At 37.4% G+C, this 66,713-nt stretch overlaps 1 protein-coding gene across 1 annotated transcript; it reads left to right on the top strand.

The window, feature by feature from the left end:
- Positions 1–6,837: 6,837 nt before the first annotated feature.
- LOC124541630 lies at positions 6,838–41,238 on the top strand. The gene is made up of 28 exons (XM_047119554.1): positions 6,838–6,916; positions 7,499–7,689; positions 8,257–8,349; positions 14,594–14,716; positions 15,275–15,418; positions 16,239–16,360; positions 18,105–18,261; positions 19,079–19,173; positions 19,755–19,923; positions 20,457–20,703; positions 21,007–21,170; positions 21,658–21,878; positions 23,152–23,344; positions 24,322–24,459; positions 25,307–25,400; positions 25,835–25,936; positions 26,518–26,632; positions 26,862–27,008; positions 28,747–28,867; positions 30,094–30,185; positions 30,756–30,950; positions 32,450–32,594; positions 32,962–33,192; positions 33,525–33,629; positions 36,047–36,173; positions 38,049–38,163; positions 39,052–39,150; positions 41,060–41,238. Exons 1-28 carry the CDS (start codon positions 6,886–6,888, stop codon positions 41,220–41,222), a joined length of 3,939 nt encoding a protein of 1,312 aa, XP_046975510.1. The 5' UTR covers positions 6,838–6,885; the 3' UTR covers positions 41,223–41,238.
- The last annotated feature ends 25,475 nt before the right edge of the window (positions 41,239–66,713 follow it).

Genomic DNA, 66,713 nt, shown 5'->3' with positions numbered 1-66,713 from the left:
GTTTTGTTTTGGGCAATGGTATACGCATCTATACTTATAATAAATCTGTAGGAATGTCATTTCTGTACATGAAATATTTTTACAAAATAACTATCAGGGGATGATCAGGGGTAGATACTGATGGCAAAAATTCAATCAGTAAAATTTTTGTCTGTCTGTCCATATAACCGTTATAAAAACAAAAACTACTCGACGGATTTTAACGAAACTTGGTACAATTATTTTTCATACTTCTGAGCAGAGCAGTGAAGGGAAATGTCTAAAAAAAGGGAGAAGTTACCCCATATTTTAAGCTTCCGTCGCGTGTTTAGCCTTAATGGTTAAAGCTACACAGAAATCATGTATTACGGAAATGTTCTACTTAAAATTATACAAAAAATATTCCATGACAGCCTATGTCTATCTTTTATGGTTGAATCATAATAACACGTGTCACTCCCAATAGCGTAGTAGTTCGAAGCTTTCTTATTATATTTGTCTATTCCTACGTTTATAACATTCTCAATCATCCCAAATTACAAAAGTTAACAGTATTAATTATTCCATAAAAAAAATCATAGAAATCGGTATAGAAACACCAAAGTTATACATAAAATACGCTAATAATAAAGCTATCGCACGTGAGTACTAAATCTATACTATTATATAAATCTCTAGAGTCTGTCTGTACACTTATTTTTGTCGTAATTCGTCATGTGTTCTTTGACTGACTTAATTACCTTCCTAATTAATTACTATTTTTGAAATTTTTGGGTGTCTGTATCTTTATAAAAACTGGCATACAGGTAAAACATGTACTTGCGCAAATCATAGGCGATCTATACATACAAAAGTATATATAGATAGCCAAAAGGATACACTTATATTCCGATCAACCGATAATTATAAAATATGAAATAAAAAATGAAAATCTATTCAAATAGCATAACAACTAACTTATTTTCCGTCATATGCCTAATAATAAACATAAAATAATCACAACAATAATAATTGTCATTTTAAAATGGGATAATTATTATAAATAACATATATGGGAAGAAGTGATTCGCTGTTCTGATTATAAGAAAGTAAACAATAATCATTATTGGTAAGTATACTCATAACACCAATAACAATGTATCTTTAGTATAAAATGTAAACGTAAGACACATAACCAAAAAAAAACAAATTATTTATATAAATAGAAATCACCATGCCATTGAAGAAACAAAAGATCGGAATATCAACAATATATGCGTAGCGTCATCCAAAAGAGCTACGGAAACAACGCACCAACAAGAAATACGTTGAGAAACAAATAGAATCCGAATTTCTACTTTAAGAGCTGCCAAAACAGTTAGTCAACGAAATGATCAAGTTCCAGATCTTCGAACAAGCATCTTTATCGAGAGATACTGATAAACCTGACAAGCCCAATGACTGGATGATGAACGATTAAAATAGACTAAGTCAAGAACTAGAACCAATCTCAATAAATCAGCCTTCACTTACTATATAGGTTATGATAACAAGATGAATCCCGATGTGATCATTAGTTCAATGAATATAGAATGCCCATATTGTCACGCTTAATAAACTGATGGTATATGCTACTCCACTGGAAAAAAGTATTTACCACAATTGGTTGAACCACCAGAACCTCTTCTTATCTACGTGACGGGAACTATTAAGGAGTCTAAATATTTCCTTCAGTATATTAGAAATTACAATTCATGCTTTTAAATGACATCATTTGGAGCAACAAATATTGTACAATACAATAATTTCGCGCCTACGTTTAAAGTTTATTATATGATTGGTTCACTTCTTCCAGTATCTAAATAAAATCCCCAATTTCTGGACATTTATTTCACGGACAGAAAGTGAAAAAACAAATGATTCAAAGTAATTATCAATGCAGATAGAACTCAGAGCATAAAAGGCGTATTAAAGCTTCCATAGCTCCTGAAGTCACAGCTGTAATTGTCGGTACAGAAATTACAAAACGAGGTATTGTTATCACTAAGCGACACAAAAACAATTAAGGTGTCGCTGAAAAATATCAATCGTATGCCGGACTGTATCAAAATAATCTCACGACTGGCTCTGTGACATCGAAGAGTTGGATTTTTATGCGTATCATATAATGATTAGAGATAATTAATCTAACCATATTCTAAAGTATCATCAACTGTTTTAGCAATTCATTGTTGACATGTACGCTATGGTCGAGAACGAACGATTAAACTACATTCGATGCAACCAATCAAAACTTCAAGCCAAAGGGTACATTTATTTACGAGATACATACAGATGACAAGGTTACAAATGTAATAACATCGATATTTGATAGAACCGGATAATAGAGGACGTTTTGGTAAAATTTAATTAAAATTTTCATCGTACCAACTTTACATCGAGATTACACCAACAAAAACATTCACATAAATCATATCTGTTTCCGGATTCAAAAAAAAAGAAGATATAATCTTGATAAATAAGTTTATGGGTATTATGACCAATCTGCAGCCTATCGAGAACATCATTGACGAATATTAAATGAAATAATTTTTAAGTATTTGATTAGATCTCGCATCTTTAAAAATTGGATTATTTGTACATTCTATCAGTAATTAATTACAAAATTAAAAATTAAAAAGTTATTTTTCTACGACTAATGCTCAGCGAAGCGGGCGGGTATAGCTAGTATATAATATAATCAATTTACCATTTTCAAAATTTAAAAATATTATTAAGTCTAAATTAATAAATAAATCATACTATTCATTAAAAGAGTACTTTTTAGAAAGAAACGCCTGGAGTTAGGCTCGGGTTCCATGATAGGACGCTAATTACTGTCAATAACAGCATTGTAAATGTGTTTATTTGAAAAAAGCAACTATGCGAGTTTCTTGCCGTTTCTTCTCGCTAGAAGCTGCTTTCCGAAACGGTGGTAGTATTTGATTATTGACGATTCAAAAACGCTTCATTGTGAAGTTTACTTGAATAAAATTGATTTGATTTGATTTATACAGTTACTGTTTCGTGCGGGTCCACGCGCGTGACAAGCCCCCTTAGCATGATGTTGTGTTATCTATAACCCAGTTCAATACCCAACACAACCTGGATTCATAAAATTTAAGCTACTGTCAAACAAACTAACTCACCCTCAGGGCAACACGCCGCGTCATCAGATCTCTAGAGAATTGTTTGTGAGTTAAGATCGCCAGAACTCAGCTTCCAATCGGGCGATTGTTGTCATAAGCTCGGTGCTGTAATGTATCTGATACAGCTGTCAGAGGCGAGCGGGGATAGGTCAGGGCCATTCATTTATTACGTTAGGCTATTTTTACTAGTTTTTGACCCCCTCCTCCTATTGTGAGAGAAAATAAGTATAGAGCGACCCCTCCCCCCTGTATAATATTTATGATGTAAGAATTTAAAGGAATATATTGTTTGGTTTATTTTCATTTTTATTTCCAAGTAACAATATTTAAAATGGTTATTTGTGATTTCAAAGGTTGTAAATGTACGCATCCTAAAGAAACCTCGGCAATCGCGCGGTTTCCCGCTCTTTTTCAAATTAATTTTAACTTTGCGATTTTTCCTCCTTGCATGAGAACTATCGAAACTTCTTCCCAGCCCGTAAGGAAACATAAGACTTGGTCGCCCCCCTTCCCCTACATCGTCTTATGTAGTAAATGCATGCCCCCTCACGGCGCACCTAAAACGTGAACTGGCCGCATCAGCTATCGGTGCCCCTTGAATCTGCTCAAAGAAACTAACAAATTTAGTTTTTTCTCGAGTCGCTTTAAAAGGATAATTAAAGATCGGTCTCCACTAATGAGTGGTTTGGACCTGACCCTCACTCGAATGCAACTCGTGCGTGATCGAGGGTCTCGTTACGCTGGTCAGGTATTAATAAATGTTTAATTCAACGGGTCAGAGTGCACGCACTCGTCATCTCGCCGATAAGGCTGAGATAAAAGTGTTGTAACTCGTGAATGTTATTTATTTTTCTTTAATATAATTTTTAAGTCTATGTATCACTTATTACACATATTTTAATGAATAATATTACCCACTAACCGGTGCAAGCAAGTTATAAGGAGGGAATTCAATCTACTGGTTGTCACTTTCAGTGCTCATCTTGTACAAGCCATGCGTGCCAGCGGAACTAGAGATGCAACTGCGCATATTATTTTGTTACAATTCAGTTCTTTAACAAGTTTCTTTTAAAAGTTACTAAGACCCCGGGCAATTAAAGTTTCCTTATGAGAAAAAATTAAAGAAATAAAAATATTGACTGACATTTGTTTGTAGGGTTTATGCTGTAATATTTGTTCGTAAAAATATTATAATCAAGTCATATTATTAGTAAAGTATTTTGTAGTAATTTTGTGAAAAACATTATTACTACCAAGAACAAGAATACGCTAATTACTAATGATTAATAATTCCTTTTTGGGTAATATATACAGCTTTTTAACATGATCGTATGAAACGTTCAGTATTATTAAATGAGAATTAAAAATACATATATTTTTCATTTCAATTAATGCTCATAAATCATCTCGAGCTCCAAGGTGCTGGAATATATCACACTGAAACTTTTGTATGTCGGATGAAATGGTGAACGTGTGACCACCAACTGATTTATAGTCCAGCCTTGGGATCTTTATGGGTTCTAACAATTTAAAAAAAAAATACAACAGTTTTCGGCAAATTTTTCAGACAGCAATGGAATCATTGTATATTAAATCAATATTCGTTAAAATGAAATAAAAAAAACCCACTGAGTTTCTTTCGCCGACTATTTCAGGGCCGAGGTGTTAATTTCCGAATCTGGGATAGATTTTTGACTATAAATAAGAAAGTATAACACTTTGACCATCAATAAGAAAGTATAATGCTTCTACGTTGAATAAAGTAATTTGAGTTGAGTTACTGTGACCAATACAGCGACATACAGAATCCAAAATCCTCTTCTACAGATTAATCATCAAAGACCTCAAACATTAAAGTTACAGCACTTTCGTACGCAGCGTCTTAATACACATCATTACTGAGAGGCGGCGCTGCGAGCCGCCCGCGTCGCACACACTTTGAATAATCTACGAAGTGAGTACGACAGCTCATTAGGCAATATTTCGGAGTGCGATATACGTTATATAAGTGACAGCGATCTGCCCCGCGCTTATACCTACCCGTGACCAACGAGTCACAGCTTGTGGTGATCAGTTTCCGTTTCTGTGTGTGTCATATATTTGTTAACTTTTGGTGCTATTTTGATCCCAATATTAGCAGTGGTATTGGTGTGTGTCGACTAATTCGTTCGAAAACAAATGTTTGGTTTTAAGTAAGTAATTATTTACTCGGTGGTAGGGCTCTGTGCAAGCCCGTAGGTAGGTACCACCCACCCATCATAATTATATTCTACCGCCAAACAGCAGTTCTCACTATGGCTGTGTTCCAATTTGAAAGGTGACTAAGCTAGTGTACCTACAGGTACGAGGGACATAACGTCTCAATTCCTAAGGTTGGAGGCGATGTAAAAAACGATTAATATTTTCTATGGTCTGTGGTGACCACTTACCAATCGGTCCAATTGCTCGACCGCCTACCCATGTATTAAAAAATACAAATATTACAAATAACATTTACAAAATGTATGTACACTTAACGATTATTATAAAAAATCTTAGCAAATTATAATTTGATACGGCGCGGGTCACGGAGGCCAATCTCTAATTCGTCATTTCGATCGTAATGTCGCATGTCGACGTGATCGCGCGCTATTCTGACACTTACATCCCTTAATTGATATAATTAGTGTGATCAATTTCGCGTGACAACGTTTCTCACTAATGATCAAAACACGGACTGAATGTTTGACACTGGCTCACTATCTGACCACCGTTGAGTGTTGTTGTTCCGGTTTGAGTGAGTGAGCCAGTGGCTTCAGGTTATGCGAGGTTTGTGGTTTATTAGTGTTATATAGTGTAGCCTAACATTTCTTGCAATACCAGCGTCTACGGGTGAGGTGATCACCACCAGGTCGTCAGCTTCCAAAAACAATAATAGTCTTTCTTCATTTGTTTGTATATATTTATAGCCACTTTTTTGATTATTGAGCAAATTTAAACAAAACTTTCACATATAAATGGTGAGGCTGAGAGTATCAATTTACTTGAAGCTGTAAACAAAAGTTTGTCCTCGGGTGGTGGTGACCACCCACCGCTCGACATACTTGCTACCGTCGGTCGTTACGAGACTGTGATGTCGATTACGTAAGATTCATTTGATAACAATAGAATTTGACGTTTTAATTCCCTTCTGGAATTACTAATACATTGGTTTTAAAAATGCAATCAACTGAGTGATAGTACCCAATACTACCAATATTGGATTCTCAAAAAACTTCGACCCTAGCACGTAAGTTGAGATTGAAACTAAAAACAAAAGCCATCCCAGTTTGTGACGTCACACATCTACAACAAAACGACAATATTTATTTTCACCCAAGTTATATTATTACACGTTAGGTGTATTTTCGTTTAAACTATTTTCAATGGATTTGTTAGGCGTGACAAAGCTACCCAATGAGGCACGTCGATTGAGATGAAATACACACATAGCTTTAGTGCAGGCGGAAGTGTGCAACACAGACGTGGTAGGGTTTCAGCCTACAACGTATCCCATCATCCCTCAACAAGAAATCAAACTGCCGTAGTATTAAACGAGATGTTCGAAGTACAATCATTTTTGTTAATCCCAATTTAATTCAAGTAATACAAGCAGAACGCTGTAAGCGCCAGCGCGTTAGCTGAACGTATCGACGTTTATCAACGTTTATCAATTGCTGTTGTTGTGTACGTTTTGTTTGTTTACAGATAACGAGACGCAATGATATCTAATTGCCTCTTACTGCTGCTCGGTGAGTTATGTTTTGATATTTGTTTTGTGTTTCGGTTTAAGTGCCGTCATTAGAGATTTGTAAATTAATTACTTATAATTTTGAGCTGAATATTTTGTGCATTTTGACTATGCATTTTGAATATGACTCTATTTGATAGCCAATTTAGTAAGAACGGTTAGACTTACTAACAGAATAATTTAGCATATCAGACCAAGTTATCTTTGAGAAGGGCAGGTCGAAGTCGTTTTACTTGGTGGTAGGGCTTTGTGCAAGTCCGTCTGGGTAGGTACCACCCGCTCATCAGTTATTCTACCGCCAAATCACAGTACTCAGTATTGTTGTGTTCCGGTTTGAAGGGTGAGTGAACCAGTGGAACTACAGGCACAAGGGACATAACAACTTAGTTCCCAAGGTTGGCGGCACATTGACGATGTAAGGAATAGTTAATATTTCCTACAGCGTCATTGTCTATGGGTGATGGTGACCTTACCATCAGGTAGCCCATCTGCTCGTTCACCAACCTATACCATAAAAAAGAAACCATTTATAAATAAATAATTGGTCTAATAAGTAGACCTAATTGAAATAATCACATTCCAGGCGCCTCGCTCACATCGTCGGCCGGCGTGCAGGTGTTGTTCCCGGAGCTGCGGCAGTACAGCTACGTGCTGAAGACCAACGTGTCGACGGGCTCGCCCTCCGCCGACTCGTACTGGACCATCGACGCGCGGCTGCTGCTCACCGTCTACGACAACTACACTCGGGTCAGATTCAAGCTGGAAGACTACAAGGTGACATTACTTCTGCTTGTAACTATTTTAGAGATGGCTAATAAGCCATAAGTCCGCCCGTTGTACAACACTTTTAAAGTACTTTTTTTTGCATTTTATTAATTTTGTGTTTCATTCTTTTTTTTTGTTTTTTGTTTATGGTGTGCAATAAAGTATAATTCATTCATTCATTCATTTTATATGAAATAGGTTGGCGGGCGAGCTAATGGTCACTTAGTTGCAAGGGATCATCGTTTGACAGACGGGGCGCCATCTCGCGACGAATTGTAACAAAGCGATTGATGAGTTTACTGATGCATTTCCTAACATGTATATATACGGATATACCAATTTACAGATGTGGTGGATCAATAATTTTCGTCATATCTTTTCGTCTTTTCGAACCTTCTTTCTCATGTCTATCTAACAACTCTCTCGAATCTTGTATATTTCGGTATGGTAGCGCACTATATTTATTTGACCTATAATATTTATTTAAATTTCTAAAATTATTATTTGGAGTGACTTTTGTTTGAACGCGTTAATATCAGGAGCAGTCCGATTTAAATTTTCTTTCCTTCTTTGCAGACGTCGCTCTACAGCCAGAGTTCCGGCTACTCGTCGTACCAGTCGGACGAGGCGGCGGAGTACTTCAAATGGCCCTGGGACGTGGATTATCAAGTCAGTCATACTTTTCTACATATATATTATAAATTCTTTCTTAACGGTCGCAGTTACGAAAAGTAATCTATGTGCCTCCTTCAACCAACCAATTCGGTTCCATGAAAGTGTAATAGACCGAATTACCTTTGCATATACAATACTAGCAACCCGCCCCGGCTTCGCACGGGTGTAATACTGATACTAAATTATTTGTTTATTTACGACATCACATTAGAAATTTCTAAAATGATCAGTGTTTCTGTACTATATTGTCCATGTACAAACACCATCCTCTCGATTCACTCTATCTATTAAAAAAAATACCACACCAAAATCCGTTGCGTAGTTTTAAAGATTTAAACATACATAGGGACATAGGGACAGAGAAAGCGACTTTATTTTATACTATGTAGTAATTAAAATAGGTCGATTAAACCACAAGAGTAACATCGCTGCAGCGTTTTTATAACTCAACACTCAACGCAACGTATTTATTTTGTTTACCTTATTCGCAACTACTAAATATTAAAAGCTTAACTATGGCATCAAACGATTGCGCTGGCTGCAAGAAAGCTTTGGATGGTTCTGATTTTATGGAATGCTTTCGATGTATGGATAAATATCACTATGCATGCTTGAACTATACACTAAAACAATTTACCAGCCTTTCGAATACAGTTAAAGCAAACTGGGTCTGTCCTTCTTGTCGATGTAATGAACCTAAAAGTGGCGATAACTCAAATACGCCTGTGCGCTCTGTTACATCCATACCAAAGTCAGCTTTAGAGTGTGAAAATATTACGCAACGTTCGAAATCATCACGAAATACGACGACACGTTGTACATGTGTGTCACCAGAAAGCATCAGGGAGATCGTACGAGAAGAATTACGTGATGCTTTAAACTACCAGCTCGTAGAAATTAAAACACAAATTGGGGTCTTCGAACAGTCCCTTACGTATTTAAGTGCAGAATACGATAAACTCAAAAAAGAATGTAACCTTCGCAGTAACTATATCACTACAATTCAGAAGGACAATGATCTATTGCGAACTTCCACTAACGAATTATTAGTTCGTTTGCGTCAAATAGAACAACAATCTCGTTCCAGTAACATTGAGATTAACTGCGTGCCTGAATATAAAACGGAAAAACTGGTAAACTTAGTACAACATTTAGGAAAAATAGTAAAATGCCCTGTTAGAGATGAAGACATCCATTATTGCTCAAGAATCGCTAAATTAAACAACAACAACCCCCGCCCACGATCCATTTTAGTACGTTTCAGTAGTCCCCGACTTAGAGATACATTTTTAGCCGCTTGTATTAGCTTTGATAAAGCTAATCCTAAAGACAGGCTAAACACTAGTCATCTTGGTATTGCCGATGAGAAGAGAAGTCGTATTTATGTTGTGGAAAATCTAACACCGGAAAATAAAGCTCTACACGCAGCGGCACGAATTAAGGCAAAAGATCTTAACTATAAATTCGTGTGGGTCCGTGATGGTAAAATCTTCTTGAGAAAATCTGAAGATAGTAAATTTATACTCGTTAAAGATAAATTAGTTCTAGACAGTCTTAAGTAATTTATAAATATAAATAAATGTGTTTGTAAAACAGCATTAAATTCAGTAGTCTTAACTTATACTATCAAAATGTTAGAGGCTTAAGGACAAAAACGATTGAAGTGTTTAGTAATATAGCTTGTAGTAATTATGACATTATAATCTTGAGTGAAACATGGTTGAACTGCAGTGTCTTCGATTCGGAACTATTTGACGGTCGTTATAATGTATATAGAAGAGATCGCGAATCCGGTAGCTTTCATCACAAAAAAAATTATGGTGGTATATTGATCGCGGTAAATAAAAGTATTAAATCTTATCGAATGGACAGCTTTGAATCTAAATGTGAAGATATATGGGTATGTGTGGAGTTATCCAAAATTGAAGGGAAGCCGGAACTTTTATTAATCTGTGGCGTGTATTTACCTCCTCCTATACAAAAACACATTTTGGAACATTTCTTAGCTAACGCAAACCGTGTGTTCGATACATGTTATATTAAAAATAAACTCTTAGTAGGAGACTTTAACTTGGGAAATATATCGTGGGAAAATTTACAGCCCGCTTATAGCAAAAGTTTATTTAGCCAAATGATATCTGACTTTATGACACTTAATTCACTTAAACAGCACAATGACATATTCAATTCCAATAAGAGGATTTTAGATCTTGTTCTTACTAATTGCGATATTTCAAGGGTTCTAGAAAGTAAGGATCCTATTAGTATAATCGATAAATTCTATCCCCCTCTACAATTTTCTTTAGACATTACTTATAGTAGTTATAGTATATATATATTACTTATAAAAAATGTTTGCAGTTTAATAATACACCTAGGTTTTGTTTCTCTAAAGCTGACTTCAATAGTATTATTTTAGAACTGAAAAGTATTTCTTGGGATTTACTATTTGTAGATTGCACAACAGCCGATGAGATGCTTTCAATTTTTTATTGTCAACTCAGAAAACTCATAGCTAAATTTGTACCTCTTTCCAAGCCACGCAACCATAAATATCCAGTATGGTTTTCAAAAAACCTTATCAATTTACTTCGTGAAAATATAAAGTCAGATTAAAACTCATAAAATTTAATGAAAATCCACTTGATGTTTTGTCCTTTGAACTCCTAAAGAAAAGATGTGAACATATCCAGAAAATCTCTTACCTTGTTTACATATTCAAGCTCGAAGACACCTTTAAAAGTAATCCTAAGCTGGTTTGGACTTTTTTTAAGAGTAAAAAACAAAAAAAGAGTTCATATCCGAACGAAATGACTCTTGATACAAAAACTGTGACTCATGGCAATGATATATGTGATCTGTTCGCGAACCACTTTTGTTCGGTCTACAATAAAATTACTTCTAACCACAACGAACCTGACAAGCAGTGCACAGCGCCCACTAGTTTCCTTAGTAATATAACCTTCACAAAAAGAGATACTTTGAATGTGCTAAAAAGAATGGACCCAAACAAGGGTGCAGGTGAGGATGGTATACCGTCTTTATTTGCAGTTAAATGTGCAACAGCAATCTCTCTCCCTCTCACATTAATTTTTAATGCATCTCTTGCCACTGGGTCATTTCCATCTTTATGGAAGAACTCGTTAATCATCCCAATATTTAAGAGCGGTAGAGTGGAGTTGATAAAAAATTACAGACCTATTTCCATCCTCCCTGTTTTCGCTAAGGTATTTGAAAAACTTATCTGTAATGTGATATGGCATTGTAAACAACTTATATCCCCACATCAACATAGATTTATAAAAGCCAGATCTACTTGCACTAAAAGATTCGAGGCAGACCGTCGATGTCATATATACTGATTTCAGTAAGGCTTTAGATAAGGTGCGGCACCAAATCTTACTTCATAAACTGGCTTCGTATGGTTTTACAGGCCAATTGCTGAAGTGGTTTAAATCCTACCTTTATAATAGAACATCGGTTGTGGTAATCAACGGTTACAATTCTGCTCCATTTACGTCTACTTCCGGAGTCCCCCAAATGATCTGTGTAGCAGTTTTGAATATTCCGATTACTATTTATACGCTGATGACTTAAAAGTATCTAGATGCATCCGGAATGACAATGACGTATTACTTTTGCAAAGTGATTTAAACCGTTTAGCCTCATGGTGCACTAACAATGGTATGGTACTAAATACTGATAAATGTAATTTCATCCGTTTCACGAGAAGTCGAAGTAAATCTCAGGGCTCATATCATTTAAATAGCATACCATTGTGTGAAGTTAAGCACATGCGAGATCTTGGAGTAGTACTTGATTCAAAGTTACGTTTTGATAGGCACATAGATAATGTTTGCAAAAAAGCACTTAGAACTCTTGGATTTCTTTTGCGTAATTGTAAGGAATTCAAGAAACCAGAAACAAAAATATGCTTATATAACGCACTAGTTCGTAGCATTCTCGAATACTGCAGCGTTGTTTGGAATCCACATTATAATATATATAAGAAAAGGTTAGAATCTATTCAAAAGCGGTTTTTATGGCACATTTCGTATCATTGTCGAGTCGATAAATCTATTCGTAGTTATGAGGATCAATTGAAACACTTTAAAATGCATTCTCTATCAGATTGAAGACATATGCTTGACAACCTTTTTCTATTTAAACTTGTAAGAGGTGTATTTGACTCCGAATGGTTATTGACCCAAATCGACTTTGCCATACCATCAAGACTACCTAGATCAAAGAATGTTTCATTATTTCATGAAAAACTTTGTAAAACCAACCTGGGTCAAAATGCGCCACTTAATAGAATGATACGATCTTACAAAACATTATGCTCAAGCAATGATATTGATATTTTTTCTGATTCTCTTTATAAATTTAAGAAAACCATAAAACTTAAATTTCTTCATTCTTCTATAAATGGTTAATTAATTATTGTAATAACTAAAAAACACATTGTTATATTTTTGTTTGAGTACAAATACTAACTTTTATTTATTTAAAAAAAAAAAAAAACTTTGCTCACTAAACTATTAGTACTAAGTATTATGTTGTTGTCTTATTAGAATGCAGTGTTGCTTATAATTAGGGCATCATTTATTTATTTATTTAAACTTTATTGCACAACTATTTAACAAAAAATAAATTGAGCAAAAGGCGGGCTTAAAGCTATATAGCCTTATCTACCAGCCAACCTTAGCACATGCAAGAAAGAGCGTACAGTAGATGCATAAAGCCATCCTTATATTGAATTACATTACATACATATATATACACATATATATATATATATAAACATACATACACTTACATAAATATATACATATAACATACAGTTAATAATATACTAATGATAAAGTAACAAAAGGTTAACAATAATACTAAAAGTACAGTGTAATAATAACAGCTTAAATAAAATAAAAGGGAACGAAACCAAGAAAGGCGATAAAAGCTAAGACTTATATTTCTTTAAGAGAAATTGTTTTACCCTACTTTTGAACAGATCTTTAGAGGACGTTTCTCTGATGACGACTGGTAATTCATTCCAAAGTCGTATAGCGTTAACAGTGAAAGAATTAGATACAAAACCAGATGTGTGAGGAGGAATAGAAAGAAGAAGGTTATGAGAAGAACGAAGATGCCTAACATGAGTATCGGAAAGAAAATTAAATTTGGACTTAAGATAAGAAGGAGCAAGTGGATTATAAACAAGAGAGTGTAGAATACATAGTATTCTTAAATGCCTACGATCTTTAATAGGTAGCCAGTTAAGCATTAACCGATATGAAGAAATGTGCTCAAATTTACGGAGGCCATATATAAATCGTATGCAGGTGTTATGCAATCTTTCGAGTTTACTTAAAAGTGTTACATTAAGATCGGGGTAACATGCATCACCATAATCTATAATTGGTAACAACAGACAATTTGCCAGTTGGATTTTTGATTTAATAGGCAAAAAGTTTTTAAAGCGCATGATGGAGTGTAGCGTGGCATAAAACTTGCGCGAAACCTCATTAACTTGGTCAGACCATTTCAACGAGTTATCGATTAAAACACCCAAATCTTTAACCTTAGATGAAATAGGTATAACAGTGTTATTAAATAGTAAATCAGGTAAGGGTGGTAGGCTTTGAATTAAAGCTAACTGCCTAGGGCTCCCAATAATAATAGATTGGCATTTTGATGGGTTAACACTAATTCCATAATTTTTTGACCAAGAGGCAATACGAGAGAGATCGTTATTAAGGGCGGAAATAGTGTCAACCAGATCTTCTTTTGTTTATTAGCATGTACAATTGTAAGAATGTATGCTCTGTAATAAATAAAAATAAAAATAAATAAGAGTATAATAGAGTATATTCAGACTTCGAAAATCATTTATGATACCTTTATAACCAGTACATTTCGAACGGCAAGTGAATAATTCGAGAGCGCGTTGTTTGTCTAACAGACTAACAACGCTTGCAATGTCAATACCTCTTTCGTAAGAAGATACAGATTTTAAAAGGGAGAATGTATAATAAAGTCTCCTTAATAAATTCGTTATCAGAAACCCAAAGTCGAGCTAACCCAACCCGCGCCGCACACCGGCGAGAGCGCAAACATGGCTCCACCGTTTGTTTACTCTCGTAATCCAATGGAAATATACACGACCGTAAAATATTAATTTCCCGATCAGCAAACGAAAATATTGAATCTTGAATTAATGATAACTCAATAATTCCAGGAAAACGGCTTCATCAGCGCCCTGCACGTGACGGACGCGCCGGTGTGGTGCACCAACCTCAAGAGGGCCATCTCGAACAACTTCCAACTGAGGAAAGACGTCGGCTCCTACACCAATGAGGAGGTAAATGTTTGTAACATCTTGGAAAATCGCAGATAGGACAGCCTAGAATTCTTTTTCCACATGGGAAAATCATTCCCGTGTGAAAAAAGAATTCTAGGCTTTCCTATAAGGAATGCCAGTTGTTTTAATGGATTTCATAATTACAACAGAAATCCTGTAACTTTGTCTGGAATTCTGAGATACTAAAACTATTTCTAAGGATGCATCTTCATATCATAGCACAAACTTCGTGACACAAATATAAATTTGAACATTCTTTATTATATATAAAAAATACAAAAGCCGTGTTTTATTCAACAGTCGATTCATTTAAAATTTATTTAAATTTTTGGCTTGTCATGAAACTTTATATAAATCATGAATAAAAGACTTCGGGAACAGAGAGCCTTTAAGAGTAGAGTGGACAGGTTTCTTTTGGATGGGCGTGTACCGCCTTCGTCTTCATCTACACTTTCCATCAGGTGGAAGACAAACGCCTATTCCATATAATTATGTAAAAAAAAAGAGAAGAGGCGTACTTCTGATCGACTACTGACATCGCAACGTTGACTTTCCCAGCCGTGCCTGTACGAGAGCTGCCTCATGGTGTACGCGGCGCACGGCGACACCGTCCGGAAGTACAGCTCGTACCAGAAGGCGTCCGTCGTGTCCGAAACCAGTTGGAGCTCGGTGCCGTGGGGCGGCGACAACGGCCGAGGAGCGGTGAGCATGTTTCCTTTTATTCTCGCTGAGTTTTCTTCACCCCCTCAACCCAAATATGTTTCAAATATATTATTGCACTTACTTCTTTATAGTTCTTTATAGTTTTAAAGTAAAAAGTACCACACCAGTTCGGACACTTTCAGAGTTGAGAAGAACTTCCTAATTTTATTTATTTGCGAATTAAGAAAGAAATAGCCAAGAGGTGAAGAATTTACTTTGTTGCCATAATTATCTTTTGCATAAACGTAACAACCTGTTAACGCTCCACTGTTGGGAAAAGGGGGGAGGAGGTGTCTTTTAGCTTCAAGAGTTCACTTCATCACGTAGTTTCAATGTCTTTTAGTGTATTTGCGTGACAGGTTCTCATCCATGTGCAGGATTCCTCATAATGGTTTCCTTCAAAACCGAACACAAGATAGATTATAATTACAAAACTAAGTCACGTACTGAGCAATTCTTGTAATGTCACGGTTTTTCATACAAAGCAAAATTTCAATTTACCAACAGTTCAGAAAAAAACAGTTTTTCTGTACGATTTTAAGCTTGTGCAGTCAAGTAATATTATAATTCTTATTATTCATTATATTTGTCATGACCATCACACTTCCTCACACAATCGTTAATATTTAAAATCTCTAACCCACTCCAGTACTCCATTCAGCCAAAATATTGTCCTTAATATAAAACAAGTTAAAAATTGCATTTCAATCACGTTCTGATCTCGGGACGATATACGATGAACAAAGCAACCTCTAAGACATCAATGTCCTGTATAATTCAGAAGCTTCCTCGTCATAACACTGTATTGTATTGCCTCCAGCCAGAAAACATCGCGACGTCGGAGCGCGTGTACGAGTTCGACGGGGCGCGCCTCGGCGGGCTGAGCGCGCGCGGCGTGTTCCAGTACCGCGTCAGCGGCCACGTGCTCGGCGTCACCTCCGAGTGAGTACCTCCTCTGGAAGTGTTACGCGAACCATGCGACCCGTATGCGCCTGCTACCTGCTTGCTCGTATACAACTAAATATAGAAGGAGCAGCGCTTTCTATCTGGACTATATCACGGTGGCATTATTCTCTAATTGCTTCCCACTTCCTTCACAAGTCTACACGCTGCTCTCGATATCACCTAACTCAGATATCGACTCCATCGTGCACGAAGAAATTTGGCAACTCCTTTCCTGCAACGCCAAAAAATAGATATTTCTGCCAGCACACGTTTATATAACCTTGATTCTTTCAAGTTAGGGCTATAGAGGCTTCTGGCTGGTTAACATGCGGAGGGCGACTAGTGCAGCTCATTCTAGTACAATCTTCCAGACTGTACTGGCTGTCATCTCGTTTGGACCCCACTGCATCTTTCTTGATAGTACCTGATGATGGAGTGGAGTTATATACCGACCCGATAACATATAAAAAATTGTGATGTCGTTTGTATAGATAAGGTATTTAAAAATGTTAAGAGATGTGTTTTATTACAAGTACTTTGATTTATATATTTAAAATATTATTAAGTGTATAATCCCCAGTTCGAGTCTTCGTTAAACGAAGTCTCGAACTGGGGCCGGCTAAATTTAGTCCATTTCAACCCCAAAAAGACGCAAGTTTGCGCGTTAACCGCTAAAAAAACACCATTTGTCGTATCTCCACGATTTGAGAACATCCCGATAGCCGCTACAGGTAGTATCGGAATACTTGGCGTTGATATTTCGAGCCTCGTTCAGTTCCGCGGTCAATTGGAAGGCAAAGCCAAATTGGCTTCAAAGAAGCTCGGTGTGCTCAGCAAGGCGAGACAGTACTTCACGTCGGCCCATCGCCTAAAACTTTACAAGGCGCAAATTCGGCCTCACATGGAGTACTGCTCTCACCTCTGGGCGGGTGCTCCCCAGTACCAGCTCCTTCCATTTGACCGCATCCAACGTAGAGCGGCTCGAATTATCGACGATCAAGCCCTTTCCGATCTCCTTGATCCTTTGGCTTTGCGTAGAGATGTTGGATCACTCTGCATCTTCTACCGAATTTTTCACGGGGAATGTTCCGAGGAATTGTTCGGATTAATCCCGGCTGCTGAATTTCACCTTCGGACATCTCGTCAAAATTCTAAGTTTCACCCGCACCATCTTGATGTCCGAAAATCCACAACAGCGCGATTTCTTAGACATTTTCTGCCTCGCACAACCACTCTGTGGAACCAGCTGTCGCCGGCGGTTTTTCCGAACCGATACGACATGGGAACCTTCAAGAAAAGAGCCTACTCCTTTCTCAAAGGCCGGCAACGCACCTGCAAGCCCCCTGGTGTTGCAGATGTCCATGGGCGGTGGTAGTCACTTTCCATCAGGTGAGCCTCCTGCTCGTTTGCCACCTATACCATAAAAAAAAAAAAAAAAAAAAAATAATAACTACCTTCAAGATAAGTGTATCATATCCAGAAGATCCGTTAAGGGCTTTTGATATATTAAGTAAGTAAAAGTAAAGTAAAGTAAAGTAACAGCCTGTAAATTTCCCACTGCTGAGATAAGGCCTCCTCTTCCATTAAGGAGAGGGTTTGGAACATATTCCACCACGCTGTTCTAATGCGGGTTGGTGGAATGCACATGAGGCAGAATTTCATATATTAAGTTATTAATATATTAAGTGATATTTAGAAATTAATGAATACTTTATATTTCAAAACGCGCGTCTCACACCAGGCTCACTCTCTCGTACGACACTGACACCGCGTCGCCGTCGGTGGAGAAGCTGAACATGAGCCGCACGGGCCTGCAGTACGAGGCCGGGAACTTCGACGACTGGACCACGGGCATCCGCACCGAGTCGCAGGGCGAGCTCAGGAACACGACCTACGAGGTAGGACGATCACCTTCAGAGAGCATCTTCCTTCGATTGTACAGCTCTACGCAGTCTGACTGACTGTGGCAACTTGTAAGTCTCCGAACAATTCTGAATAATTGCTATACGATTTGAAGGGTGATCAAGCAAGTATAAATAATTTCTTATACATAGTATCTAAATCCTTCGTATAAAATAAGATTTATATTTCCAGCAGTGCTAATATTTTTGCCAGAGATAACTTACTGTCGATTTTATTTGTGTTTTGGAAATAAAAAAAAAGACACTGAACTACTGGTAATATTGCACACGCAAGATATTTCTCGTGCAAAGTTTAGCAAGTGTACGTCGAGAACAGACGTCATCACCATTACCAGTTCCGCAGTCCGCTGCTTTATTTACCGAGCGGTGCTCACGTGTCTGCGTGTTCGCGCGATCGCGACGTCTCATCTCTCCCGGTCATTGACCGGACGTCATCGAAATAACGTCTTATTTGTTGACAACTACCTCGTTTCTACTGAGTTTCGTGCCGGTTCTTCTCGGTAGAATCTACTTTCCAAACCGGTGGTAGCTTCACTTGGTTGTAAAATGACGATTCAAAAGTGCTTGTAAAAGCCTACTTGAATAAGGTTTATTTTGATTTGATTTGTTATATAAGCTACTTACTACCCTTTCATAGCTATATATCTTTCGGAATTGCGTTCGATTAGTAAAAAAATGGAAATATATATAACTTTACAACTAAATTGGATTTGAAGAAAGATACTGGTCATAATTATTGCTATAAACATGTTTCACAAAAGTTGCCGTATTTATTATTATTATTTAATTTCAGATCCTTTTGAAAATAGCAAAGAAAGGAATCGACACAGACAACATCGTCAAAAACGCGTCCGTCATACACAACTTGGATTTCATTCATCTCTTGAAGTAAGTATTCCATGATCGCTTACCTTTAAACGATACACCAACAGTATTGCTACTGAGTGTAACTTACTCACAAAGATTTCCTATAATTTGTACAAATCCGATCGTGATCGTGTATGCACTGATTCCATTTCCCACTGTTACCATCAAGACATCAGGTCTTTCTTACACTCGGAGTGATCATTCGGGAGAGGCCCGAATGATCTTCAGTGTCAGCCATCAGTCCGCCGAAACCTAGCTTGCTGATTTAACATTGAGTTTGCAGCTTGCTAACTCTTTGAGCTGTTTATTCAATGACCAAGTTTGCAAATGAGGTCGCCAGTACCGTCTTGTATATGTACATATGTGTGGCGCGTCTCATGCCATTGCCTATATTAATATTATAAATGTGAAAGTAACTCTGTCTGTCTGTCGCTCTTTAGCTGCCAAACCAATGAATCGAATCTGATGAAATTTATTGAGAAAAAAACTTGAACTCCAAGGAAGGAAATTGGCTACTTTTACTTTTTTCAACAAACCCCCTAAAAGGCGAGCGAAGCCGCGGGCCATAACTACTCTCATTATAAGCAACTCGTTGTTTGCAGCACAGTAACCCGGCTGTCATACGCGTCTCTCGTGAAGCTGTTCGAGGACCTGGTGCTGGGCACGAGCTACGACTTGGAGACGGCGAGGAATATATTCCTGGAGGTCCTGCCGCACGGGAGGAGCGACGCCTGTGCTAGATTTGTCAAGTACTTGGTTGTCGAAGAAAAGGTTTTCATTTTGAATCATTTGATTAACTTCTATTAACTTCTTTTTTCTATGAGATTCAATTTAAACATTAAAAACCAATTATTTTTTGGAATACAAGGACGTTTTTTATTACTAGCATAATTCAAATAACAAATTTCACTAATGGACAAAGTTTAGAACTCAAAATACGCTATGGCAGCTTATACTGTAACAGATTTCATACCACGTTAGTAGGTTTACCTCATAGTTTCACTTCACACCTATAAATGAGAAACAGAAATGAAGCGCTAGTAAGCTCTCTATACAAGTGCTTTCCCAGAATTAAACATTTGAGTTTAATTATCATCCGCTGTGTTCTCGGAACGTAACTATTTCAGCTTTTATTAGAAATATTCATAAAAGATAATAATTTTCACAAAAATACCTTTACAATGTAACATATAGCGTTTTTAACGACAAAATTAATGACGCGTGTGTGTGATAATACACATTGTTTGTTATTAAGTACTCAATGTAATTATTGTATAATCTTCATACCGCCCCCAATATTTCAGGAGAAAATCGAAGATGCAACTCTTCTCTCCCTCATTCGTAAGCTGCCCTTCAACGTAGCCAACCACAGTCAGAACCTGCTCGAGGAATTGGAGACGTTCACGAAGCTCGGCCTGGACTTTCCCTCAGACATCAGGCACGCGGGAATTCTTTCGTTTGCCGTCCTCGTATCGAAGACTGCGGAAGCGAGAAAGGTCAAACAGGACTATTTTGACAATATCGTTGTCAAATACTTCAGGATGTACAGCGGTGAGTGATTAATTAACAATGGGCACGTTTGGATAGAATGCGATACAAGAATTAAGGTTGGTCCAACAATTATAAATACGCAGGCAGGATACATTACATATATAATAAATTGTAATTAACTAACATGATTTTATTTTAAATGGTGAAAAAGAGTAACTACTGCGTTTCTTGCCGGTTCGGGTCTAGTCTTTCCGAACCGGTGTTAGCATAGTTTAAAACAGTTGGTAAATGACGATTCAAAACTGCTTGTAAAAAGCCCACTTAAATAAAGTATATTTTGATTGAATCGAACGTATCTTTCAGACTGCCCTCAGTACTTGGACCGCATGGTGTGGCTGCAAGGGCTCTGCAGCCTGGGGTACACGGCAGAGTCGTACATCCGCACCATATACGCGGACCGGACGAGAAACAGGCACGAGAGGCTTTGGGCGTCGCTGGCTTGTGGTCACGAAAATAGAGGATATGCGGTGAGTATTGGCTCATGGGACTGGATATTATGAGAGTCTGGTTTCTAATCAAGTTGGACCAATGAAATTTCATTATTTCTGCCCAGAAATTGTCAGTAGCCATGTTTGGAAGATGCTGACACTACCTCTGTAATCACGCCACACTGCTCTCTGCTGCTTTCTGGCCATGGCGAATTGGGGGTACCCAATTTTTACTATCTCCACTTATTGTGGGATGTTTTGATAAGTAATCGTAATATTGTCAGGCTAATTTTATACATAAACATTTTTAAATTTTGCTATCTGTGTAGGTTTGAAGCATATCAATGCTTTACTAATCCCAACTTAGAAACCTAAATTATTATTACTTTGGTACACCCCTGGTGTATGGATTATTTCAAATGCATTGGTAATTGCAAATGAGATGCCTGATGGTATGTGGTCGTCACTGCCCAGCAAGAGAATTAATTAAAATGATAATTATTCCAACATCTTTATCCATATTTAGGCATTAGAGACATCTTTACCAATTCTATTAGACGAGCAAGAGGACATCCAGCTTCGAATAGCGGCCTTACACGACATCCTCAGCTCTGGGATGCGGGAGAGCGACTTCCTCTTCATACACGACTTCATAGCGACCTCCAGCAGCAAGGAGCTGCAGAGGTTCTGGTATACCACCGTCAAGAGCTTGGACAGTAACAAATTCTTCAGCAGATACAGAAATGTGTGAGTGTTGTTGGTATCGATATCAATAAATAATGTGGCCACCATGTGACCCTCAACAGAGGTGAACATCAAAACTGATGGTTATCAGATATTCTACCGCAAGACAGCAATACTTAGTATTGTTGTGAGTGAGGTGAGTGAGCTAGTGTAATTACAGTCAAAAGGGACATAACATCTTAGTTCTCAAGATTGCTTGGTGTGATGTTAGGATTTTTTATTATTTCAGACATCGTCTATGAGCGAAGGTAACTAAGCGTGTAGAAAAATCTAGCTTTATTACTCCCAAAACACGCCGATGGACGTTTCACTTTAAAATAAAATATTTTCGGGCAGTAAGAAATAAAAGATAGTAAAAAAAATGGAAAAACTTTTCACAACTCTGGTGCAGATCTCAACTTCTCTTAATCTTAATAAAACGCTGGCAGACCGTAACCAAGTTTGCGGGTCGGTCAAGCGGCTGCATTTCCGCGAGCATTTCGTTTAAAATTCATTCCGCGCTCGACATACAAGGAATTATTATGAACACTGCATTTGTCGGATGGCATTCCGCTGCCTGAATATTCGTGTCATTTACGTGATGAGTAATCTGGGGCAACTTTGAACTTTGCTTATTAACAAGCGTGAATCTTTTGTTGAAAATATTTGTGCATTAATACATAAGTCAAATTCTGTTTGACAAAAAAGACCCACTGAGTTTCTTTCGCCGGTTCCTCTCAGGTCGGGGTGTTTTCTTTACCGAACCGGTGGTACTAGTTCATTTGACATTTTATAAGTAAGTGTGAGTACTTCTATATTGAATAAAGTAATTTGAGTTTGAGTTGAGTTTGTTTCGTATTTACTTTACAGGAATATAAATATAAAATAGGACTGTATGAGGTTAGCAGTTACATTCGCAATTTAAATTGTAAATAGGTTGAACACATCAATTTTTATTTGAGAAAAAGAGAAATTACTGAGCCCATTGTTATCTCTGTAGAATGTTTATTTGAAGTACCTGATGGGTTTACATTCAATTTGATCTTGCATGACGATTCAAGAGCTACTTGAATAAAGTACACTTTTATCTTATTTATATCAACTTCAATACTTTAAGGATAGGAGACGCAGTCACGCGGATATTCGCAGCCTGGTTATAGTACTGAAGGATAACGTTGCAGTTCACGTTCTAGAACTCACTTTGACATAAAATATATTTGTATGAAACTATATATGTCTATATAATCTCCCTATGACACCGTATCGAGTTGAGCTGACTTCTAAAATTTTATTTCAGAGCCGACTACGTCCCGTTCGTTGCAAAATACGTGAAGAATCCTGACACAACTTACTGGGCCACGAATAACTATATAGCATCTAGTGGAGAGCTCAGTCCCTGGGTGCAGCTGATGAGTGTGGGGGCCGAGCCGGCGCCCAGCCTCGCCGCGCTCACTGTGTCTTCTGGAGGCAGAAGACCGTATGTGGCCTCTGTAAGTGTCCATACTTCAGTGCATAGTAGTCGACATATCTATTGACAAGAAGCTATATCAACGAACAATAGTCATACTTTGTCTCATAGTGTTAGACACGAGTGAAGTGCCCACAAATCCAAAGGACAAGGTTTACAAACTTAACCAAGAAATCGAATTAAAAATTTGGCTAAGAATCCTTTAAATCGAAATTTTCTGGTTGTGTTTACTTGCACCAGAAAAAAGTTAGAAAATGTGATTAACGTCACCAAATGTTATCCTACACTTAATTGTAATACAATAGTAGTTGCATTCTCTTCTAAATAAATTATTGTCACAGGAATAAAAGCAGACAATGTCCGAGTAAAATAATACGTGGGAACTCGGGCCGACGAGTCTCCCGAAATTTGGATTACTTTATGCAAAATTAGCTAATAGCGCTGAGCCGACATCTGTACCCTTTTAAACTAAAAGTGTTCGCGTGCTAACGAACGAGCAGTGAAAACGTAACGGCGGCGACATTTAAATAATTACGTCATAATAATGCGCTTTACTGCTCCCCCAGTTGGGTTACAGAGATAAGCCTTAAGCAGATGGAGTGCGTTGATTTTTCTTTAAATGATGTTCGATAATTAAACGAGCACATGGGCCACCTGATGGTGAGTGGTCACCACCATAGACAATAGCGCTTTAAGAAATATTAATCATTTCTTACATTGCCAATTCGCCACCAACCTTGGGAGTGAGATATTATGTCTCTTGTGCCTGAAGTTACACTGGGTCACTCATTCAAATTGAAACACAATGATACAGAATTTTTAACGAGTGGGTGGAACACACCTAGAAGGGGTTAAAAAAAGTTGCTCTCATCACATTATTTTGTATTCGTTTTTGTTGCTTCACTATAATGTTCCACGCGCTCCACCTGCCATTTATTTTATATTCTGAGTAAACAGATTATATCTTCTCTTAGTTTTTAACATAATTGCGTGTTGCAGATCTACATCATAGCAGAAGGCGTTGCTTCGAATTTGTTTAAGAAAATATACAAACTGAACTCCAAAAATGACAACGTGGAGAAATTAGTTAAAGTCTTGGAAAAGATGAAGGTCTCCAAATTGAAGACTCCGGAAGAAGTAAGTGGCGGTAGTTGTTGTCATGTTAAACCGCTAACCATTTGGAATTTTTCACTTCATTTATTGAAGGTCATTCGAATTCTCGTTCAGTGAACGATAAACTTCTTTTTCGTGCGGAGACCGTAACATCTATTCTTTGTAGGAAATTGATAAATATATTCATATGATGCGTATTGAAACCAGAATGCTATGGTATACCTACTTTAATACGGGGGGGGGGTGTCTTTGTCTACGTACCGCACTTAAGAAATGAATTTGATCACAGTGCGAAACGGGGTTTAAAAGTATACTTCTCAGACCTCGTACCGCACTCAGCGGCGTTCGCGACGACCAGTGATGTGAACGTATACCTTTGAATCATCCTTTGGTTATAACCGTATTATAATAATCTATTTGATACTTTTGAGTTAACTAACTTTAGGCAGACAGACATCAACTTTGCTTGATATAATTTACGAATACTATTTTTTTAAAAAACCAAATTTTAAATATTTAAATCATAACGAAACAAAATTAAATCTTATGTGTTCTCCTCCGGTAATTAGGGCCAGAAATTTATGATTAATTCTTTTCCTTAAGTGAAAAAAAATGTACGTATTTAATATATGTTGGTCACAAATGTATTGGTATTGACAAATTTTTGAAGTTGCATTTTTGACAAATTTTGAAAAGAAGTAAAAAAACGTGATAAGTCAAAAATGGTTCACTTTTGGATTATGAATATGGGGGTTAAAATTATTGCAAATAGTCACCCCTATCACCTCCTGACGGATATACGTCGAGTTACCAATAACCCTGTATACATATATGGTGTTCTTTCGTGGGAGTGATCGTTGTGCGTCTTCAGGTACACATCGACATCGTGGTGAAGGTGCACGACAAGACGGTGTTCGCGACGCACGTCAACCAGTCCAGGTTCGAAAGTTGGAACGAAAATGATGGTAAGATTTTTATACTATTTTGTTGTAGGAGGCCCTGGCCTTAGTAACGTTATTCAGCGGAAGGCGTATGGATACTCAAATCAGTGGCAAGATGTCTGAGATATATACAAAATCTCTTTTAATTTTTGTTTCACTCAATGTGTCACAAAGCTGTTAGGTTAATCCTGATATAACATTGGCTCACTTAAAATTAGGCAACGGAGCAAATTACCAACAAACTTTATCAGCAATTTTACGAGTAATATTTTCTCTATGAATATTGAACATATCGTATAAAATAGACTGATATTTTGTTCTATCGACTGGGCCGGAACCTTTATACGGAGTGGCCGAAAGCCGAATATGAAACTCCACGAGCTAAAACGCCTGAATAAATTTGGACCTTCTATGATAATATTCATGCATATTTTGCAAGAGTTTTATAAATTTTTCAGTTAAAAAATCTATAATGGAGTTCCTTCGCTTCGGGAGTCACATCAACCAACAGATGGCGTACTACCCGGTGCAGATGGACGTGTACCTACCGACGGAACTGGGTAAGGATCAGACTGACATTATAAAGGCAGAAGTAAAATGATGAAGAGGATTTTTTGGGTCTGAAAGAGTTCTAAGTCGATGTGATTAACATGAGGAAATCCACGATGCGAACCTAGATGTCAATAACAATAATGCTGTAAAGGAATAAAGTTAACGAAGTTTCTTTGAATCATTAGGAATTGCAGGCAAGACATACTGCGATTTTTCTTTCGTTTTTCCTTGTTACATATTCTGGCAAACCAGCAAATGATACTTGATGGTAAGAAATCGCTTATGCCAGTCACACACGAATTCACTATCGACCTTGGCAATTAGGATGTTACATTCCTCGTGTCTTGGTACACAGCAATACAAAGTACTGCTGTTTAGCAGCAAAACATATGACAAAGCCCTACTTAATTATTAAGTGATGCTAAGTTATTTAACATGGTTTTCAAATTAATAAGGATTTTTTGTTGTATTTGTGAGAAATAAAGGGTTTTTGGTTAATAGATTAGGTCATTCGCTATTTTGTGAAATTATTAATTTTTCAATAAGAATTCGTCCAATATTAGTATGGTTACATCTTCGTTGTTCCCAGGCACCCCGATCCGCCTGCAGTCGTCAGTGGTCACGTTCACGTCAGTGAGAGGGAACATCACGGCTCCCGTCGAGCCCGCCGACATGCTGTACTGGAAGAACGACCTGCACATACGGTAAAGAAAATAATCAACCTCGCCGAGTGCCCGACTGGACCAAAGCCTCTCAGAGAAAGTTTTGGAGCGTATTTAACCACATGTTGGTGTTGTAGTTTCTCGTGAACTAGACAGTAGCAGAGTTCCTCGGACTCACCCAGGTTCCTCCTGATGTTCACCATCGATAATCCATAGATATGTTCAGCAGTCTCAGTCGCTAGTACGAAGGTTGAGCTTAGTGCGTGTGCAGGTACCAGGCGACGAGCGTGACGTGGCTGCGCGCGGCGGCGCCGCTGCTGGCGTCGCGGCACGGCGCGCGCCTGCAGCGCTCGCTCGTGGCGCACGTGCCCGTCAAGTTCAAGGTCGGCGTCGAGCCCGCGCGCCACAGGCGGATCACGTGAGCTGCGCCATACTTGCGTGCACACGCAGCACACCACACATGTGCACTGCTTCGTACTAACTCCGGTCGACCGACCCAAATCAGATATGGCATTAATTGTTATATAAATGTGTAGGCCTGGTCGGTCCCAGCTTGCAAGCCTGTTTATTGTGGCTTTGGATATGATACTCTTTTATTTGATTTGCTAGTTTACATCATTAATGAGACAATTTAACACAGGGTTGCGATGTAGTATTCATCAGCTACTATGCCACTGTTTAATGTCATTTGAGCGATACTGTTAAGTGTAGGCTGAGGTTCATAGGTACCCTCCGCATATGGGCCACCTGACGGTAAATGGTCACCATTGCCCATAGACAATGACGCTGTAAGAAATATTAACTATTCCTTACATCGTCAATGTGCCACCAACCTTGGGAACTAAGATGTTATGTCCCTTGTACCTGTAGTTACACTGGCTCACTCACCCTTCAAACCGAAACACAACAATACTGAGTACTGTTATTTGGCGGTAGAATATGTGATGAGTGGGTGGTACCTACCCAGACGGGCTTGCACAAAGTCCTACCACCAAGTAAACCGCAGTATTATATTAAAGCTTTTATAATAATTATTTTGTATAAGTAAGTTATCAAGTCGAACAAGTCGAGCGCTCCTTTGAATCCTTTAAAGTTTTAAAGATTTAAGAGAAATGTTTATCTCTTGTAGAAAGAATTACCTACATTTCATTACGAAGGAACTTTATTAAAAACAAAATTATCAAAATAGGCGTTTTCTAAGCTGTTCTCTGAAGGAATGAACTCCACGTTCTTAAAATCAAATTGCAAATAAACAATTAATTATGATCATATACAGATCAATAACGATGATGAACAAACATATGAACTGACAAAAGATTTCGAAACGAATAATAAAATAATATTCGATTCCGAAAATTGTCGCTCGGAACATCATGTCTCAAATCGCTTGTTTTGAGCGATCAATCTCATCGGCGCCGTCTTTCAGTCGCGGTGACTGACGGGAGGTCGAAATCACTTCGGAAACTATCGGATGCTCTCCGTCAGGTTCAAACAAAAAATATTCAGACATCCGAAGTTTTCTCGAAAGAGATTGTTAAGTCGATCCGTCGATTTGTTTTACTGTCACGCTTCACGAGAGATCTTGGTAAAATGTTCCGTATTCAATTTAAATATTTTACATAAAAATGATTTTTCAATTTCATAACGTCTTGCCACAAGGAAAGGACGTTGTGTTATAAAGTACTTTATAATTTTATTTTTGCTTTTGCTCTAAATTATATTCAACGTGATAATAATAATACTTTATTGCAAACCATTTCTCAAATATAACATAATTACAACCCTTTTTATTTTATTTTTTTCGCCGGAAAAACGCTTTACGCGCTTCCCCCACGTGATGGAAAGTGGGGGGGGGGATTCCCCGGTTTCCTTAACGCCTAGTGCGCCCAGGTCCACCGGGTTTACCCACTAAAAACCCAGCGGTACCCTCTCCGTCTTTCGGCGGGCGCCACGGGATCGCTTACGCATGCTATCGTGACACATAATTGCAACCTTGACTTCAGAACTAATATTATGCTTGCTTGTTTAATAATTGAATATTTTAATTGTACTACCATAGTCTACCTGTATGTCATTGCAGGGAAGGAGTGACTACTGAATTTCTGCCTAGATATTTCCACAGACCTTAGCTTAACGTGTTTGCCGTGTGTCCGCAGTCTGACGTGGCCGGAGCCGTTCGCGCAGCGCGCCGGCGTGGCGGTACACTCCCGCGTGGAAGTCGAAACGGACTCCAAGAGGGGCCTCGAAGTCCTCTCGGTGACGCCCTCTGGAGGGGAAGTTGGTATTTTGTTATTTCGTACATATTCGATAAATGTTATTATCAAAAGTTTTACCAAACAAATATACCAAACAATAATTTTAATGATAAGAAACCTTAATATTTCTTCTCAATTAAATTGTCGGACAGAAAAGGTCCATCTTAGTGGTTTTTAGAAGTAAAACTCCAAGCTAAGCCGGTAAAAAAAATATTTATTAAATTGGATAATTTTTGTTTTCAAAAAACATATACTAACAAACCAGATGAAATAATTGTAACTACTGAGATCACGGATCCCAGTTTGTTCACAATCTCATAAAGTATTCTCAACTAAATAACAATTCATTCCAGTCCACAGACAAGTTTCTTTCTTGTCCGACTTCAGCAACGATTAGTCTCGAAAGATTAGTTCTAGTGATTGATTTTTAGAATTAGTGATTGATACGTGATCGAACTTCACTAGATCGAGATCGGAGCGACAATTTACTGGGACGTGATACATCGACCCTCACTGACCGGAGCAATGGATGCTCAAATGTTATCCATATGATTGTTATAAATGTGAAAGTATCTCTGTCTGCCTTTTTTTTATGAGATAGGTGGCAAACGAGCTACTTTTTTGCCTGACACATGACAACTAGTCACCGACAAACCTTCGATTGGAAACTATAGCCCAATGATAGGAGCATGGCCATGCTACTTTATGGTGCTGCCACACTGCAGTTATAAAATGTTTTAGGATACAACTTAATACGATAAAATTATAAACTAACTTATGAGAGATTATGTTAAAATTTCTGACATATTTTCAACGCTCTCGCACTGATGAAACCGTAACCTTCAGTGAGACATTTTATATCTATTGAATTTCCGACCTCCTTTCCGAAGCAGGTAATCTAAGTGTGATCATATTAAATTAAATATTTTTCCCCATGTGGAAACATTTTGTATGTGTAAAGTTTGAAAGCACTATTATAGTGATATTAACAACTAACGACCTCCGTGGTCGAGTGGTGTACACCGGTTTTCATGGGTACGCCACTCAGAGGTCCTGGGTTCGATTCACGGCCGAGTCGATGTAGATTATCATTAGTTTTCTATATTGTCTTGGGTCTGGGTGTTTGTGGTATTGTTACTTCTAATTTACCATAACACAAGTACTTTAGCTACTCACATTGGGATCAGAGTAATGTATGTGATGTTGTCTCATATAATTATTTATATAGAAATAACGATTCGTATTCAGGACGACAGCGGCGTCTTCTTCGACTGCGAGCGGAAAATGTCCGGCGCGGAAGTTATAGAAAAGTACATCATGTCCAAGTTCATAACTTACGAGTGAGTGGATACTTTCGCACGTCAAACATGTCTTCCTAACTGAAGGTCGTCGACGCGCTTGACGACCCCACAAGTGTGCTGTAGAGATGTGACATGCACATGTGTGTGAGAACATACTTGCACCATCCATTCTATCACAGTCAACATTATACAATAATCCAATATTTACAACAGCAGGCACAGGATCAATGAAATACTGTGTTTTTCGGACCACTTTCAGAGACACGCAACAATTTCTAGTACAATACAGGATTAAAATAAAAATTATTATGATTATACTTTAAAAAGGGCAAGAGCAAAGGGCTTCCTTTTCCTTAGTATAGTACTAAATTCAACAAAAAACAAACATCAACAACAGCCTGTAAATTTCCCACGGCTGGGCTAAGACCTCCTCTCCCTTTGAGGAGAAGAATTGGAACATATTCCACCAAGCTGGTACTAAGTTAAGAATCATAAATTATATTTTTGTTCAAGAATAATTTATGAAAAGGTCTATTGCCTAAAGTCTAGTAATCCATACTGAGAAGGATGCCTAAGACCATTTCAAGCCGTCACTATGTGTGTGGTCAGCATGCTGCCGTCGCAGCAGTCGGTGCTGAACTCCGTGGAGCGCTTCCTGTCGTCGTCGGGCTGCGGGCTGGTGGTGCCGCCGCCGCGCGCCGCGCCCGCCCGCGACGAGGTGCTGCACGTCGCGCTCAGCTTCCGGAACAACGTCGACTTCGACAGGATGGGCCTCACCTTGAACACCGTGCTGCGATACTTCAAGTGAGTAACTCAATCTATACCAGTATCATAAATGGGAAAGTACCTCTGTCTGTCTATCTGGGGGCACGGAAATGCCCCAGCCAAGTCTCGAGCAAAACGGGCACGGCAGTACCATCTTTTCTCGAAGCGATTCGCGGCTGTTTCACCCCCCCCCCTATATCTGTATATAATGTATACATGTACTCGGTAGTGACCATCATGATTCACACATAACATATAATCTGATCACAGGTCTCCTCAGTTACATTTGCACATAATTCCAGGCAGCAAGCAGCTTTTAATTTGTGCTCATTGCCAAGTCAGTATAATTATAATTATAAAGAAAACTATTGATACGATTACTAAATGTTGATTTCTAACTACATAATAATTTGAATAGGACTTGGCTATTATGAGATCTCAAAACTTCTTACGGTGGAAAGACTGCAGCGAGAGGCTTGGCATTTTTTTACATTGAATGTTTTTGGTGGGATATCTCTTTCACGACCAAACCGCTGAACCGAACTTAATGATAATAAGCAAATTTGAACTGCGAGGTAGGTCATAAGCTACTTTTTGCATAACACATGACAACCAAACCCGTAAAATGCGTGCGGAGCCGCGGGCGACAACTAGTTTGTATATACATAATTAAATATTACAACTAGTTTGTATATACATAATTAAGTATTCAGGATATGGTTGAAAGAATTGAGTTATAGTATAATTACATAGAGTCACCGCCATTCCAAATAGCACCCATCCTACTGCGCTACAAATGTTTTTGATCTAGAACTCTTGTTAATGTCGGTACTGACTTGGAAGTTGAATTTCTAATTGGGATTAATGACATTTGCAAACATTATTTCTTATTAATTTTTTCCCCTTTTTGATTATATTTCTGTGAAGCGTGTTTATTACATATGTATACTATAAAAGATTTTCGTTTTTTGTAAGAAAAATATATTATATTTGTTATTACGTCGTGTGCTACATAAACATTTTAGTTTTCTCCTTCCGAGGCACAGGTGTGTAAAATTGCCAAGTTTCTAACTCTGATTTATGATTCAGCAAACCCCGATAATGAAACTCGATTGTTCGGTCGCACTAACTTACGAATAGATCGACGGGGTGCTAAAGATAAGAAAGAGGCAATCCAAAGAAGTTATTCAATTTCCCAATAATGTTTACCTTTAGTGTCAGCGCGATGAATAAGTGATCCGGAGTGATTAAGTTACTCATCATGGTATATCAAGTGCAAGTAAATGTCCTTTAATATTAAAAATATGTAAATATTGAACAACACACATACATGAATCTGATCCAAATGTAAGTAGCTAAAGCACTTGTGTTATGGAAGATCTGAACGATGATACCCCAACACCCAGACACAATGCAACATAGAATATTAATGATATTTTTCTACATCGCTCGGCTGGGAGTGGCGTATCTATGAAAGCCGGTGTACACTCTACTCGACCAAGGAGGTTCTGTATGTTGCCTATGTGTCTCAATTTTAGGAAAAACAAAGATAAGGACGACGAGATGTTCCTGAAAGTGGACGCGGACACGAGCGTGGAGTGCGTCGGCAGGAACGTGTCGGTGCAGGCCGTGCTGTACGTCAACCAGCCGCTCAGGGCCGACCCCGATAAGAGGTTTTGGAAGGTGAGCGTCGCCTGTGAGCATTTCTTCGTTTGACCTCTTCAATGAACTGGAACCAATAACAATACTCCTTGACATTTCTAATACGAAGGAGTGTTGTTATTGGACTTTTAAAAAGTTTTTATAAGATTAGAATATGCCTTACTTGAACTAAAAACTTAATTCATGAGCTTATTGTCTATGGTTTGAGGTACATATTGTGTAGATCACAATACGTCTCTTTGACTCGGTTTAGTAGGTCTGCTTAAAGACATACAGATTCTGAGATTCAGGATTCAATCACCGGGAAATAAAAGTGCGTACGTTTCCATAATCGCACGTAATCGCCGAATCTATTGAAGCACAGTATAATTTGAATGTTTGCGTGCAGCTGTGCTACTTCGAGGACGACACCAGCCACGCGCCCGCCGACCAGGACCTCAACACGCACCCGGCCGCCTACCACGGCCGCGCCGCGCTCGCCTACCGCGCGTCGGCCGCGCCCGAGCGCTGCGACGCCGGCGCGCGCGACAGCCGCCTCGCCGTGCGCTACCGCGGCACGCCCAAGTACAGCTACGGGAACGTCGAGCGCTACGTCGAGGTCGACGTGCAAGGCGAGCGGGTGAGTAGTACACTCGTAGTAGTACACTCCACCGACATTGAGCCGGTGTCACTACAGGTACAAGAGACATGTCATCTCACAAGGTTGATGAAGCGTTGGGGGTAAAAGGATTCTGGTGTTTATAGTGGTGACCGCTCACCATCGGTTCAAGTGCGAACCTCATCTATCTTCATTATATTTATAAATTCCCATATTAGAAAAAAAATTCTTTCTCTGTTAGATTGCTCGCTACAGGTGTACACAGATATGAGCATATTGACTTTCAATAGATTGTAGAATCCACAATGATGTCTACGTAATTAATGTGTCTAACGTCAATGTCACCCTTCCAGCTGCACCAGTTCGACCTGCTCCCAGGGTTAGGCCTGGGTCCCGGAACACCCATCGCGCAACTTCTGGGTACTCTCGACTTCATCAACACCTCCGCAGTCATTAAGGTAACGTTTCTTATATTTCATAGACTATTATAACTGGCACAGGTGTTCCCACGACAAGGCAAAGACCTGACTAAAATCTATGCTGTTTCATACTAGATAGAACAAATACATATTATATTTACCTGCGCCTTGACGCGTATTTTTGCCTTCACAATTTTGTGGTGGCTGATTTTATCCCTTAAGCCCATTATTAACGTAGATTAATCAACTGTGTAAGACATAAGTTATGGTGCACAAATGTGTGTGCAAGCAGAGATCCACTTTCGATATCCCAACTCTGTTAGTTTACGGAAATGGGAAGATGTCTAGAGCAGAACAAACGGTTTACGTGTATCTCATAAAAGAGGAAACAGTGCTTACTTTTGGGCATCGAGCTCTACTAAAAAAGTCTAATCAGAAAATTTTATTATCTCGACTCGGGATTTGAACCTATTGACTATGATCGCGGATAGTCCTATAAACCATAAAATGAGAGATAGTTATAAACACTCTCATAATATTGCCGCCGCTAATCATATTAGTGACATCAAAGTGTGCGACGCGCGTGAACTGTGAAGCCGATGAGCTCAACCCACATTATAACGTAAAATTAGCGTCGTCAGAGTGATTGCAACGAGCGTAATTAATAAATAGATAGATAAATAAACATTGCACACATTACTCTGATCCCGATGTGAATAACTAAAGCACTTGTGTTATGGAAAATCGGAAGTAACGATACCACAAACACCCAGACCCGAGACAATATGATGAGGAGTAAACTAATTAATTTTTTCTGCATCGAATCGGCCGGGAATCGGAACGGGGACCTCAGAGCGAACCCATGAAAACCAGTATACAGACTACTCGACCACGGAGGTACTCAAGCATAATGTTAATGTTTAGTTTAAGGGCTGGGAGTTACCACCCATTCATCAGGTATTAGATCAGTAAAAATGTAAGATAGTTGTGTTCTGGTTTGAGGGGCGAGTAAGGCAGTGTGACTACAGGCAAAAGGGCATCACGTATAGTCTCCAAGGTCGGTGACGTGTTGTCCATGCATGGAATAGTTAATATTTCTAACTACGCTAATGTCTATAACGTGGTGACCACTTAGCATCAGGTGACCCATTTGTCAGCTCGCTTAACTATTACGTACAAAGAAGTTCATTATGTCGCACATCCGCTGAAGCATTATTCATAAATTAAACGCAGATGTAGCTGCAGCTTAAAGGGATATTCTGATTCCTTCAGGATTCTCAACCGCAGAAAACGATGCGAACAAACAGACAAATGAAGCGTCTAGCATAGAGACGTGCGCGGTCGGCGCCCGGGACGCGTGTTGCCCCGCGGGGACGTCCCGGGGAAATTCAATGGAATAAAATTTATTCTTCCTTAAACATTCAGAAGACGCTGAATTGTATCTGTACATCGCGGATCTCAAGAAAACTTATCGAGATTAAATCCGGTGACACAAACACTACTGATTTTCCATGAGCTTAATTTAACTAAACAAAATTAAATTTAAATTTTACGACCTCCGTGTTCGAGTGTGTGTACACAGGTTATTTATGGGTTCGTCACTCTGAGCACCCGGGTTCGATTCCCGGTGGAGACGATGTACTTAAAGTTGTTGTCTTGTGTCTGGATGTTTTGCGATACCGCCGTTACTTCTGATTTTCCATAATTATTATATTAATTAAAAAGATTATGTCAATAAAGTACAATTGATTTAATGAGAGATGAATTTTGAAAAACCCTCTCTCGGTGCTCACCTGCGTTCCATAAAAAACTCTTGCGCAAAATTTCATCGCAATTACTCGTGCTCTATTAAAATTCCAAGTACCATCTAAGCAATGTGTATGTGTGTGCGAATTACCGTTCAAATACATAGATAGACGTGTGGTACGATAGCGTAGTATTGTGTATAGCGTAGTATATATATACGATTTGGACGGGTTACCGTAAAATATAAACATTGCTTTTTTAATTAGAAAATAAATTTTTCGTAGTTTTTTGTATCCTCAAAATCAAATTAAAATACTCTTTATTGTACACCAATAACACACACACATTAGTCACTTTAAAGAAATATGCCCAAGAGGCGATCTTATCGCTAAAACAGCGATCTCTTCCAGGCAAACTTAAGGTACAGGAAAGAAAATATAAAAATATCTCCCGTTGTATATCTCAGTTCTTTTTCTTTCATTGTATCTATCTTGAAACAAGGGCGATTTTTTTATAAAACAAAACTTATAATAACAGATCACTTTTAAACCGGCGAAAGAAAACATTTATTTAAAAATCAAGTTAATACAATAACTTCCCTAGATGTTACTGTTTATTAAGGTTCAATTTGGCTTTATTTTAGGCCCATTGTAATATTCATTGTGTTTGATTATGATGAAAGTGTTAGAAATACATTTGTTTCGTAACAGGAAAAAGACGGCATAGCGTCGGTGGTCGTCAACAAGGGCGCGGAGATCCAGTTCGAGTCGGACAGCTTCGCGTGGCTGCTCGACAGCTGGACCTCCATGCAGCTCATGAAGAGGTTCGGGGTGTACCGTGAGTACCAGAGCATAACCTTATAGATATACTCCAACATACAACTACAACAGCCTGACAATTTACCACTGCTGGGCTCTAGCCTCTTCTCTCTTTGATGAGAAGATTGGGAGCATATTCTACCACGCTGCTCCAATGCGGGTTGGTGGATAGACATGTTGTAGAATTTTGTTGAAACTAGTCACATGCAGGTTTCCTCACGATTTTTTCCTTCACCACCGAGCACGAGATGATTTATAAACGCAAATTAAGCACACGAAAATTCAGTGGTGCTTGCCTGGTTTTGAACCCGCAAGGATCAGTTAAGATGTACGCGTTCTAGCCACTGGAGCATCTTGGCTCTCGAGATAAGCTCCGGTAAGCAAGATTCCCTAGAGTAGCCTTCGCGTGTTTCTTTCAATATTCTCGTTATGTGTGTTCGTATATTCTATAAGAATCTATTTCTCAATACTTCGTGCGTTTTCTCTGTATATAATAAAAAAAAATATCGATGTGGTCAATCGGTCAACTAATTAATTAGAAAAATCGATTTGAAGACTTATACGACAATGTCCCCTATAATACTGTCACAGAAAACACGCACATACACAAAATAATGTAATTTCATTATCACACAACTACAGTATGCTCTGCATTGCCACAACTTTATTATAACATAACCTTTATTATAACAAATTTCTTTTTGTTTGCAAATGATATACATACGCATATTAAGATTGCTATTTCTATTTACTTACTCTATATAATGGTTTACTTGGTGGTAGGGCTTTGTGCAAGCCCATCTAGGTCGGTACCACCAACTCAGGCATAAGGGACATAGCTTAGTTCCCAAGGTTGGTGGCGCATTGACGATGAAAGGATTAGATAATATTTTTTACAGCGTCATTGTCTATGGGTGATAGTGACCACTTACCATCAGGTGGTGAATGATAATTTTCTCTATTTTCTATACTATATTTAATTACAACATATTTTATATTATTATTTTTTTACTATACATGGCTTGTATTCTCAATAGGCTAGCGTTTACCATTGTTCCATCTGATGTTAACCATCGCCACGGCTTCGGATGTCGTATGCTTGCTTACAAGATATCCGTTAACTCTAGATCAGATTTCATAAACAAATTAAAAATAATATCTCTACGACACCTATTGACTATGGACGAGGTGATCATACGATCTACTTGGTCGTTACGCACCGCTGGGTAGCGCTGCAGGATGTGAGCCTCTAAGTAAAAGGCAGGACAACGCCGGGCTTGGTTTGCAGTTGCTAAAAATAGCGATGACAACGAGAATGTTAAAACAAAAGAACATGAAATATAGAAATCTACCCTCAAAACGGCCCCGCGGGATGCGTTGAGTCGTTGTACTAACAATAAATTACATATAGAGATTGTTTTTTTTTGTCTTTAGTGGTCGTTAGTAGTAAAAAATATTACATATTTTTATATTCATATAAATGCATGAAACATGCACATTTTATTTTTAAGATAGATGTTTTAGTTATGCTATTTGATTTAATCCTATATTGTCAAAGTTAAAAAGTCAAATTAGTTCTGGCTGGCCTGTAAATTTCAAACTGCTGGGCTAAAGCCTCCTCTCCCTTTGAGGAGAAGGTTTTGGAACGTATTCCTAACATATAACATAGAATCTTAAGAGTTTAATTCTATAACAAATTAAGAAACTGATATAGAAAATATATTATTTTATAAAATTTAAAAAAAAATCATCAAATATTGTTTATTATATTAAGCTTGTTCAAAATCTTGGCACCGCAACCTATTCGCATTGCCAAGCTGATACGTGGTCGAGCTGCCAGCTCGTGGATCATGTAATCAGGTTTGTAATCAGTCTAACTGTTCATCGTCACCAGGCCAATGTCGGCTGCAAGAGTCGACGATACAAACGTTGAGTGGGAGTGTGCACCAGCTCGAGCAGCTGCAGTGCCCTGAGAGCCTGGTGCTCGCCGACTGCTCCGAGACACCAAGGTAATGACTATTATATTCATTATTGATATTCATTTGACCCCCACCTCTATAACACGACACAACTTAGATGTAGCATCGGCAAACTTCGTAAAACCGATCACATCCGAATTAAGTACGCTATCCCAAAAAATCAATATTCATTTTCTATGTGAATATGATCTTTACACAAAAGTAATAAACTGTAACATTATATGACCTAATATATTCGTCGTTTGACGCGTCGAGTTACATGCACTTGTTTTCTCGGGTTGAACTGATGAATCTATAGCGACGAATAGCGTCGAATGGCGCGATAGGGTAATGAATGTGAATAGTCATCGTTTTATTGAATTTGCCGATGCTACAACTAAGTTGTGTCGTACTATAGCTCATTGCGCAAGAGAAAGCATTGTGTTCTATACGTAAAAATCAAATTTTGGTGAAGACAACTGACATTCAATGGAGTCAAAGTAAAAGTCACTGTCGTATATTAAAATTTTAATATTCTTAGCATTTGAATAAGAACTATATCATCATCGATTAACAATCCGAAGACTTAGATTGTGATGCCTCCTGGGAATAAACGATGAAGGCAAATTAATATAACGTAAATTAATTTAGACATTAGACATACGAAAGCACGAGTACCATGTCCGAAGAGATAAAATAATAGTTATCAATTGTGTACGAAGACGCAAGCAAACTGTTTCTGTCTTTTATTCGATGCGACTGCATCGAGAACGACGCGATTTGGTCCACACTGACAATTTGTAAGCTTGGTGTTGATTTAACAGCAAAGAGTTATATCCAGATCTAAGAGGTCTGCAGCTGTACAAGCTCACGAGGCAGTTACAAATAAGTTAGAAAAGTCTTCGGTATAACTATTAAAGTTTTAATGTATATTTGCAGCTTCGTAATATTGCGCCAACAAAATGGCGGCATCATCATGTACGACGGCGAGCACGCCTCGTACAGCAGCGACGCCTCCGCTCGCAGCTCACACACGGCGTGAGTTTATATATATTTGCAAAATCATAATAAACCTAATCGAAGTAAATTACAAGCACATTTGAATCGTTATTTAAGAGAATGTTTTAAATGTATGGGTACCACCGCCTGAGTCTTAGATCCTATTGATAAGAACCGACAAGAAGCTGTGTAGTTCGCGCTAGACTTTTATTCGTATTACTCTAGTGAGGTAACTTATTGCAAATACCTCAGTAACTTTTATACATTTGATTTTTATTTTTTTTTAGAATGTCCTTTATTCAATTCAGCAATTTGCTTGGCGATAAATTTCAGCAAAATAGCGATAATTTGCGCAACCCTCACTCTTAGTCTGCTGTGACAGCAATCTCTAATAATTGTGCTTTCTAGAAAAACTATACAACTATTTGAACTGACCCCATGTGCACACAAAATCCAAAAAACCACGTCCACAGTTTCGCTTGGCATTTGCAACCAGTAACCTCTACTAGACAAATGTATATTTATAAAGTCAGTATCCTATACATATATCTTTAAGACATAAGTTAGCGTGATTCAGAAACCTCGTTTGAATTAAAAATTTTAGTATATTTATATGTTAACGTTTCTACGGTTTAATTTCCGTTTATGGTACGTCTCATGAGATTCTCAAGATATTTTAAAACTATCAAGAACAACTGAAGCGGAACTCCGAAGTCACTTTTTTTCAAATGTCATACATTAAACAAAGCGCAATGGTTTGCGAGCCGCCTAGCGATATGAACAAATATTGGACAACATCACATACACTACTCTAATACCAATGTAAGTAGCTAAAGCACTTGTGTTGTGGAAAATCAGAAGTATCAGCGGTACTATAAAAGTTGCTCTTATAATCCTGAACCTTGGGTTAATGTCTTCCCCCTGCCACAATAATCTTAAAATTATGGGTAAATACGAATAATATTATTATAGATTTTGTAGATGATAAAAAAGCATGGAATTAATACCTGTTGACTTCCACGCAGGATACATTACATACATATATAATTATACTTAACTAATGTAATTGTATTTCTTAAATGTTGAAAAAGAGTAAGTAACTGCTGAGTTTCTTGCCGATTCTTCTCGGTAGAATCCACTTTCCGAACCGGTGGTAGCTTCAATTAATTGTTAAATGACGATTCAAAAGTGCTTGTAAAAGCCCACTTGAATAAAGTTTATTTTGATTTTGATTAATAATTCCTCAACTAAGAGCTACTATTATTAAAAAAAATTACCTCATTCATATTTGAGCATTAACAAATACAAACACGTTTCATTATAGCTAATATATTATTGTGTGGATTATGACATTATAAGTTAGCTCTGAGAATAAAGGCTGCAGTGTAGGAGCCGGCACGAGGGAGGTCCCTGGGGACGTCCCCTGTGCCGGCTGTTATATATCTACACCTGGTGTTATCATCATTACATAGTGTAAAACCAAATCGCTTACCGCTGTCTGTCCCTATGTATCTTTAAAATAACGCACCGGATATTGATGCGGTTTTTGTAATAGATAGTGATTCGTGAGGAAGGTTTTTCTATATAATGCATGGACTATATATTTTTTTATTATATTTTTATTAGGACAACCAACAGTAGATAAAATGCCACATACAAAAAATAAATTACATTACAAAATTATTAAGGTAAAAGTTTTACTATTTACATTTACTATTACAGGCATTAGAATATTATTGAAAATATAAATTAAATATTATTTTAAACTAAAATTATATAATAGACAATAAAAACTATATAGTAAAGAAATAAGAAAAAAATATGTAGCATATTTAGTATTAGCATTGCATCCGTGCGAAACAGATAGCGCATTAGAAGTGGTAACTATTTCTCACAGCGCCGACGTCCACGATGGTGACGTCACCACGCGGTGTGTTCTTGCTTCCAGGCTGATCCCAACCGACGACGGCGTGAAGGTGATCTCGAACTCGACGGGCGTGACGATCTACCGGCGGTACAACGAGACCGTGATCCTGATCCCGGCCTCGTACCTGCCCGCCGTCTGCGGGGAGTGCGCGGGGGACGGACACTTCAATAACTGTGCAATATAACGTCGTAGAAGTTAAAGCGATTGTTTCATTATGACCACTTTACTAACTTAACGCGTTTCTTAAGTAATGTTAACAACAACAGCCTGTAAATTTCCCACTGCTGGGCTAAGGCCTTCTCTCCCTTTGAGGAGAAAGTGGATTGGTGGAAGAATGCGGGTTAGTGGAAAACACATGTGGCAGAATTTCTATGAAATTAGCTGCATGCAGGTTTCCTCACGATGTTTTCCTTCGCTACCGAGCAAGAGATAAATTATAAATACCAATTACAAATAAATGACAATTCAGTGGTGCTTGCCTGGATTTGAACCCGCAAGCATCGGTTAAGATGCACGCTTTCTAATCGCCCAGTGATTAGAACGCGTGCATCTTAACCGTCATCTCTGCAAACAATGTAACTATGAATACTTCATCGAATACAATCTAACTTAAACTCAAACTCAAATTACTTTATTTAATATAGAAGCACTACACTTACGTTTTGATGGTCAATTGAAACACTACCACCGGTTCGGAAAAGAAAACACCCTGACCTGAGAAGAACCGTCGAAAGAAACTCAGCGGGTCTTTTTTATTTTATTATATACACAATTGAATATAAAAGAAACAGCCAGGAGGCGATCGTTTCATTCCAATGCCATCCACCAACCTGGGAATTCAAACCAGCAAAAGAACTCTGTGGATTTTTTTCAAGTTACGCTGATTAATTTCTTTAAACAAAATAATTCTTTAATTCTGCTGCTACTTTTATGTTGAAACATAGAACCGCCGCGTTGAGATATACTGTGAATTCGGGCCATTTTCCAGTGAGCTGTTTACGGAAATTAAGGAAATTGTATTTTGAGACGAATTAGTTCAGTGGATAGGACGAGCTCTACTAAGTTTGAATGTAATGTGGAATCTGTAGTCTGGATATTTTATTCAAAATATCAAAATATCCATGTGATGCTGTGTATAAATTATAAAAAAGTAAAGATTTGACTGTAGTAGCTTAAATTTCATATGCATAGTATATAGTCAGTACATATTATAAAAAATAGACCCCCTACCATGTCTGATTATAAACTCCGAAACAACTTTGAAGGATTTTCATGCGGTTTTTACTAACATACAGAGAGAATCATAAGGAATGTTAACAGTTTATTAAGGATTTTTGACAAATGCTAAACGGAACGGAAAAAAAGCAATAATAAATATATGAATTAAAGGTAAAAATATAAAAAAAAAACTTATGTCGACTTAGCGAAGCGGGGACGGGCCGCTAGTTTATATTGTATATGATCTGCAAATATTTAAAACAAAAACGTTTTCCCATTAGCAAAACGATTTAATGTAATTATAAAAACGGTCCGCGCTACGCGTTGGAAAAATAAACAGATAAGTCTTTGAGCCATTAAGGCGACGCAGGAAAACGTATCGATAAATAATCAGGTCGGAAAATCAGCCTCGCACATCTACAAAGGACGATTTATATTTAAATATTATTTTTAAACGGAGCGTCACTTGAGTGATCAAAAGACGTGCGCCCCGCTCGGCGCTCGCCGCCCGAGTGACCGTGGTGACGTCACGTGGACGTGAGCGCGCTGAGCGCGAATGATTGGTCAGGGTGACCATAGCTAATAAGGTGTGGCCTCACTGAGCATAGACAACTTTGATCGCTCTTACGCTCGGCTGCCTTAATCTTACAAAGGGTCGCTTATGCATCATAATGGGTTAGTTTAAGCAAAACATTTTTCATGCGAAAAATAGGTTAGTGTGTATTTTTTTACTCGACTGTTCGTGGATGCCTTTGCTGTTGTTTATTTGTGACTTATACGTGTATTTGTAGTTAATAATATGCGCTAGACGTTGCACTTTCTAAATATTTCGACATTCAATACTAAAAATAAAAAATAAAAAGTTCTAAGTTTAACAATGCACGATGCGTCAAAAACGGTTAAGATTTAAGTGTAGAACACAAAAAATCAACAAAAAAGGTTGTCGTGTTTAAAGTTTCCAGGTATACTCTACAACATATCAAAAAATTAGCTCGTTAATTTTAATTTATTTGGCCTACACTAGGACTACCGGATGTTTGTATGATGCTTTTGTATATCTCAATATTTCTATAAACAAAATAACACATCATTCCTTACTTATCACCTATATTCAGAAAGTGTGCAATACAGGGGGCACCTCAGATATAAAACTATGCAAGTATGTTCGAATGAAATGGTATTTTAATACAGAAATACAACAGACAGTGCAGAGCGAAAATCGAGGGGAAGTGACGTCATTTCACACGAGGCGGTCATCCTCGATGTTCATCAATAAATGTTGGATTCAATAACATACATATGTTTGCAATCAACTTCCTAGATATGTTTTATTAAAACTAACTTTATTTCAAACAAACCGACCTCTGGGCAACGCGAATTGAGTTACTCGAACTATAATTTTCGAATGGAAAGTTAATAAAAACATTTGAAAAATCCCTCTGAAACCTAAATTCATTTGATTCCGTTTATAAAAGGTATTTTTAAATAAAATATTGTGAGACTCGGATTATGGGAGCAATACACACGAGGCTGCAGCGGCCTCGTTAAGGTGTGTTTTTACTAGATTATCAATCTACGAGCAAACGCTTGTAATGCTTTTGGAAATACACATCATAATTATCAATTGAGCCGAGATGGCCGAGTGGTCAGATGGTTTTCACACAAACTTACAACTCTTTATTTTACGCTCTTAGGAGCACAATTTTCATAAATGCTTAAATATTACTTATTTCTATATAGTGTTCTAAAAATAATTTCAAATATTTTTTCTTGGTTTTGGTCTAAAGTCATTAAAAATTTCATCTCAAGACGCATTGACGTCTAACCGAGCGCTGGACATCCTCTCGAGCTGAGATGGCCCAGTGGTTAGAACTCGTGGATCTTAACCAATGATTTGAGGTTTAATTTCCAGCAAGCACCTCTTAATTTATGTTTATAATTCATCTCGTGCTCGGCGATGAAAGAAAACATCGTGAGGAAACCTACATGTGTTTAATTTCTTAGAAATTCTTGCCACAAAGAAATTTACAGGCTGTTATCAATTATCAGTACAATTACCAAAAATTAAAAAATTTAACAAAAAGAAAAACCGACTTCAAACAAAACACTACTTTAAAACAAATAAAATATATGCACTTAAAGGTAATAAAAACAATTGCATATTTAACATATTTTTTAGAGTCCTCCTAAGTAAAATGAAATGAAACATATTAGACTACTTAAAAGTCGATTTACGATTATATAACGTAGTTATAGTTATTGTTATATTTGGAGCCGGTGTCCGAGGGTCTGGAGACTATCAAGTTTATATTCGAATACGCTTTATTGAACGGTATTATTGTTAATAATAATTCTATATTATTATGATTTTGTTTCATCTTGTTATTATTTTAAATTATGTTGTTTTCATAATAATTAATTTCAGATTTGCATAAGATTGCCTCGAATAACCATTATTTACCTTGTGTGTTCCCCTGTCTTAATTTATTAAGCGGCACAGTGTATCGCTTCTTTTTTAAATTCTGTTTAGTCCATATTAAATGTGCCTGACGCAGTCTCCTATGGTTGCAAGAGCTCATATATTTAGAACACGATGTAGGAGCTCATTTGCGACTTTCTTGCCGTTACTTCACAGGAGGCTTTTTTGCGAAACGGTGGTATTATATAATTATCGACGATTCAAAAACGCTTCATTGTGAAGTTACATGAAAAAAATTGGTTTAATTTGATTGATTAATCAACAAATACATCATTACATAGTATAAAACAAAGTCGCTTACCGCTGTCTGTCCCTATGTATGCTTAGATCTTTAAAATCACACGATTTGGATGCTTTTAATGGGTAGATTGATTGAAGAGAAAGGTTTACATGTATAATACATACATATAGTTTAAAGTATATTTAGTATCAGCATTGCACCCGTACGAAGCCGGGCGGGCTATTATATACATAACCTAGTCAGTGAAGTTGGAAGATGTTTTCTGTCAATGTTTTTCCAACACCGCGTGACGTCACAATGGCTGTCAATTCCGCGTGTGTGGACGCGGCTTTAGTCCGTACAGATATTTCACGAATGAAAAATTTCGTGCGAGTGAAATAGGATTATTATTTGATCCTTCTCCTCTTTGAACCGGTTCAGCGACACGTGAGGGGCGACGTCTGATCGATTACCGACCCAATTGCTCGGGAATACAGTCCAATTTGCATCGATCGACGGATTGTGTTTTGTGTGCGATGAAAATTATTTGGAATATATTTTAGGTTGCGAAATTTACATGTAGGTAATTTGTGTGCATTGCTTAGTCAGTTAATGGGGTAGCGGGGTCTATTCTGGGTCGCGATGAATATTTGTTGTCGTTATTAATCGTCAGTAAGCGCTTCAACGTGACAACTATGGGAGTTGTTTCATGAAGTGTCCGATCGTTTTGTGGTGAGCTTAAACGCTATAAATCCAGAGGTCCAGTAGCGTTGGTACGGCTGGGCAGTTATGGCCTTATAAATCATGATGGTATATTATATATGTTGAACTGTAAATGTGTTGTCGTGTTGTGTTTTTTTTAAGGGTTGTTGTTTTGTTTTTGTTGATTTTTTTATCTTAATTTCCACTGGTCGGATATAAATCATGGACTTAAGTGAACATCATCTAGTTCCTACTATAAATCGGCTTAAATTTTGAATAGTCTGACTGTACACATTCTCATACTCAAATCAAATCAAATCACAATCAAAATAAACTTTATTCGAGTAGGCTTTTACAAACACTTTTGAATCGTCATTTTACAATTAAGTGAAGCTACCACCGGTTCGGATTCTACCGAGAAGAACCGGCAAGAAACTCAGTAGTTACTCTTTTTCAACATTTAAAAATACAAAGTCATGTTAGTTAGGTACAATTATTTAAATTAATATATCCTGCTTGGAAGTCAACAGGTATTAACTCCACGATTTTTTATCGTCTACAAAATCTTTTATCGAATAATACTGCCGTACATGTTTCAGTGTTTCACTTTCTGTTGTTGACGTACGCGTTCGTAAGTCAGTAGCTTTAAGTCATTTTAATTAACGCGTAGGGATTATCGGCTGTAGAGTAAATGTGTTTTTTTTTTTAATTTTTTTTTATCGTATATGTTGGCGGACGAACATATGGGCCACCTGATGGTAAGTGGTCACCATCACCCATTGACAATGACGCTGTAAGGAATATTAACTATTCCTTACATCGTCAATGTGCCACTGACCTTGGGAAATAAGATGTTAAGTCCCTTGTGCCAAACCGGAACACAACAATACTGCGTTCTGTTATTTGGCGGTAGAAAAACTGATGAGTGGGTAGTACCTACCCAGACGGGCTTGCACAAAGCCCTATCATCAAGTAATTGTTGTTTGTAGGTGAAAAAAATATCTACATATTTCATTTGGCACTCTGCGTATTATGCTTACTTCTGAAAGGTAGTACTTTTTTTTTTAAAATAAATAAATATGAGACAACATCACATACATTACTCTGATCCCAATGTAAGTAGCTGAAGCACTTGTGTTATGGAAATCAGAAGTAACGACGGTACCACAAACACCCAGACCCAAGACAACATAGAAAACTAATGGTCATCTACATCGACTCGGCCGGGAATCGAACCCGGGACCTCAGAGTGGAGTACCCATGAAAACCGGTGTACACACCACTCGACCATGGAGGTCGTCCAGTACTTTAAGAATTGGATGTAGCAATATCTACAATATAGGCAGCTTTGCACGGGTGCAATGCTGATACTAAATATACTAAAGAATGTCATCATATATAAAGTTATATACATAGCTTTTGTCATTAGACAATACAAACCGCTATATCCCTGCGTTCTAAATATGTCATATATTCAAAAATATATATTTAAATTACATGCTGTAAAAAAAATGTACAGCATTTGGTGTTTTAAAATTGCTTGATGTTTATGTATGTAATCAGATTGATTTGACAAAATAAATGGAAATAGTTGTGACAACAATTTATTACGAAACATTTCCGTTTGTACTTCGAGTGAGGTTCGAAGCGTTATTAGTATTTCTTACACGTTAAAAAAATAAAATTATGCCTTTAATTTCAAATACGAACATACTTCCGGTAGCGAATGCAACTTCCGGCAGCTTCTTACAAATGCGATATACTTTCAGACCTCTTCTTTTTCAACCGACTTCCAAAAGGAGGAGGTTATCAATTCGTCTGTATTTTTTTTTTTTTTTTTTTTTTTTTTTTATGTTTGTTACCTCATAACTTTTTACTGGGTGGACCGATTTTGATAATTTTTTTTTTGTTTGAAAGGTAGTGCTTCCCGTGGGGTCCCTTTTTTTTATTTTTTTTTCCGATGATGGAATCCATGTGAAAACGACATAAGTCTTAAATTTGCATTATGTATATGCGCGACAAATAGGTGAATAACTGAAAATCACGTTAACCAATTTTGATAATTCTTTTTGTATTATAAAATATATACTTCAAGGGTAATTTGGTGAAAGTTTGGTAAGGTTCTGAGCACAGGATCCATGACAAAGTAACGGAACGGAAGGGAACGGAACAATTCTGATGAGCACGTTAGCGATACTCGGTCGAATCTTTTATTTATAGGTTATTTGGATATTTGAGTCACCTTCCGTAATGTGGTTATATTTATGTAATTATCATAGTCGAATATTATAATCAACTAGCTACCCACCCCGGCTTCGCACGGGTGCAATACTGATACTAAATATACTACAGAATTTGTTTATATACGACATCACATCGCAAACTTCTAAAATTATCAGTGTTTCTTTACTATATTGTTCATGTATTATATACACAAACCTTCCCCTTGAATCACACTATCTTTTAAAAAAAACCGCATCAAAATCCGTTGCGTAGATTTAAAGATATAGGGACAGAGAAAGCGACTTTGTTTTATACTATGTAGTGATGGAACTCCTATACGGCTCGCAGTTAGGGTGCGATATGGAGCAGAATTTCTTACTATCTTTAATCAAATTTTGTGTATGTTATGTGATGTCATATGATGTACGAAATATAGTTGGTCTTTTTCAAAGCTTTTTTGCTGAGTTCGATTACAGCTCTTTCGAGGGATCCTTGTAGTTTACGCCGCGTGACGTATTAAATCCGCATTTTCGAAAGTCTATTTTTGCTTTATTCGCAAGTTTCCTTTGAAATTGTCCTCGAAGTAGTTTCTGACTCATATAAACGGAACGCTTAATCTATCCATATTAAAAAAAATTAGTTAGTCAACATCAGCTTCACTTAAAATCAAAAAATAAATAAAATTTTAACAAAAAGAAAAACCGACTTCAAACAAAACACTATTTTGAAACAAATAAAAATGTACTAAAAAGTAATAAAAATAATTGAATATTTAACATATTTTTGAGAGTCCTCCTAGGTAAAATGAAATGAAAAATATTAGACTACTTAAAAGTCGATTTACGATTATATAATGTAGTTATAATTATTGCTATATTTGGAGTCGGTGTCAGCCAACCTACACTATATCTATCAAAAAACAATACGAGAATACTTTAAGAAATATGTTTCTTACAAATTACCTTTTATACGATATTATACTGGGTCAATCAAGAGGCTCGTATCGCTTCTTTCTTTTGATTGTTGAATCGTGTACCCGTGGCTGACACCGGCTCCAAATATAGCAATAATTATAACTACATTATATAATCGTAAATCGACTTTAAGTAGTCTAATATTTTTCATTTCATTTTACCTAGGAGGACTCTCAAAAATATGTTAAATATTCAATTATTTTTATTACTTTTTAGTACATTTTTATTTGTTTCAAAATAGTGTTTTGTTTGAAGTCGGTTTTTCTTTTTGTTAAAATTTTATTTATATACTGTCTTGTCACTTGATATTATCGTACCTCCGGCCACGTTCTGAGAACACGTGTTCAAATTTGCTCATTGTGTGTTTGTCTTGTTATTGGTATGTATGTTTGATTGAGTGCTCTAGTCTCTAGAACTAAAGTAAAGTAAAAGTAAGTTAAGTATACAGATTAAGGCCTTTTCTTCCATTAAGGAGAGGGCTTGGAACATATTCCACCACGCTGTTCCAACGCTGTTGGTGGAAAGCACATGTGGCAGAATTTCTATGAAATTTGTCACATGCAGGTTTCCTCACGATGTTTTCCTTCACCGCCGAGCACGAGATGAATTATAACCCAAATTGAGCACATATATATAGTGGAGCTTGCCTGGGTTTGAAATCGCAATCATCGGTTAAGATTCACGCGTTCTAACCATAGGGCTATCTCAGCTCAGAACTACTGGTCCTATTTTAATAAAATCTTTCAGTGTTACATAGACTACTATCGAGAAAGACCACAGATGATATGCCATCACGCTGCGACTGCTCCTATTAATGAAGCCAAGCGAAGTCGGGACGAGTTGTTATATTCTAATATTTGTGCGGCTTCGCACGCATTTTAGGGTATTAGTTGTCATGTTTTAGGCAAGAAAGTAGCCTTTGTCCTACCTTGGAGTTCAAGTTTGCTTAATACCAAATTTCATCATATTCGGTTCAGTGGTTTGGTCGTGAAAAACCGAAAGACAGATTATTAGAGAGTTACTTTCACATTTATAATAATAAAGTATAGATTATGGAGTAATGTAATGTAAAAGTAGATAAGATAGTTGCTACCTCGTACATTGGGTTTATACCGAAAAGCTACCGGAAGTCGAGTTAGCTTCTCAAAAAACAAGCTTTCAAACGAGAGGTTTCGGGGCATCCGGTTTAACTGGAGTACTTTTCACTATAAAAAATATACAAGAATGGTACTCAAATTGATGTTGATACATATATTTTTAAATGTATCATGTGAACACACAGCACGCATTTACAAGAACAGCTGACGAACACGGCGCGCGTTTATGGTGCAATAATGTATACAGATACACGCCTGGAAACGCAAATGCAATATAGCAGTACAGTATTTTAATGGTGAGAGGCAGAGGAGCAAATGACTCACCTGATTGTAACTGGCCATTCTAGTTTTTTGATTTTTTTTTTCGCTGGAAAAACGCATTACGCGCTTCCCCCACGTGATGGAAAGGGGGGGGGGGGGTGTGGGACTCCCCGGAGCCCTGGACGCCGAGTGCGCCCAAGTACACCGGGTTTACCCACTAAAAAACCAGCGGTACCCTCTCCGTCTTTCGGCGGACGCCACGGGATCGCTTACGCATGCTACCGTGACGCCCTGACGGTGTGCCCTCTAACACTTTTCTCGCTCCCGCTCCGCAGCTTCCTTCTGTGACATGACACTTTCGGAGAAGGAGCGCTTCTCTGACCAGCACATCTCGCTACCGAGCCTGGCGTTGATAACGCTCGGCAACGAGAGGTCTCCGCCCATAGTCACCGCAAGGATGTGCCGCTGGTGGCCCATCGGAGCTTGCTGTATAAGAAATACCACCATCGTCAATGCCGTCAATCGAACTTATAGTTACACTGTCCTACTCACCTTTTAAAGCCGACCACAAGAACTGTTTTGCAACCGTTCACAGCTTTGTTGCTAGGGCACGTGGTGGTAGCTTCGTGCGAGCCCATTTGGGTAGGTACCTAGTTATGAGATATTCTGCTCCCAGCAGCACAAGACTAAGTATTTTTGTGTTAAACAGTGTAACTACAGGCACGAGGGACATAACGACTTAGCTCCCAAGGTTGATAGCGCATTGGGGATGTAAGGAATGTAATATTACTTTTACTGTCATTGTCTGTAGGTGGTGATGACCACCTACCATCAGGTGGAGCATTTGTTCTTCCACTAAGTAGCAGTGACGGACGATTTCTTACACTTATTTCAAACTTCCACTCGTCAAGTGTTCCGAGTGTATTGTACGATAAGCAACTTTGTTTCAATAAAGATTTTATTGGAAAGTAAAACTCCGTAAGTGTATCTAATATTAATGCTTTCGAACCGAAATCAATAATTAATTTGTAACCGTTAACAGGGTTTAGAAGTTCGCTGAAGAATGGCGTGGGCGGTAAAAGATCAGTCGGCGCTTGGTTTTATGTGAACGTTTGCGCTTATCGGCGCTTAAAGGTTCTGCGTGGGCGATTGGCTTGTAAAGAAACATTACTCGTCAAATCTATACAGACTATTATTATTAATAACGCGTATTTTTGATTGTATCAGATTTAAATCGTACTTTACTGCTGTAATCAGGTTTAACTAAAATACCAATTAACTATTGTTGAGTTTTATATGAGTCATTACAAGTTTACATACATACACATATACATTACATTTAGTATAGTATAGTATAGTAGTAGTAAAAAATGTACTATACATAGTATATATAGTACATTTTTTACTTCGAAACGATTACAAAATCAAAATCAAAATAAACTTTATTCAAAGTAGATTCTGCCGAGAAGAACCGGTACGAAACTCAGTAGTTACTCTTTTTCAACATTTAATATAATACAGTCATATTAGTTAATACAATTTTTTAAATTAATATGTCCTGCCTGGAAGTCAACAGGTATTAATTCCACGCCTTTTTATCATCTACAAAATCTTGTATCGAATAATACGCCTTTTTTAGCAATGTATTTTTTATAAACGATTTGAATTTACGAGACGGCAAAGTTAAAAATGTCTGTGGAATTTTATTATAGAAATGGATACCTTGCCCCAAGAAAGATTTATTGACTTTGCGGAGTCGGAAACTTGGCGTTATAAGCTTATCCTTACTTCTAGTGCATATACAATGTTTATCACTGATTTTATCAAAGTTATCAATGTTACTGTGAATATACATGATATTGTTGTAAATATATTGCGACGCAACAGTGAGTATTCCTACTCTGTTAAAAACATCCCAAAGAGAGTCTCTAGCTCCAAGATTATAAATAAACCGAATTGCTCTCTTTTGTAAAATAAAGACTGATTCAATGTCTGCAGCGTTACCCCAAAGTAATATGCCATATGACATAATACTGTGAAAATAACCAAAATAAACTAAACGAGCGGTATCAATATCAGTTAGTTGTCTAACTTTTCGAACCGCGTATGCTGCGGAGCTGAGTCTCCCTGTTAGGGAAGACAAATGGGGACTCCATCCGTTGGGAAAAACCGCCGGCGAAAGCTGGTTCCACAAAGTGGTTGTGCGAGGCAGAAAATGTCTAAGAAATCGCGCTGTTGTGGATTTTCGGACATCAAGATGGTGCGGGGGAAACTTAGAATTTTGACGAGATGTCCGAAGGTGAAATTCAGCAGCCGGGATTAATCCGAACAATTCCTCGGAACATTCCCCGTGAAAAATTCGGTAGAAGATGCAGAGTGATCCAACATCTCTAAGCAAAGCCAAAGGATCAAGGAGATCGGAAAGGGCTTGATCGTCGATAACTCGAGCCGCTCTACGTTGGATGCGGTCAAATGGAAGGAGCTGGTACTGGGGAGCACCCGCCCAGAGGTGAGAGCAGTACTCCATGTGAGGCCGAATTTGCGCCTTGTAAAGTTTTAGGCGATGGGCCGACGTGAAATACTGTCTCGCCTTGCTGAGCACACCGAGCTTCTTTGAAGCCAGTTTGGCTTTGCCTTCCAATTGACCGCGGAACTGAACGAGGCTCGAAATATCGACGCCAAGTATTCCGATACTACCTGTAGCGGCTATCGGAATGTTCTCAAATATTGGAGATACGACAAATGGTGTTTTTTTAGCGCGCAAACTTGCGTCTTTTTGGGGTTGAAATGGACTAAATTTAGCTGGCCCCAGTTCGAGACTTCGTTTAACGAAGACTCGATTTCAGACACAAGTTTGTTCCGGTTTTCTTCGACGTTTTCCTGAGAAATATTAGCGCGGCCGGTGTATAAGGTGTCAACGGTACTGTCGTCTGCATAGCAATGAATGTTCCCAATTTGCAACAAGTCATTGATATGCAGAAGAAACAAAGTGGGTGATAGAACGCAGCCTTGTGGAACACCAGCATTGATGAACTTTAAGTCAGAGCATGCACCGTCGACTACGACCTTGATGCTCCGATCTGCCAAAAACCTGGTAATCCAATTGCATAATTTCCCGTGAAGCCCATAGGAAGGAAGCTTCGAAAGAAGCGCTTTGTGCCACACGCGATCGAAGGCCTTCGCTATGTCCAAGCTGGCTGCTAATGCCTCACCCTTGCTCTCAACAGCGCTTAATAACGCTTATGTCATTATATCTTAGATAAATAGTACATATACTCTTGCAAATGGAACACCATTTATTTCACAAAAGTAAATTAGAGGAAGACAAATGCAAAAGTAAACGAAATATAAAGCTACTTGTAGTAGTACTAGCTTCTGCACGAGGCTTTCCGCGTAGATTTCTGACCGTATTTTTTCCAAAATAAAATGTAGCCTATGTTAATCGTGAATATTGTAGCTTTCAAATAGTGAGCCTTTTCATTACAAACAAACAAACAAAGTATTCCTCTTTATAATAGTGGTCTAGAAGTATTCGAAAACTAAGTCTCCACTCGCAGCCACAACGCTACCACGACGAGCGCCGCGACGAAATGAGCGATTCTGACGAGGGCATCTCATTTTACGCGTTTCTCCCCCATTACTTTAGTCTTGCTTTATATCTTACGAGCAACCTGTTTTTTACTACTAAAATACTGATAATAAATAAGCCACAAAAGATGTTACGACATCACATTCCAAACTTCTAAAATTATCAGTGTTTCTTTACTATGTTGTCCATTTATTATATACAAAAACCTTCCTCTCGAATCACTATCTGTTTAAGAAAAACCGCATCAAAATCTGTTGCGTAGTTTTAAACATTAAAGCATACTTAGGAATATAGGGAAAGAGAAAGCGACTTTGTTGTAAACTGTGTAGTGATAAAGTAATGATGATAAAAAAAAGTAAAGTAAAGCAACAGCCTGTAAATTTCCCACTGCTGGGATAAGACCTCCTCGTCCATTGAGGAGACAGTTTGGAATATATTCCACCACGCTGTTTCAATGCGGGTTGTTGGAATGCACATGTGGCAGAATTTCGATGAAATTAATTTCCTCACGATGTTTTCCTTCACCGCCGAGCACGAGATGAATTATAATCACAAATTAAGCACATATGTATATATATATAATGGGTTGAACCCGCAATCGTCGGATAAGATGTACGCGTTCTAACCACTGGGCCATCTCAGCTCTGATGATGATAATGATACAATGTTTATTCCTTGTTGTAAAAACGCGACGCACGTCTGTCGCTGCATTAACTAACCTCAGTGGTGTGAGTTTAACGAGATTTAAGTCGTCATATTTACTTTCTTTGAAGAATTTAACAGATTTATATGAAAGATTTGGGTAATATAATTATTCGCAACGAATATTTAATTTACTTGTTTATCTAAACAAGTTAATCTCGCGACAAGCTTTTATAAAAGCTTTTGTACAAGTTTAAATTTTTTTTTGGCTAATTTAAATAAAAGTTTGTTTAAAAAAAATGTTTTTTTTTTTTTACATTTTATTTACTTTTTAGTTATTAAACTAGCAGTCGCATCTGATTACGTCCTTTCATTTCATATCTATATTAAAGGTAAACACTGAAAATTTATTCCGCCATATTATTTTCAGTGACGTCACTTTATTGTTATTTTTATTTTTATTATTTATTACATACGTGGCAAACGAGCCGGAGGCTCAGCTGATGGAAAGTGACTACCACCGCCCACGGACATCTGCAACACCAGGGGGCTTGCAGGTGCGTTGCCGGCCTTCAAGGAATGAGTACGCTCTTTTCTTGAAGGTTCCCATGTCGTATCGGTTCGGAAAAACCGCCGGCGAAAGCTGGTTCCACAGAGTGGTTGTGCGAGGCAGATTATTGTTTGACTTATTCTCAACAAATCCTTTTATTTCATTTTCATATTGTGGGAATTAATTTAAAAAAATATCCGCCACCTTGGGTGTTTCGTCACTCAGCATTTAAACGACATCACATAGTTAGCCCTGCATTGCTGCCAAAACTGAACATAAATACAAAATTTCAGCTCAATCGGTTAACAAATCTTCTAAATTGAGCTGCAAATTTTCGCCCATTCCTAATTATACATATATCAAGTTAAATAAAAAGCTCGTAAAACCAGCTTAACATGAGAATGTAAAGCCTGTTTTTAATTCATGTGATATCATATTCGAGTGTATTAAATGTTCGCTCCGTTTGAACAATACGGACGAAAATGGAAATGGCCGCGTCCGGCTGGCGAGCTGCGAATGAACAACAGAGGGAACATCACACAGCGTTTGGCTCGTGATCCCCGACGCGGCAGGAAACCTCATTAAAACCGACCAAGCGCTGGCTACGTGACGCGCAAGCCTTATTAGAGCTTTGAATTTTTGATGCGCACTTAAATGGTTTTTATTTCACATGTATGTACCGACTTAAACATACATATATTAAATACCGTACCGAGATCACTACGTATATTCTCTTCTATATACTCTACAACAACTTGTAACTTTCCCACTGCTGGGCTAAGGCCTCCTCTCCCTTTGAGGAGGAGGTTTGGAACATAATCAACCATGTTGTTTCGTGCGGATTGGTGAAATACACATGTGGCAGAATTTCTATGAAATTAAGATGTATTATAAACACAAATTAATCACTAGAATATTCAGTGGTGCTTGTGTGGAGTGAACCCGCAATCATCGGTTAAGATGCACAGGTTCTCACCACTGGGCCATCTCGGCTCGGCATGTACTCTACATTCGAAGCTATTCATGGAATCATGTTTGAAGTTGTCGTTACCTGAGATGACCTTGTTGGTCAAGTGGCTATACGCCAGAAGATCATGGTCCTAGTTTCAGACCCAAGGTCAGGCTGTTCAATTTTCCGTCCCATCAAATCATGAGTATGGGAGAAGAAAGTACACCTGTGTTTGCGCACAAACCTGTGCATTATAATGTTCTTGAGTAGTTGGTAGGTCTTCCTTGAAATTGGACAACTTCATCTTCATTTTTTGAACAACTGTCGATAGTATAAGTATTTCAATTATGACTGAGCCGAGATAGCCCAGCATAGTATGTTATTTCAATTTAATTCTGCCTCATGTTTTTATTTGAATTAACTTTGTATTTTTAAATGTTGCAAAGGAGTAACTTTCTTCTGCGTTCCAAAACTGCGGTAGAGAACTGTTATAGACCTCGTCCCCCTATGAGAAGGTATGAAGCTTATTCTAGCACGCTCTTCCAATGCGGGTAGGTGGATTCTCATGTGGCTGAATTTCATTGCAATGGGACACATGCAGGTTCCCCCACATTATCTTTCTGCACCACCGAGATAAAGATGAATTATAAACACAATTTTCATGTATTCGAGCGTAAAGCAGCGCGTCGCAACACGTATGCGAGCCGACTGCGTCGCGAATCGTTTGCCAAAAAACGTTCAAAAATCGAATTCCGCGCCATTTCTATCTCTCACGGTTCTGATTTCGTTTATCGCCTGATTGATTTAATTTCCTTTTTTTTTATACGAAATACTGGAATTTATAGTCGATTCGACGCTCGGTAAAAATATCTGTTATTTTTTAGAATCAATCTGATCGAGAAGTGTGTCTGTGTCAACATTAATAGGCTATTTGACAATCCGAAAAATAAATTGTGAATTATTGTACTCAGTGTATATTATGAATTTAAAAATGGTTATTTACTAACGAAAGTTGAAAATAATACTTGATTTATTTAAAAAATCACTAAATAAAAATGCTTGTCACGTGACACAAAACGCTCCTGATTGGCAGGGCCTATGATGAAGTCATTTTGTTGTAAACCTTGCATACGTACCACAGATTAAAATACAGCAAAGTGACGTCACCAACCCCATTGTAGCGTCATATTGTCCAAGTACCATTTTCGGGCGTCATTTAAATATGGAATTTTTAATATGATATTTTTCGGCAAATATGTACTAGAAATAAAAAAATCAAATTTTACTGGGTTCCTTGACCTCTACTAAATAATATAAGATGGATTTTAAAAACCAGTCAAATAGCCTATTTTGCCATTTATGTGATTTAATGTGTCATCAATGAAACAAATGAATCGCGTTTAAACAGGTTATTACTATGAACTTGGTATAATATTTTTCAAATCATCATTATCAGCCAATCACTACAGCACCACGTTCCGGTCGTCAGTCTGCCTGCACTGGAATTTGAGTGTTAACGCTCTACATATATTTGGCTTGATTATTTTGTCGATTCGTGTGTTATTTACCGTAGATGTGATCGAAAATGAAAGGCAACGGGGGACACATTTCTGCCGATTTGTTGAGATTTAAGACTCTAGAAGGTAGATTTTTTAATGGTTTATTTTATAAGTGTCTGCTAAGTGCTAAGTATTTTCAACCGAATTCATAAAGGAGGAGGTTATTAATTCGTCTGTATTTTTTTGCTGACACCATAGCTGACACCGGCTCCAAATATAACAATAACTATAACTGTGTTACATAATCGTAAACGGTCTTTTAAGTAGTCTAATATTTTTCATTTCATTTTACTTATGAGGACTGGTAAAAATATGTTGAATACGCAATTATTTTAATTACTTTTTAGTGCATATTCATTTGTTTTAAAATAGTGTTTTGTTTGAAGTCGGTTTTTCTTTTTGTTAACATTTTTATTTATTTTATAATCTCTTCGGAAGCGAGATTAAGTCTTGTATGAATTTTACTCATACGACACAGGGGTGAGCCAGTAGTGAGTATGTGATTGTGTTACTTTGGGGTAACGCAACATTGAATTTTTATTGAATATTTTTTACTTTTGAATAGTTTTTACTTTGCTAAAAAGAGCCAATTCTGCTCGGTATACATTCCGAACTGTAGCTTTACTTAATATATTTTTGTATAATAACGATTTAAATATGTATGTAAAAGCCTACCTGAATAAAGTATATTTAGATGTTGTTACATGTCTTGAACAAAAAAAAAAATATATGATTTAAAATGTACTCAGAATAGATTTACTTTATTTGAAATTTATATAACTTTGCATATTGCTTGTCAAAGGTTTATTAAGGTTTTTCAAGGTTTTATGTATGTAGATGTTACAGATGTCCATGGGCGGTGGTGATCGCTTTCCATCAGGTGAGCCTACTCATTTGCCTCCAATAAGATAAAAAAAGATTGCAAAAAAGTTGGGCGTTAGTATTAATTTCAATAATAAGTGATAATTTAATAAAGTGAGTTATTGTCGATAAAGAAATTATTGAGATTTTTGCCGGTTCTAATTCTAAATTCTAAATTTACTTTAATTGTGTGTAATCATGATTTTAAAATGCTCACATAGCCTTATTCGAATAAAGTATATCTTGATGTTGATTTTGCTTTGAAATACTTTTAAAGTAAGCACTTTAGTAAATAACACAGCGCGGACCAGATGGCCGGTTCTGCAATTCGGTCGCTGGTAGCGGAACTGTGAGCGAATATAGAAATGAATACGGAAATATACGACGGAGTGCGACGAGGGGCGCCGTCCTCGCGGATTACATTTGGACACACAAATATTATCCGGCGCTTATAAGGTTTATTAAATAATATAGTTTTCAGAAAATCTTCAAAATATTGGCACCATTTTTGATTAATCAACAAATACATGTAAGGTTTTGATTCATGACTTCGTTTAATTTGCTATTTTCACAAATAATTTAAGTTAGAAATAAAAATGTATTTTACTAGTCGATCAATTAAAGTTTCGATAGTTAGATGCTGATTGGGCTAAATCTGCGATAGCCAATTAGGAGCGTTGGCTAATCACAGCGACTACTTTGACATAGTGGAGCTTGGCTAGATAACGGCAGGTACATTGGCTTGAGCATTTAATGAGAACACAGTTATAAAGTATAATAATTGTTATAATTAAAGAAAGTTGTTATACTATGAGATGAAATATATAAATTGTATAATTATATTATATCCGCAGACATTTTTAACTTTTCGTTTCATAAATTCAAATCGTTCGTAAAATAATACATTGGTAAAAAAATTCATATTATATATGATCAAATGAACTTCTTGAAGTGAACAACAACAGCCTTTAGATTTCCAACAGCTGGGCTAAGACCTCTACTCCCTGCGAGGAGACGGTTTGGAACATATTCCACCATGCTGTTCCAATGCGGGTTGGTGGAATGGACATGTGGCCGAATTTCGATGAAATTAAACACGTGCAGGTTTAATCACGATGTTTTCCTTCACCGCCGAGCACGAGATGAATTTTAACATACAACAATTAAGAAACAAAAATTAAGCACATGAAAATTCAGCGGTGCTCACCTGGGCTTGAACCCGCAATCATCGGTTCAGATGCACGCGTTCTAACCACTGGGCCATCTCGACTTAGTGAAGTTCTATCATTATTATATGAGTCGCTTCTTTCGAAGATAAAATTCGATGCAATTACATCAAATATGTAATTCGATTCAGATTCAGTGGTGCTTGCCTGGGTTTGAACCCGCAATCATTGGTTAAGATGCATGCGATCTAACCACTGGGTCATTTCGGCAGTCCCTATATGTATATATTTACAAGTACTTTAACTTTGATTAAGATGAACTTGGCGCCGTATTTCATAATGATTTTCAAATACAAGACTGAAATTTATTAATTGACAAACTTATAAGTATATTTGTAATATTAAAATAGAAAAGAATACTTTTGTTTAGGATTACGGAGTTCGCGAAGTCGGTGTTATGAGTTGGTTTTACGTTCAGCGGCATCCGGTCGCATCTAATCTGAAGAGGCGGCCGAGTGTTAGGTATCGTGTGTTATTTTCTCCATTTACAGTACCTCCTACACTTTGCAATTATTGTATTACGTAATCTATACTCATCGCAAAAATGTTACCTGGTTACAATATTATCATTTATATTTTTTTATTATTTATAAAATGAGCTTTATTGCTTATGATTTCCCGCTAAATTTCAGCAGGATGAAACTTAGCGGGAAATCATAAGTAATAAAGACTCAAATACAGCCAATTTGCCAAAATTGCATGTCAGTAAGAACTTTCAAATTTTATAATTAGATACAATTATTTTATATTTGTAAAAAATATATTTCTGGAAAGAATGACGTCATGGAAACGTCATGGAACTTGTGACATGACGTCGGATAGGGTCGTATGGAAGAAGAAGACATTCAACAACTCCAAGTAAATTGGAATAAGGGCAGGTAGATGATGAGCATGATGATAAGTAGATACGTTTCGATGTTGATAGAAAACTGAATATCTTTATCTTTTTCTGCAACGTATATTAATATTATAAATGTGAAAGTAACTGTGTCTGTCACTTTTTCACGACCAAACAGCTGAACTAAATTTGATGAAATTTGGACATGGCTACTTACACAAATACACAAGGACATAGGCTACTTTTTTGCCTGACAAATGACCCCTAAAATGCGAGCCAAGCCGCGGGCGACTAATAGTATTTCATATAATTAAAACTTCAATATAAGCTCTACGCTTCTAAATCGTTGACGGCGTTGTATACGCGGCTGAGCAGATTACATAATACATCGCAATTTTAAGGGCTCCGTTTGGGTACCCGCTTTCCATTTATTCAGGCAGCGATCCCTGGAGGCGTCACACATGTCAACATCCTGTCATTTAATTGGAAGAACGAAATTAGTTTTCTGCTTAAAGTTTTGATATAAAATAGTAATTCGGTACTTACGTGTTAACTTATGTTATCGATATTGGCGTATTATATATCTCAAGATATATTTCCAAAAATGCACTAACCTCCTAACTTTTGATATATACAACATGTAACTACAAGTAAAGCGGTAAGATCATCTTTGTCACACACCCAAACACAAACTCACAACATGCGCACATGCACACACACACACTCACAAAAGCATAAACACTCAGTTATATATACACAAACGCGAGCACGCACGCACATACAAAACAAACAAGACTTCAAATAAAGTCGCCCCACACATCGATGAGTCTCGCCAACAACTCAACTAAAGTAAGGGTTTGTCTCGACTGTGTGAATATCGCCAACTCGAATGACACATGATGACAATACAACCGTCATTTTTAAATTTAGAGCAGGTTATATATATTAGTAAATTCTAAAGAGGATAGTTGTTTATAACAAACCTCATTTGTCAAGATCTTGTAAGAACATACGTACTTAATAATTTAAATCTTAAAAATAATTTGTGGTACCGTCGTTACTTCTGATTTCCATAACACAAGTGCTCTAGCTACTTACATTGGGATCAAAGTAATGTATGTGATGTTGTCTCATATATATTCACATGCGGATTCATATTCATATGCGGAATTAAAATAAACAGTATAAAGAGTGCCTCAATAGTTTGAAGTTAGTTCGCCATCATTGTCGCGATATCATCAGTTATTTAGTGTAACACGTGTTGTCATTGTTTTCAAATACGATTGGTTTAATTATTTCTTAATAGTGATGTTACTACAGTCCTTAAATTATAATCGCCGTCCTCAGATGATGCTGATTTACAATATAATGTAACAAAGAAAACGGTGAAAATTAAGGTGAGTGTTTCCTTTTTTTGTTGGTAGCACAAAAAGTACATTTAAATATATATTGTTGGAATAAACAAGCAACATCAGCGTCAAGTCATACAACTTCCCTATTTAAAAAAAAAGGCGGGAGATTCGTAGTTGACACATTGAGAATTGCAATTATAATTATTACGGTGTAATGTGATTATCGATGGTTATTTGTGTTGTAGACTAAATGTTTTTCTTTTGTGGTAGATTGATTGTTATTTTAAATTAAAGATAATTGTTTTAGAGGTTATAAAAATTTTTCGAAGAAGAAATTTGATGTCAATGTCAAAATAAATTTCGGTTTTAATTTTATTATAATAAAATTATTTATCGATCCATTTCTTATTAAATTGACATCAAGTTTATTCTTAACATCAAATTATTCGAAATAAATATTTGGAATTTCATGATTTACTGATTTCGCTTTTTGTTCTCAGAGGTCGTGACGAGTGAGGCGATGCCAAGCAAGTCAAGCGTCCCTCCGATGAGCCGCTTGCTGTAATGCTGTGCTGCTGACACTCTAGCAGCATAATAGTGACTTTATGTGTTTATAAGTTTATACAGTTAAATGTTATATTCTAATAATGATAGGACAATCATTAATTCCCAGCCGGACCTCTTAACATGTCCCCAATGTACTAATGGGAGGCTATTCAGAAGCCAAAAAGGCTTAAAAATTCATACAACCCGCTGTCATAGCCTTCCATTAGAAAAATCAAATGATACTTTTTCTATTTTACCTACTAATTCGAACAGTGATACAGATTCAATTAATTTTGAAAATCTATTAACAAAATGTCACAAAAATATACCTTTAGTAAAAAGAATCCCTAGGGGAGCGAGAATATCTCTAGCTAGATCTTTATCCATTGTACTTTAAAATTGTCTTTCTAATAGTAATTCGGCATGGCAAAATCTTTTTACGTTTTCTTTTAAGTTTTTTCATGTCGATAAAACCAAAACTGGTTCCTTATCGACCAAATTAAAACAAAATAGTTTATTAGATAAACAAATTTCAATTCCAAAATACTCATCACGACTTCAAAAATTTGATTTAAAGAAAAATGTTGAGAATAAAGCAATGGATGGAGATTTTAAGAATGCAGCTCGCATTCTTTTTTCTAGCGATACCATCGCACCTTTTAATGATATAACGTTAGAATCCTTGCAAGAAAAGCATCCTTTGCCATACCCAACAACTGTGCTTCTGCCCCCGCCTACACAGAACATTTTTTACAGGTTAAGGATGAAGATACCTATGCCGCCATTATGTCATTTTCTAGCGGGTCTGCTAGTGGCATTGATGGTATCACTCCACAACATCTTAAAGATCTTGTGAGTGCCTCAGCCGGTGACGCTGGCAGGGCCCTATTAAGTGACATAACTAATCTTTGCAATTTTATGCTAACTGGTAAGGTGATTTCATCCTTTTTAAAACATTTTTATGGTTCAAGACTTTGTGCCTTTAATAAAAAAGACGGAAGTATCCGTCCAATAGCAATCGGGACCACTTTTCGCCGTTTGGCATCTAAATTAGCATGTAGGCACATAGTCTCCACCCTAAAAACCAAATTTCAACCAATTCAACTCGGTTTTGGAAGCAGAGGTGGTTGTGAAGCAGCAGTACACTCTACTCGTACCTTTCTAAAAGGAAACGAGGCCGAGGTACTTCTGAAAGTTGATGTAAAGAATGCTTTTAACTCCTTAGATAGAGGAACCTTGCTTAACGAAGTCTTCTCTAATCTGCCTGAAATTTACCCATACGTTTGGCAATGTTATAGTTCACCTTCCAAATTATTTTTTGGTGAAGATACAATTCATTCTAATGTAGGCGTTCAGCAAGGAGATCCATTGGGTCCTGCTCTTTTTAGCTTAGGTATTCATAGCTGCATTTCGAATTTAAAATCTAAATTAAACGTTTGGTACCTAGATGATGGAACTATAGGAGGTAAAGTAGATGACGTTATTGAAGATTTAATTAAAATTAAAGAACAATTTGATAAAATTGGTCTTAAATTGAATTTTTCAAATGTGAAATTTTTTTTACGGACAATTTAACTCACAAAAATATTAGTTTGGCAATAGATAAATTTAATAAAATTGCACCTAACATAAAAATTCTTCATAAAGATACACTTTGCCTCCTTGGTGCACCATTATTTGATGAGGGCATAGAGCCTTCTCTTAACGAAAAAATTAAAATATTTTCGGACAATTTTGACAGACTGGGAATTTTAAATTCTCATATAGCTTATACAATCTTAAAACATTGCCTTTTCGTTCCAAAATTAATGTAAATTCTACGTACGAGCCCAATCTGGAAATATCCTAGTCTTACCAATCAAATCGATGCCACCCTTAAAAAAGCTTTAGAAAAAATTCTAAATTTATCTCTTGATGAATATTCTTGGATTCAAGCTACACTTCCCATTCCTTTTGGTGGCATCGGCGTGAGAAAAATATCAAGTGTTGCCCTCCCGGCCTTTCTCTCTTCTGTACATAGCATTTCAGACCTTTGTTCAGAAATTTTAAAATCAAAATCTGTAAAAAACATGGATGTTACTGAGGCGATAGAGACCTGGAAGGTAAAGTGCCCTAATGATGATATCCCTAAGGAAGTTACATAACAAAAACTTTGGGATTCTTCATTGGTTCACGCTACACTACACAGTTTGACACAAAATTTAACAAGTGCTCAAGACCGTGCCAGGCTTCTAGCGTTATCATCAAAAGAGTCTAGTCACTGGTTGAATTCATTACCCTCTAAAAATCTTGGGACACTTTTAGATAATGAATGTTTTCGCATATCGATTGGTCTCCGACTGGGAACACCTCTGTGTTCTGAACACAGATGCCCGTGTGGAAAGGAGGTAGACTCTTTCGGTTTACATGGTCTCTCTTGCCCAAGGAGTTCAGGTAGGCTTTTCCGCCACGGTTCTCTTAATGACATAAAAAGGGCTCTTGCCACCATCGACGTTCCTGCTCTTACTGAGCCTCGTGGAATTAGCCGTGATGATGGTAAGAGACCTGATGGATTAACATTGGTTCCCTGGGAACGAGGTCGGGCCCTTGTGTGGGACGCTACATGTGTTGACACGTTGGCCCCATCTCATATCCGGGAAACAATGTTAAGAGCCGGTGCCGCTGCGGAAAAAGCTGAAGCCAAAAAAATAACTAAATATTCGTGTATTATATCTAATTACTTTTTTGTTCCATTTGCTGTTGAAACGCTTGGCCCTTGGAGTAGTGGTGCAAAAAGCTTCATCAAAAGTATAACACCTCGCCTCATTGCCTCCACTGGTGACACGAGGGCTGGTTCGTTTTTTGCCCAGAGGATCGGAATTGCGATTCAACGGGGAAATGCTGCTAGCATTCTTGCCACCATTCCACGCGGTCAAGATTTATACAGTAACTAGTTTTAGTTCATATTTGTATATATATATTTAAGCATTTAATGTTGTTAATTCTTATGTTAATATTTCGTTTATTTTTAATAAATTAATTGAGAATTGCAATTATAATTATTACGGGGAAATGTGATTATCGATGGTTATTTGTGTTGTAGACTAAATGTTTTTCTTTTGTGGTAGATTGATTGTTATTTTAAATTAAAGATAATTGTTTTAGAGGTTAACTTACTTCCTACTTCTGGATACATATAATTAGTAAGTAAATCAATCATTTAAATCCGAGTCGTAGAAAATTACCAGCGTTCACTTCAGTTGCAATATATATGATTAATTATTACTCACAAACTAGGACATAGACTAAACATAAATAAAATTAAAATAAACTATAGTTAAATTAATAACGTAAATAATTCCTTTTTTAAATGTTTTGATGAAACAAGAAAACATCTAAATCATGGCTAATCTTGTGTAGACAAAGTTCTGTGTAGGGTGGCCGTCAAACAAACTCAAATCCCTACATCGACTGTCATACTCACAGAGAGGCAGCAAAATCGTTTCATATGCGTTCACTGCCCCCGCGGCCACTTGTTGCAAATTAGCAACATTCACTGCTATGCAAACATTTTCGAATAGGGTATACCGGGTATATTTCTCGGGAAAATCCGGGAACAAACTTGTTGCTGAAATCGAGCTTTTGTTAACCAATGTCTCGGATTTGGACCGGCTAAGCCTCGGCCAATTCAACTCCAAAAAGACACGAGTTTGTACGTGGAGATATGCCAAATAGTGGGTACTATTTGGTTCCATACTTTAAACATTATCCTTGCTGCCTCAGCTATCTGAATACTTAGTATCGGCTACACATTCCTTAAAGGCAGAAAGTTACCTACAATTGTTGATAACATCGATGTCAGTCACATTCTATTAGGTGTATCTCTGCTCCAATTCCACACGTCACTTAAAAATAGGAATTTGAAGTTAATTTTGTACCTTTTGACACATCGTTTAAGCCCTTTCATATTCAACTTATGTGACACCATGTGTATGTTAACTAAACGAAATCAAATCGCCAATTTAATTTAATTACAAATAAAAGCTTGTAAAGATGAAGCTCACGTACATCTAGTTAACATTCCCGAGCAAACATTGCTTAATTGATAGCGTTTATAAATTCAATCAAGCAGCGCGTACGAGCTCACATAGCGTAGTTTTAACCCCCGGCGTGCATTCCTCGACTTGGCTGAGCCGGTTTTAATTTCGACACCGCATATTGGAGAAACGTCGAGATTTATGGCTGTTTTTTAAACTGTACGAGGTAGGCGAACTGGCAGCGAGCCACTGGTTGGCGCTGTAACAAATATTATTCCTTATGTACAGCCTGACCTTGGGAACTAGATTGCCTCTCGTGCCTTTTTTATGGTATATGTGGGTTAACGGGTAGATGGGCGGCCTAGAGGTAAAT

The sequence above is a fragment of the Vanessa cardui genome, chromosome 28 (assembly GCF_905220365.1).
Source record: "Vanessa cardui chromosome 28, ilVanCard2.1, whole genome shotgun sequence".
Lineage (NCBI taxonomy): Eukaryota > Metazoa > Arthropoda > Insecta > Lepidoptera > Nymphalidae > Vanessa > Vanessa cardui.
Note: the sequence above shows the minus strand (reverse complement) of the source record. Positions and strands in the feature narration are given on the sequence as shown.

What these genes read in the sequence shown, in the direction of transcription:
- LOC124541630 (XM_047119554.1), top strand. Translation starts at nt 6,886, where the DNA reads ATGATATCTAATTGCCTCTTACTGCTGCTCG. An exon ending in TTCAGCAGATACAGAAATGT is followed by an intron (nt 21,879 to 23,151) that starts GTGAGTGTTGTT and finishes ATTTTATTTCAG; the next exon opens with AGCCGACTACGTCCCGTTCG. An exon ending in AAGAACGACCTGCACATACG is followed by an intron (nt 26,633 to 26,861) that starts GTAAAGAAAATA and finishes GTGCGTGTGCAG; the next exon opens with GTACCAGGCGACGAGCGTGA.